General features: G+C 39.2%; 1 protein-coding gene across 1 annotated transcript; it reads right to left on the bottom strand.

Annotated features, from left to right (window-relative positions):
* Positions 1-25,470: 25,470 nt before the first annotated feature.
* ISX (intestine specific homeobox) lies at positions 25,471-55,502 on the bottom strand. Its single transcript, XM_063446194.1, has 6 exons — positions 55,292-55,502; positions 51,122-51,148; positions 43,006-43,215; positions 34,887-35,038; positions 27,817-27,933; positions 25,471-25,671 (listed from the first exon to the last, which is right to left on the bottom strand). Exons 1-6 carry the CDS (start codon positions 55,500-55,502, stop codon positions 25,471-25,473), a joined length of 918 nt encoding a protein of 305 aa, XP_063302264.1.
* Positions 55,503-72,089: the final 16,587 nt, after the last annotated feature.

The following is a 72,089-nucleotide window of genomic DNA, read 5'->3' as shown; positions in this document are numbered from 1 at the left end:
CGGCTTGACAAGAGGAATACGACGTCTAGGATCCATCGGTGTGTGGTGGCTCTTGATGCACTGACTCTAGCCTCAGTCCACTCCTTGTGAAAGTCCCCAACACATTTGAATTGCCTCCTGACAATCCTGTCCAGGCTGCGGTCATCCCTGCTGCTTGTGCACTTTTTCTTCCACACTTTTCCCTTCCACATACCTTTCTATTAATGTGCTTTGATACAGCACTTTGGGAACATCCAACTTCCTTCACAATTACTTTTTGAGGATTTCCCTCCTTATGGAGGGTGTCAATGATGGTTTTCTGCACAACTGTCAGGTCAGCAGACTCAGGGGGAGGTCTATCTGCAATAGAAATTTCATATTGGTTGGTTGGGTCATAAGCCAAATAGGGAAGAATAAAATGAGGTGAGCTCATTAGGTAGGTGGGGGTTTTAGTTTGTTCTTGTCACTAGTCGTTTATTGCCCTATTTTATTGCCCTACTTTATTGCCCTAGGTAAAATAACATTGGGTGATTTCTCTCATGATCCTCTCAATTCAGGTAATTTGTCTAACTTCTGCTTAAGCTTGCTTACAAGGGCATGATGGTTCTTTTTGTTCGCCTCCTCTGCTAGAGCCAAGTCATACAGAATCTGTGACCAAGCCATGCCCTGTAAATACATGAATAAGACAGCCCTGAATAATGGCCTTGTGAGCGAAAACTTGTGGTAGAAAAAGGGATTGTGGTGGAAACATTGCTTTTAAAATAATCTGTGACTCATTGTCTCTTCTCATTGAGAGGTGTATGGATTTTACTTTTTTTCTTTTTTTTAATGCTCCATTTCCATGAATATGTTCTGTATTTTATAGGCATGTATTATATTTTAATTCTATTAAACCTGCACTATGCATGGTTTTACATAGTCATACAGTTACATAGGCTAAAAAGAGACATGTGTCCATCAAGTTCAGCTTTCCTCATTTTTGCTGTTAATCCAAAAGAAGGCAAAAAAATTATTAAAAAAAAATTGTTTAAAGCACTTTCAATCTTACAACAAACTAGGAAAAATCAGATTTATCATTGGATCAAGAAGCTAGTATCCTTTAATTGAAAAATTATATAATTGAATACTATGCTTTTGCAATTACATATTTGATTTTCCTTTGGATGTCCTATTTTCTACAAATATATCAGTCAGTTTGTGCTGCTGAGGAGATATTCTCACATCCCAGGAATTCTAATCGCATGTTTACCTTTCCCATATGTTTAGCAAACATGTTATTGTGAAGTATGCAACATAAGAATGAATGTAGAAATTCAAACTGATATCCTGGAATTGGGCGACTCCATCTTGGCTCCATGTAAATCTTAAATGTTGCCCCTCACTGCCAATGAACTTAGAAAATGTGGAGAAATGGAAACAATAATTCTTTTCAATTCCTCATTTGTATTCTGTGCCCTCACTGTGCCTGGACTGAACTGGAAATTGATGTTAACTGCTAAATCTTTCATTTTAAAAGAAAATGAGGTATCAAATGATAAAGGTTAACACAAGTTCTAAATGATTTTTAATGTTTAATTAAATGGAATAATTTCCATAGAAGTGATAGTTCCATATAAATTGGCTGTGCTCATGGAGCAAACATAGCAGGATTTGATGGTTTTCCTCAATTTTATTTATTTTTTGTATCTGACTTTTTCTGTGCAGACTCCTAACAAATGCAGTGGTCTCTTGTATCTCATTTAGATTACAGTTGTTTAATTAAAAGATAGCAGTCAGGAAAACCAATATTTGTTTGACTGTCTGTAAGCATTTATCCAGTATTGTTTTATTACTCAAGATCACACCCTTGTGCTCCAGTAAAGGGCTAATTTAATTCAGCCACATGGAAGGAAGGAAGCAAGGGAGGAAAAAATGTTGTAGTAGGGTTCAGTCAATTGAGATGTAACATGCCCACAGGTCTAATACCTTCCAAATGAAGGGGAAAGAAAATACAAAATAGGGTAATTTACCAAGTGGCCAAAATCCGACCACAATGGCAATTCTCATATTATCTAAAGCTGAAGAAAAGGACCTCCAAGGTAGTATTGTCAGAAATAGTACATGTGCTGAGTGAGCCCTACAGTAGAAAGGCCACAGGAGTTAATACATGCATAAAGTCATGGTGTGGGAAGAAATGTTTTGTTTTTTTAGAGCACTGGGCTGATTTTGCGCTTGGTTACAATCTTATGAGGATGGATGGAACCTAAATGGAAGAAGGTCTGCTGTGCTGGGGGATAGGATGGCTAGAAGGTTGGAGGTTGTAGGACTGTTTATAAGCACCAACTAGAAAGGATGCTTGTCTGGATCTGAGTATAATGTTGACCTTTTGACCTACATTCATGCAAGGGAGCACTTGGAAAATAGTAATCACAATGTGGTGTCATTTGAAGCAAAAGCACATGGGGAATACTAAAACATATACATTTAGAAAGTAAAATTTCAATAAGATAAGGGCAGCTTTCCAACTCATTTACTGGCATAAGCTCTTTAATGACAAAACTCTGAGGATAAATAGAATATCTTCAAACAAATATTAGAAATGTACACTTCTCAATATACACCACTGAGTAACATATACAGTTAGGTCTGGAAATATTTGAATCATGACACAAGTTTTGTTATTCTGCCTGTTTAACAAAATAAATTCAAGTTACAGCAAATAATGAGTATGGGCTGAAAATGCAGTCTCTCGGTTTTAATTTGAGGGTATTCACATCCAAAATGGAGGACGGGTTAAGGAAGTCGGGCAATCAAATACATAATAATATGTAGAACCCTCTTTTTCAAGGGACCAAAAGTAATTTGACAATTGAGTCAAAAGCTGTTTCACGGACAGGTGTGATCTACTCTGTCATTATTTCTTCATAAATTAAGCAGGGCAAAGGTCTGGAGTTGATTCCAGGTGTGGCATTCCCATTTGAAAGCTGTTGCTGTGAACACAAAACATTTGGTCAAAGGAGATCTCAATGCAGGTGAAACAGGCCATCATTTGGCTGCAAAGAAATAAAAAATATTTCTGAGAGATAGCAAGAGAATAAAATAGAGCACTGGTGAAATCTGCAAGACAAAAAGGCCTGGGTGTCCACGGAATAGAACAGTGGTGGATGATTGTAGGATCCTTCCCATGGTTAAAAAAAAAAACTCCTTCAGAACATTCTTTGAAGAATAGGTGGAATATTCTGCAATGGTCGAGTCAATTACCTGATCTCAACCCGATCAAGCATGCATTTCACCTGCGGAAGACAAAATGTAAGGCAAAAAGACTGACAAACAATCAACAATTGAAGACAGCTGCAGTAAATGCCCGGCAAAACATCACAAAGGAGGAATCCCAGCATTTAGTGATGTCCATGTGTTCTTGACTTCAAGCAGTCATTGCCTGCAAAGGATACTCAACAAAGTATTACAAATTTGCATTTTATTTACGATTGTGTTAATCTGTACGATTACAGAAATAAGGGGGCTGTGTATGAACATGGTTGCAATTCCTAAATGTTTCATGCAATCATTTTTTCAACCCCCTGAATTACAACTGAAAGTCTGCACTTGAATTGAATATAAAGTAGCAAAATAACTAAATTGAATGCATTAACCAGGAGTATATATATATATATATATATATATATATATATATATATATATATAGAAGGCGTATGCCTGAAATTGTGGGAGGGATTTTATGGCTATTTAAACCCAGCAAATCCCCCTACTCACCTGTCTGCGACGATTTCGGAAATTCGCTTTCATTTCCGTTTTCACAGACCTCTGACGTCATCCTGCCGCGACGCTCATACACAGCCCGCCGGTTTTCGTGAGTCTCTTTCATCCGCATGGAGGCCGTTCGGCGGTTCGCTCAAACCGTGAGTCCGTTCGAATTTTTCTCCCTTTTACACATACGCTCCGTTCGCTTTTTTCATTCCACGACTTAAACAAATATATATATATATGTTTGTAAAGTTAATCTTGCTTATATGAGCTCTTCTTGTAACTGCTATTATAGCAAATTGCTGTTCATTTAACTACTGCTGTGAAACCGGTCCTGGTAAGTGTAGATTATAAAGGCAGGGCCATCTTCATCTAATATTTCCCTAGTAATGCTAGTGACGAGTTCTGGCCATTTATGCAGCTTCAGGATTCGGGAGTGTTGGTCATTTTCCTGCCGTTGCTGCTACTTTAAATATCACAGAGTTTTATTGCGGTTGCTAATTGAAGTGTATTTTAATGCTGCTAAGTGCAGGTCGTTTTACTGCTGCTTGTATATTGTTGTTGCTGCTGCTGCTAAATGTAGATCATTTTACTGCTGTGGCAGGTAAGTGCAGGGGTTCTACAGTTACTGCTACAGACAGGAAATTCGGCCATTGAAAGCCAAAGCTGCTTGGCCTCTGATGCTGTTTAAGGCACGTGCTGGCTCCTGTCTTGCTGATACCAAAAGCTGTCATTTACAATGATTCCGTCCTGTTTGCAAAGATTCTGCATTCTCCAAGCTAATTCCGTTGTCTGATGTATTGTTTACCCACTGGTTGTTCAATATGCGAATGCACAAGGGTACGGCGAATGGTGGTCTGCGGAACATTTCACGCTTGGACGAGCACAGCACATTACATTAGCATGCGCACTCTGAGAAAATCATTATTTCATACTCCTGAAATGTATAGGTTCTGCTCCATTATTACTTTACTTAGAGGCCGAATCTTGCGTTACTTTACGTACCCATATTAGGCTACTACACTTGGCAGCGCATTGTCTGTTTTAACAGACAACAAGAGGCAACTTTTCTTATGTAAAAAGGCTTGAGTAGATCCCCGTTCTCGTGATCTAATGAACAAGCATTCCTAGACAGTTAATGTCAAGTAGTAGACTGGATTAACTGCTTGAATGCTGGCCGCAGAATGTTCTGCACCATATACACAGTGGCATGTGGTACACACTCATCTAGCCTTGTAATTGCTGTGGATCAGCACTCAGTATTACAACCCTTTCACTGCAGGTTTGCAGATCTCATCCGCGGTAAGTGCACGAATCACGGACATCGCGTTTGTTTCTCCTGGGCGCAGTATGATTATGGCTCGGGAGTCATTCTTTGACAGGAATGTATACTGCTTGTTAGTCTAAAAGACAGCACTTCACATTTCTTCAATCTTTGATTTTTTTTTATTGCAGTTACTAAAGTTGACCGTTACAGCCTCATGGCCCCTATTACAGTATCATACGTCCCAGGTCTCCCTATTTAGGTGGGACAGTCCCTATTTTGGGCCCAAGTCCCTCTTTTTCATCCTAATGTCCCTCCATATAGTTATGGGTGAACGCCGCACAAATAGATATGTATATATATACACGTATACTTACAATAAGTCTCACAGTGAATAGCACCGACTTAAAAAAAAAAAAAAAAAAAATTATAATGATTCTGTGATTATATCTTACTTTATCCCTGATGTTCACGTACGCAGATATACACACTGACATGCTGATATACAGAGACACGCATTGGCGGTTACGGAAATTTGCCTGCTCGTTTGGTTATGGCTGAATTTTTGGATGATTGGCTATTCTGACTTTCTTTAACCTGCTCATCATTGTGAGGGTCTTTTAAGCGATGTAGGTACGCGGCGCGCGGAGCGTTGTCTGTACCAGCCCTAATTCATCCTCAGTCAGTGCGGCAATTTGCGTTACGTGTAAAACCCGGCGTACTCCTACGCAGGCAAGCACGCACATTGCTGGACAAATGCATCTACTTTCACGTTGCAGTTCTGGCGAGCGAGCCTCGGCTACGGCAGTACGCGTTTAACAATATTGCGAACATGATCTGCATATATATACATATAAATAAACGACAGATATACACGTCTATTCGCATTGCTTTTCGAATCGTGGCCACGGTCTGGCACCACGGGCCCCGAGGGCCATTCATACGTTCATACACGCATCCTGGTTCACACGTCCCGACCATCCGGACCCCACATGCTCACCGGGCACTCCGGTTTCGGTCAAACCATACGATCCTAACTCTTTGCTACCCACGTTTCGTTCTGTAGTACGTCCTCTCTCACTAACTACCCTTCCATCTTAGTTCGCAACTGCTGGCTGTTAGGTTCCTAGGTGTCCACTAGTTGTTATTCTCCCCGGCTTCTTCGCCATAGGTTAGTGGTCCCGCGAGGCCAACTCCCATCCTCACACTCGGAGGTACTACGCCCCTCGGGCCAAATCATAGCTAGTCGCCTCGCATTGTGGCATAGAGAGGGCCTCATCCGTCACTCCCATTCTATCTTATGTTAACTGTCACCGAGAGGCCAACACCCCGCCACCTCATTCAGTGGCCACGCTACCCCCTCGCCCCAACGCATAGATAGAGCCTCTCAAGCCGCTTGGCAACTAGCAGGGCCTCACCCGTCACCAACCTAGTGTAATCGTTTCGCCGCATTGCGGCACTAGCTAGTCAGCCAGCACGCACGCACTCACGCTCGCGCTCCTAGTAAGCTGGGGGCGGGGGGCGGCGCACCCCAGACCCGTCAAGCATAGTCACTATGTTTTAGATCCCTTAACCGCTTCAGGTATCCTAGCGCTTTATTTCCCGCCTTAGTTTCGATCGTGCGTTACATACTCCTACATCGATGCTAAACGGTATTTCAGGACTATCGTTCTCGGCTACTCCAGTGCTTTCAATACATTATCTCTTACGGGCAATGGGTCTGCTAGATGCTTAATGCTAGCAGTTCGAGGATTCCTATACATAGACATATACATTCATATGTTACCCCACCCTGTCGCTCACTGGCGATCCTTAGGTACCGCGTACACTATGTGCCCAAACCAAGCTAGGAGACTCCAAGTCCAGCGGTTCCTCCAACAACTTGTTTCAGGCATTTCTTACTTATATTCAGTCGAATTGGTTTGTTGGGTCTCACGTTGCCCTCCACATTGCACGTTGTTCAGATTTGGCCTCGTATCGGACCATCGTCGGGTCCTCCAGGCGCTGACGTGACGCACAGTGACTGCTTCCGGTCTCATGTATTACGGATTTACCGTTTATTTCTTCGCGTCGTTTTGGGGGCACTTTGGTACATTGAGTTTTAAATTACCGTTTATCGATTCATACTATCACTCAATTTCCACGTCGGCGTCGCTTATACAAGCAATGCAGGATAAGCTTTAGCGATCTGATGGGACCGGGTGCACAGTATTCCCACTTGTTTCATATCGAACATCGAGGCGTCACTCCGCCTCCATTTTTTGGCCAAACAAATACCATTCGAATCCTTAATCTACTAATTAGGGACTTGTCTGCACGCCTGACATTCACAGGGTCCTCCATGCGCAGTCAATTCATTTGTCTTCAGGCGCCTGTTACAGTCCTTTTTCGCTATGGTTTAATGCAGGTAATCGCACGTGTTCGGTCAGGTTAACGCTTTTCCACAAGAGGTTAATACCCTGCCGCGCTTAGATGGTACAAGTCCACATGGCCTAAATCGTAGGTAGGGCTTCTCTCAAACACAGGGCTACTGGCACGGCCTCAACTCTTACGGGATAGTCCTTATCTTCACCTATTGGTTCCATTAGCTAGCAGCTCTACTACACGAGAAAGCTCAATGAGCTTCTGAGTTTTGCATAATTTAAACCTATTACGTTTCCTTCCTCCTCACAGCATGCTACAAGAACTAGCTCCAGGTATCGTATTATCTTTAATAAACGCTAACCCTGACGTCTCAAGTTCCCCTGCAGTTTCCTCCGCTTTAGCCACTTCCGAAGTCCTGAAGTCGGACCTTGCTTAAACGTAACGGTTGAGATAAAAGAACACGCAGTCCAGATTTCCTCTGCAGGTCAAAAAAGGTATCAATCATGCCTGTAGTTAGAATCTATGCAGGTAAGATTTGTCCACTAATACTAAGCAAACGTACTCTACGGCTTACGATATGTGTAAGTATTGTATGTGGTTCAAGATGCTAAAGGCCTTCCGATTATAATGGTTGCTCGTACAATTTTGCCACATCTCTCAAACAGTTCATGCTATACATTCGCTCCTTGTTTGTTAGTCTTGGCCTCAATACGAAGTTCCTTCTCGGTACATTCATTCCGTGTTAGGGCCGCCACAGCAGCCTCAAGTCATCCAGTTCCAACTCATCTTGTAGAGAAGATGGGTCGCTGGAAGTTCTCGGCATACAACCGGTTCATTCCAAATCCAGAAAGAAATCAGGCTCGCTTTCTATAATATGTCTAAATGTTTTGTTATGTTTAATAAATGTCACACACTTTTTGGCCCTCTTTTGCAGGCCTAACCTCACGTCGGTTTCGGCACACCTCAACCGACTTTCATATATTAAAAATTACACACAGTTTAATGTGCGCCCCTTCCATAATCCCGTACACAAATAGAAGGCGTATGCCTGAAATTGTGGGAGGGATTTTATGGCTATTTAAACCCAGCAAATCCCCCTACTCACCTGTCTGCGACGATTTCGGAAATTCCCTCCCACCACACCCTCTTCATATATCATTATACCTGGGTGGGCCCTCTTTTGCAGGCCTAACCTCACGTCGGTTTCGGCACACCTCAACCGACTTTCATATATTAAAAATTACACACAGTTTAATGTGCGCCCCTTCCATAATCCCGTACACAAATATATATATATATATACACAAATGCATGCAAGGATGAAAAAAGGCATATTCACTAAACAGTGGGTTAAGAAGGGATCAATGTGATACCATTTTAATGTGTATACAATTGAAACTATCAATACACAAATAATAGCAGCAAAAGTCCAGATGGAAATAGATACAACAATCTTGCAGAGTAGATACAAAATGTTATTCAAACAGTCCACAATGTATAAGCTTGAAAGCATTGCAGTGCAGAGACTCCTGCTATGGAAGGAAACCAGGAGACCTGCTGACTTAGCTCTTAATTTAGTATTAGACTATTATCCAGAATAGGTATACGTGCTAATACATATAACGTGTGGAGTATCTTAGGAATTATGAACCACCACAGACAGGATAGGTGCTTTATAAAAATGGCATCCAATTCAGGTAATCCTAAAATATAAAAGACAGAGATCTCTGTTGGGTAGTTATTGAAATAAAAAAATTATAAAATACATTCACAAAAGGTGCATAAAAGTGTAGCACATCTATTGAGTCCAACTCCTATCAGCCTCAGTATCCCCTCTGTACTTTCTTCTAATAGCCGGCTTTGGGGAAAGGTTGGAGGTCCTGGATACAGTGAGGGAAAAAAGTATTTCATCCCCTTCTGATTTTGAACGTTTGCCCAATGACAAAGAAGTGATCAGTCTATAATTTTAATGGTAGGTGTATTTTAACAGTGAGAGACAGGATAATAAAAAAAATAAATGTCCCTGACATCCTTGGACAGCTTGGTCTTGGCCATGGTGGAGAGTTTGGAATCTGATTCATTGATTGCTACTGTGGACAGGTGTCTTTTATACAGGTAACAAGCTAAGATTAGGAGCACTCCCATTAAGAGAGTGCTACAGCTTGTTACCTGTATAAAAGACACCCAGGAGCCAGAAATCTTGCAGATTGATAGGGGATCAAATACTAATTTCCCTCATTGACATGCAAATCAATTTATAACTTTTTTTTTGTTAATCTGTCTCTCACTGTTAAAATACACCTACCATTAAAATTATAGACTGATCATGTCTTTGTCAGTGGGCAAACATTTAAAATCATCAGGGAATCAAATACTTTCCCCCCTCACTGTAGATGTTAACCGCTTGCTGTAGCCACGTGCGTTCCATTGCTGTTCGATTTATGTTCCACTAAGCTGCACTCTTCAGTGTAGTATGAGCAGATGCAACTTTACGCGTTACTTTAAGCATCTTGGTTAAGTCATTTCAAATCCATTTTGGTGGCATACAGAGCCAGATTATAAAAATTGTGTCAGTGTCCAAACATTTCCAGACCTAAATGTGTCAAGGAGGAAACGTTGGCAAGAAAATTGTGAATGGGTGACTCATGATAAGGTGCAGCAGCAACTAAATAAAGTATATATAAACAAAGCTCCACAACCAGAAGGTATTCAACCATTAGTACTTAGTGAGCTAAATGTGGAAATAAGTGAGCCTCTATTTTTAATCTTTCATGATTTTTTTGTTTAGGAATTGTACCGTTGGATTGGAGAAAGGCAGATGGAGTTCCAATATTCAATATAGTTTCAAGATCTTTGCATGAAAATGAGTGCAATACTGGCAGAAATTCAGGAAACAATGATTATTGAAAAACAATTCTGTTGCAGTCTTCATTAGAGAAGTCTAAACTTCATGAGACCATGTAACTGTGACATTTTTATGATTTCCTCAATGAGTAAACTTGGAGATTCATATTGTTCATATCTGCAACTGCAACTTGTCTGAATTTGGGCTGATTGGGTGATCCTCCAAATTCCTAAACTCCGAGCCAAAATGTAGCAGAAACACAAAGCAACGATACTTGCAATAGATGAGTATGTTCATTTTGAGTTAGAATTCCTCCCATGACAATAAAAAGAGATGACTGATGGGGAAAAAATGATTGATGGCAAGGAGACAACCACTAAATGTTGGGGAGAGCATCAAAATAGGGTGCAAGAGTATACTTAGAATGGACAACAGCTCAAGTAGCTTGCCTTTTGGTGTGTTCCCGCTCACATCTCAAGCTAGTTTTAGCTCATATTATGCCAATACAAAGAGAACCTAGATAATTTGCATATCTGATCCCCCCCCCCAAAAGGGTGGTCGAGAACCAAAATGCAGGCCCTCTTTCTCAAGATACAGCAACCCCAGATGATAATTTTGACCATGTTAAGCCTTGTCAGTGAGCTATACCCGATACCCCTCTAGAGACAGTGTGCAACGTGTGCATCTGGATTACCCTTTAAACATGGGGAGAGCAAAAATCCATGGTGCCAGAGAATACTGAAAATAGACTACAGCTCAAGTAGCTTGACCTTTAGTGGGTCTCCGCTCAGATCTTAAGCTAGTTTTACCTCATCTTGTGCCATTACAAAGAGAACCTCTGTTTCTGTTGCAATGCATTTGCTTGGGCTCTCCCCAAGCTAAAATGTTAAACCAGACTTTGAGCCTATGCTCAGTGTGCAGGGGGGTATAGGCTACATCTCGTTGATGAGGCCCAAAGAAGGCCAAAACAATTGTCTGGGGTTGCTGTATCTCTCGTGCTCTTATGGATGGGATCATTCTGACTCAGTGGAGACTAACCGAAAGGCAAGCTACTGAGTTTCTCTAAGCTTTTGCCGTTCCCATATTCTCTGTTTTTGTTGCAAGTCAATAAATGTTATTTTTAATCACAGTGAGAAGTGACTAATAGAGGGGGAAAAGGGATAAACAGTAATAAAATCTGTATGTAGATATACATTAAATATATACTATATAAATACATAACTCTATATTTTTTTACTGCTCCTTCTTTTTCCCTCTGTTGGTTACTTTTTATTACTTAATCTGTGGAGGGAAAATATACCTATCAATGTACAAATACATACAGTTTATATTATGTATATATTTTGCAGTACACTGATTGGCCTATTTTCACCTCTATTTGCTTTATCTTTTTAGTTTTCCCTAATCTTTTTTTCAGATGAGTTGGACCACCATATGGACAAAATTCAAATTGGTAAGTCGAAATTTATTTATTTTTTGCTGTGCTCAAGTCTGCAAATGAACACAAACAAGGACAAAATCCTTTACAGCTTTCATATGCTGAAAACTGACCAAAAGACACTTTGCCTGCTACACCCAGTGGAAAGTTGGTTGTTAAGGTAAAAAACTTAAACGTTCCAATTCCTGGCAATGCAACACATGTTTCTATATGTACTCTAAATGTAATTGCAGAATGCCAACTAAATCTAGCCTTAAATAGCCTTTAACTAAATCTTGTGTAGACTTCTTTATACTTGCTTAAAGGGTTACTCCAACCAAAAAACATTGCTTTAAAGAAATACTGGTTTTGGTTAGAGCAACCATTTCTGTGATGGTCCACCTAAACCCTTGTTAACCCCTTAAGGACACATGACATGTGTGACATGTCATGATTCCCTTTTATTCCAGAAGTTTGGTCCTTAAGGGGTTAAATTACATAGTCCAAGTTATCCCTGCAGCCCGATTCTCCTTACCTGACATCACCGTACCTCACTAGAGGGGGAGAGCTGGGAGGATGGAATGAGAGGAGGACAGTGGTGGCACGGAGGAGAGCTGTGCAGCCATTTGATGTCTGGTGCCAGCATGCTGTGTAGCTGAAGCTGCAGAAGTGGTTTGCAACATTTAAAAACAAAATGCATCACATACAGACACCAGACACCATGACCACTTCAAATCAATAAAATGGTCATGGTGCTTGGAGTAACCTTATAGACTGGTACCTGCTTTATTCAAACACATTAGAGGAGGTAGATCAAAGTGTTCTGAAAAGTGGCTTTAATCTGTTTGTATTTATTAAATTTTTCTAAAAGTGGTCTAAAAAGAGTTTACTTTTCTTTCCCTAAATTTTCTTTCAAATTTCTTTTTCAGCAAAGATTGCCAAATCTAGAGTGATGAAAAAAACAGCACACTTTTCTGGCAGACACAAAAAATATATATACATATTTAATAAACTGTGCCAAAAAAACACAGAAAACATGGGAAATCACCAAGCTTTGATACCGCAACCCAGTTGTCTTATTATTTTACTAACCAGACTCGGCAACCTGGTCAGATAAGGTTATTGGGTTAATTTCCATTTACTCTATTGCTCTAGAAATAATGTTTTCATGATGGGTTTATTTAGTTAGTCTACTAACAACCGCTGCTCTCTAATTACAATATATGGTATGTGTTGTTTCCCATAATGAAAATGTATGATAGTTCACCTAATGTCCTAGAAGCCAGCAATACGTCTCCTGCATTATTCATTGGCCTAACTGACATTTGTAGAGCAGAGGTAATGTGCCCAATTTCAGATGTAATCTTGTTAATTAGGAGAAGAAGTGTTTGAAGCTGTTACACTACACTGAAGCCTTTTCCAAAACAGTCTGATTGAGGCTATTTTATTAATTTAACTTATTGCACCTTTCTCCTGTAACCGGTGTATATTGATATACACTAGCATTAGATATAATATTAACAGTCATCAAGTATGAAAATGCTACTGGACTGACCTTCAATGCACTGGGGGAAACATCAAATATTTTTCAATATGGAAATAAATAAAACAGATAAAGCAGTGAGATCTTTTATGACTAAGCAAGCAGCATCTTAGAAAAAACAACAACACATTTTAAAGGTGACTTATCTGCTCCGTGGCTCTGACTCTTAAAATGGAAAGATTAAATGAACACTCCAGACCCCTAAAGCACTTTAGCTTACTGGAATGCTTTATGCGTGAAAATGGTTTCCTGCTCTTCATTTTACAAAAAGTGCAGATTTCAATGTAGCAAACTCACCCCTGTAACAGAGTTTGCCATGAGCTTTTGGAGGGGGCTGCTTGCCCGCCTCTTGCCCTGTGATTATGGTCCCTGGGAGATTTGGCCCTTCAAGTGCAACATTTGGGCATACTGTATTTTATTATACTGCCACTGGCCCTCTAAGCAGCATATGGAATTCTATTGGACTGTTCCCTTTCAGACTATTCCCTTTCAGACTATGACCCTCTCATCAGCCCATGCTAAACTTAAACTCCATGGCGATTTGACTGTGTTTGTGGCATCTGAGCGCTGTTCGGTGAATGTGGGGGTTCTGTTCAGTATGATAGGAGTTATGTATTTTTGTGTCTTTTGCTAACATGTGCTCAATGGAGTCTGCCTTTATCCCTGGATATAATTGGATTACCTCTCCATTGTCTCCAGGATAGAGGACTCTTGTGAAACTGGCTTGGGCCGGAAAGCCATGCTGGCAGTGGGTTTTATTAATACTTTTGCTAACTTTTGAACCCCTGGTCTGATTCCATTTTTTAATATGTTGTTCCCCTGAATGGATTGATTATGAATATGTAATTTTATGTGAATGTGATGTATAGTTTTAAAGTTATAGTATATTTGTAAAAACTGTATTTCTCTGCCTGTGATAATTACATTTCCCATTGTGTAAGATAATTGTATCACAGGCAGAGGGAAGGACTTTACTGTGGGTTGTAACTGTTATTTTATTGGTTATTTTATACCTCCCTGTGGGCGGTCCTGTATGTGCAAGACCGTAATAAAAAACAGGCTGGGTGTGCCAGCAGAGTCTGTTCTTCTTCACCCTCAATTTGAAGTGTCGTCTCTTATTGGGGGAATCTGCTACAAGGGATTGCTATGCTCTGCATATTCCCTTGCTGTAATCACTACTAAGCTCTTGTAAGAGCTTGTTCCTGCTTCACTATCTTGGAGGAGAGGTTTACCCCCTGAAGCCTTGTCGTAGGTCCAGGTTGGGCAGGAGACGGCGAGACCCAAACCAAGCTGCGGCAGTTTGTGGGGTCTGCGGTGCTTATGGTGTCTGGTGGAGTGCTTGTAGCCCTCGGGAAGCACTAGGAGCATCCATCAACGGAGGTACTCATTCGGGGTGCCCGTCGATCCGTTACATTCAATATAACCTTCTTACATTCACCTGACTGTCAATCAGACAACAGGTTTTGTTACTTCCTGGTTTGTTTTGCTCAGTGGAGCTAAACTCAAGAGGCAGGGCATTGCCCAGAGCACCTGACTTGCAAATACTTCTCATTGAGCTGCTTTGGGAAGTCTGTGATTGGACTGTCTAGGCTGGGTAAAAAGGAGAGGACTGGCAAAGGTTGCAGACAAGAGAGAAACCAGAAGGCTGTCCTCCCCACTCTCAAACTTTATTTGGTCCAGCTCCACACATTTGTACACAGATCCCCAGCATTGGGTCCTTAACAGAACAATGGTAAACCCACCCAGGCATCTCTTTGACTGGCAGTACATTAGATCAAGCACGGCTAACTTAATAAACTCCCAGGCACACAGGTGCTTTATCCCCCAAACATCTGAAAAAACTCCAAAAACATATAGAATACAGTGGTAACCCCACACAATAGCCTGTCTACGAGCACCAAAGCTGTTAGAATAGTGATGTAATCTGTTGCATGCGGTCCGTGCTACCTCCATTTAAAGTTTTAGTGGGTAGTGTTACAATTCCAATCCGCTCGGCAGTACCATAGCAATTCCAGGTTTGTCCCGGTCAAGTGCATGAAGTCCTCCCGACCGCTTAGTCTGTGAAAATCTGGTCGGGGCAAGCATGAATTTCCCAGTGATCCTGTGCCTCCAATAAGCACAGAGTGACTTTGACATAAGAAGGTACAGAGAAGCATGAAGAGGGAATTCCCCATGAAGTTGCCATGGTTCCCCATCCAAACTCAAACATGCCCCCATATGTCCAAATTATCATGAGATTGCCCTGGCCAACCCACATATGAATAGTAACCCCAGAACCCAATGTTCCTGGCCAAGGTAATATTTGTCACACAGGGCTTTACTCTGCAGCGGCTGCAGGAGAGAGAAACCTGACACCAGAGACTGCTGTGCAGATCACATTGATCAAACTCCCTGTCTTCTCTCAGTGTCAGGATGTTACATGGTAAAGAGATCTTGCATTTGCCCAGTATTCCTAGGGATAGGAAGCTGATAGGCTAGATCAGTATCCCCTGCCCCACTCCCCACACAGAGTTGGCGTAGAAAGCAAAAGAAAGAAGAAGCAGGTAAATGTGAAAACATATTGCTTTTTTCCAGCCTGTAAAGTAAGGCAACTGTCTCACTCAGAGTTAAAACCTTTGAATGGGGTAGTTTTCTCATAGTGATGCATGTACCTTTAAAAACAAGTGCATTCCCTCACCCTCTCTTTCTAGCTCATCTTGGAGCATGAAGAGGGGGGGAGATGCAGATCCCTGATGGTCTGATCCTTCTCTGCACTTTTGGGCGGGATCAGGTTCTTCTTGTGGCTGCTACCAGAAAAGTATCAGAGCATTGTCATGGTAACCTGCTACCATATACACTATCTGCAGCAGACAACTTGGTCTGCACCCACAAGAGGTGCAGACTGCATACCCTGCTCTGCCCCTGCTGCATTAAAGTGAGCTTGCCGGTGATATAGTTTACAGTGCAGTGTGTCTGTGGAAAGAGCTGTTTGTGGTGCAGTGTGTGTTGACAGGGGCTTTAGTGTGTTTAGATGTGGCTGTAGTGAGGCTTAGTGGTGTAGGCACTGTAGTATGTGTGTGGGAGACAGGAGATGTATGGTGTGCATGTGTTTAGATGGGGTTGTAGTGTGGATTGGTGGTGTAGGCACTGTAGTATGTGTGTGGGAGACAGGAGATGTATGGTGTGCGTGTGTTTAGATGGGGTTGTAGTGTGGATAGGTGGTGTAGGCACTGTAGTATGTGTGTGGGAGACGGAGATGTATGATGTGTGTGTGTTTAGATGGGGCTGTAGTGTGGATTGGTGGTGTAGGCACTGTAGTATGTGTGTGGGAGACAGGAGATGTATGGTGTGCGTGTGTTTAGATGGGGCTGTAGTGTGGATTGGTGGTGTAGGCACTGTAGTATGTGTGTGGGAGACAGGAGATGTATTATGGTTTGCGTGTGGGGAAAGGGGCTGTAGTGTATGTGTGTGTGTATTTTGGATGTAGTGTGTGATAAATTGGGCCTGTAGTAGATGAAAAGATAGGGTTTATAGTATGTGGGGATGGTAGGGGCTGTAGTATGTGGAGGTGATAGAGCTGTAGTATATGGGGGGTATAAGCAGTAGCATATGGGGAAATAGGGGCTGCAGTGTTTGGTGCTATGGCATATGGGAGATAAATATGTAATATAATGTCTAAAGATTGTGTCACTAGCCTGCCTCATTTACTGTCTCGCACTGGTGATCCTCTTCTCAGGACACCAATGTTGTGGGGTATGGGTATGAGCTGAACATGAGAAAACTGGGGGTGGAGCTATCAATATATTCATACCTAGTAAAGCTCCAAACTTCTTCTAGAAATAATAGGGATTTTGCCTAGTGGTTTTCAAATCAGTCCTTATTTGTTACATATAGTTTGGCTATATTGACCTTAAATTTGAACTTCACTTTGAATTGTCTTTGGGCTCTCACTATAAATAACCCAATGTAAGTATAGTTAGAAAACTCATCAGAACTCGAGAAATCCTAGATCAGGGTAACCAACCTTTGGCACTCCATATGTTGTGGACTGCATCTGCCCCGTTGCTTTACCAGCATTATGGCTGTAAGTGCATTTTGGAAGAATTGGTCCACAACATCTGGAGTGCCGAAGTTTGCCTGCCCCTGTCCTAGATATATTGTGATCCTTGAGAACTGATTTATGAAACTCTTTGCTATGCAACTACATAGCGTGCCTTATGGGAATTACAGCACAGTCTTTTGTTGGATGTTTGCATTTCTGTTTAGAACTAAATTAAAAAAACAAGACAAAACCCTCCTACATTTTAACGCTGTTCCAGTTTTACATGTAACTTCAAATAGCTTGCATAGGGTTAATTTAAAAATATTCCTGCCTATCAAGTAAATTGTCTAAATATAAAGCCAGTGACCTTCAATCTCAGGTCCCAGCAGCGTAGAACCAAAAAGTAATATTCTGCATTCAATGCAATATACAAGACAAACACAATCTCTACCTTCTGGGGTCAATGTGCTTTGCACTTCTGTTTGTTATGGAAAAACTTTCTGTCATTTATCCACAGCCAGGCTGTACATTTATTTTCAACAAGTGCCAGTATGTGATTAAAGCATTGTTGCTTTTTCCACCTCTCACCCTCTGAGGAACCACGAGTTTTATATACCAGACAGAATGGTCCTAATTAGTTTTAAAGAACTCAAATGTTTTTATTCCTTTCTTACTTTTTATTCTGTTAAGTTCATGCTGCGTGTCATCTGTGTATGAACCCTGGCACTGAATGTCCCCAAAGCATTGTGTAAGAAAAGCATGGCTTTTTCATATCCTCAGTTTAAATATGCCTTTCCCATAATGGTGTGCCCAGTTTGTACTCATTACTAGTCTATAATAAACCGTATATGTCATATCTTCAACAAGGGTAAGTAACCTCAGCTACTCCACCTGTTCATACCTCCAAGCACTGCTATGATAAGCTAGCCTGAGGCTTAGAGTAATTTAAATTGTTAGTTGCAGTATCTAAAAATGTTAATCATACTAATCCTTAATCTTTCTAATAAATCTTTTAATTTTGTGTGGTGAGTGTACAGAATACAAAAGGGGGTACATATTACACTCTTGGTACACTGCAGTCAAATACATGTCCACTGATAGGAGAAGTAGTACAATTTACATTTACAGTAGATGTAAAAACTTGTACTTAGGAAAAGTGTTCGAAGACCGCAATTTACATCCATGCAAATGTTTATGCAGTCCTAGCCACACCTCTCCTACCTGTCACTTACACAAGGAACAAAACATTTTTTTTATTCTAACCAGCCAAAAAGATAAAGTTACTCATGTATGTACGTAGCGGGGAATGTGGTGCATATCCCACTTATCCCCCCAATAACGACAGACAACGAATATTGGATGAAACAGGCCACAGCATTTATTAAACTTACAACTGTAGGCCTCATCCGAACTATATTCTTTTTCCTTTAATTCAAATATAAACAAACACATAAATATATATGCATACCATAATTGACATATAAATTAACACTTATTGCCCTACAGCCTTCAACTTAAATAACCGTCCTTGCCAACGAACTTTGTCAGGTGCTTATGCACCAAAAACTTTACCCACTGGTGTCTCGCCTCCTCCCATCATCTTAAATGCTCTACCACCAGCCAGCTTTTAGCTCGGTGGGCACGTCCAATTCAGTAACTTAAAAGTTTACCTTTCAGAGCAGGGGACATTGAGACCCACCTTGTCCATCTCCTGACATTCCATCTGCTCCCCAACCCTGTTGGCAAAGACACGCTCCCCGCTAGCTGTGACAGAACAAAACATAGAATTATGGTGGGTGGGAGGGAAGTTATTTGCTGGCCAGAATCCCAAAAGGCACTGAGGTAAGATGATCCCTGCCCTCCTACAAACTCATAACCACTCCCCTAAACACATACAGCCAATCATTAGCACCATCCCCACACTCATACATGTGCCCTTGTCCGTTTAGCTGTGCTGACTCCCCAGGGCCTAACTCACCACTGCTAGTACTCTTCACTGGAGGTACGCTCCACTCCACTGTCAGCCAGATATGCCACAAAGGTAATACAATGAAAGCACTATACAGCAAATCACAGAGGGGAGAAAAAGATGAGTGCAGTATTTCTTTATTCCATGTGCAAATACGTGCAAAAAGTCACTTTACATGTTTTCTGCTATAATCACTTCCTGATTATCTATCACATGCATTAAGCTCAGTTTAATTTTTAGCCTCAACATGTGACAAATGAAACCCATTAAAAAGGCATTACCAATATTTGTTTACTAATTCTAATATAAGGGTAAAACCATAATCTATTGCACTAAATAAAATTCCACTATGCACATTCATAAAAAATAAAGTGCCATAACCATAAAACGCCAAACTATAAAATATTGTATAAACATACATACATAGTGCCAAATGTGTATCAATGCAGTTTAAATTTGCCATATAATGTGAAAGATAGAAATTTAACATTATAATGTCCAATTATATCATTCACATTGTGCAAAAAATACTTAAAAAAAAAAAATCTTTTGTTTTTACACTTGGCACAGCAAAAAAATTTGGTTAAGTCAAATAAGTTGTCTGGGCAAAAACATAATGTTGCTTAAACTAGGGACACATTAGTAAGCAAAACACTGGTTATTATAAATATAGATGATGATGTTGAGGAAGTTTTTAATCTGTTGTCAAACATGGATACATATTAATTGCCGGATAAATATCTAAAGGAGTAAATTGTTATGGAAAGGCATTTGTAACAGAAATGATAGATAAAGAACTGAATATTTTTTTTTTTTATGAAAAAAATCTAATAATTCCAACTATGTATATTTTACAAAAAATATATAAATCTATGGATAATCCTTAGGGAAGGCCCATAGTGGCTGGGATGGATTTTATCATTTCTCCATTATCAGTTTTCCTGGATTGGTTCTTCCAACCATATCTAAGGTGCAATAAATCATATTTATTTAATACAACAAATTTTCTCAATACATTTAAGAAAATGCACAACGCTATTTCAGTGTCCATTGATGTGCATTTATATACCTCTTTTTTAATGTGGATGGATTGCACGCTATGTTTGAAGCTTTGCAAACGTTCAGTGTGGATGATGAACAATGTGACTGAATATTTTGAATATTGTGTTGAGTAAAAATTATTGGGGAATGATTTGGGTAGATTTGCACCCACATTCACAAATATTGTCATGTCTATGTTGGAAGAAACATATGTATATACGCAATGTATCGATACATAGACAACATATTTGCAGTGTGAGAGCAATTTGAGCCATTTCCAGCTGGATTCTTACTATACTTGCACACTACAATAAAATTTATAATGGCATTTGATTTTAATAGATTGCCATTTTTAGACATCCAGGTTTATACTAAGGACTACCAGTTATATGAGTATATGATAGTATCCAGCCATTACTATTATAAAGAGAATGGTTTGTGGACATCAATGTAACCTCTCAGCCAAGGAGAGTGGACTGGAATGTGCATGCATGAAAACAATGACAACTTCACTGTACTAGTCATTGGGGGCACTTGATGATGTTTCATGAGCATGTGTACTGTATGGCCATTGCATTCAAAATTACTGAGTGAGTAGACCAACGAATCTGCATAAAGAAATGCTTTAAGCTTGAACATTCCTTTGCAGAAGCTATTCAGATGATTCAGAAGGCTTTCAGGGACTATGCAAGAGTGCAGCACAAATAAAATCACCCAGTTGACTCAGCCACCCTCCAGCCCAGATTTGGTGACCTGTGACTTCTAGCTTTTCCCAAAACTTAAATCACCATTGAGGGGAAGACATTTCAGACCACCGATGAGATTCAGGTGAATACAATGACGCAGCTGTTGGCGATTCCAACATAGGATTTTTTAGAGTGTTTTGAACTGTGGAAGGTGCCTACTTTGAAGGGGACTGAGGCATCATTGTTCTACCTCTTGTCTCAAATCCCCACTGTATCCTTTAGATTGTAAGCTTACAGGCAATCTAGCTAAGCACTTTGCTTACAGAGCTTCAATGGCTAGATATCAGCTTACGGGCAGGGCCCTCTCTACCTTTTGTATTTGACTGTGTATATTGTACGTCCTCCACTAATTGTACAGTGCTGAGGAATTTGTTGCCGCATTATAAATACCAGAAATAAATAAATAAATACATTTTTATTAAATCTTGTATCTTAAATATATCTTGAATGTCTCTATTTTTCACATTACACGAATGGATACTTTTTGGACAGACCTCGTATTCTGACTATTACACTAAGCCATCTGATAGGACTTTACCTTTATGACTTAATAGTGCTCTTCTAACCCCAATGAATTACTTAGGCTTTGCCTAGAAGTCGATTTAGTGAAGGTGGTGACCTTGAAAATCTTTTAAAATGTAAAGAAATGTATTGAATAAGCAGCGGAAGGGGTTCCTGGTTTAAACAGAGAGTGGAATCTCTCTCTGTTTATTTGAAGGGGTAAAGTTAAAATTTAGAGTACAATGTATTATATAGTATTGTTACAAATGGTTCTATGAAACTAGATTGTGTTTTTCTTTTCAGATGAAGATTAGAAAATGTCAGCCACATATTACCCTCTGGATTTAATGACTTTATAATCAAAACATTTTTTTTTTTTAATTCTTTATTTTTCACACGGCATGTACAGCAGGGCAAAAATGACATTCTGGATTACTCAGAAGCCTTCTTTCTGAAATATACATCAAAATATTCTGCTTTACTAAAACATGAATGTAGTACCAATTTGCTTATGGCAGTGCATTACTTAATGCTGCCTACCGGGTATTTTTTATTTTTTTTGTCAAGCACCTCATAATACAAAACATCTTGTATCAAACAAGGTTCTTCTAAATTCTCTATGGACACATCCTTCCTGTTTTGATCCTGACCAGCCTGAGCATAGATTAATCCCTTGAGTTCAAGGGTAGCAAAAAAGAGATAGAGGAGAAAGATGACAAAATGTAAGAATTGGGAAAAAAGAGAAGGAGAAGGGCGTGTGTGTGGGGGAGGGGGGGGGGGGGTGAACGGCAAATAATCAAAACTTTTCTGAGGATCTCTCAATATATTAATTAATTCATGTTTAAGATAAATTATTGAATTAAAATGTTGTGCTCATCTGGATTTTTATTTTTTTGCATTTTATTTTGGCATAGTATATAAAATATACATGTTTTATTCAATGTATATACAAATTTACTTACCCATAAATAAATTAATGAATAATGTTACAAATAAAAATATTTCCCTAAAAAACATAAAATTTTATTAATAAATTATATTTAAAAAAAAAAACATAGAATTAAAAATAAATTATGGCGTATTTAAAGAAATATACATATACAATTAGAGTTCTATCTAGGATATTGATAAGCATTGATAGGATATTGTAAGGTTTAACTCCTTCAACAATAATGATGTACTAAGTGGGACAGAAATAATTAATCCCTTAATTGTATCTTTATTTGTTGTTTACACATGATTTGTACATTGCACACTGAATGGATCTCTAATTGTTTGTTATCCTATATATCATAGTTAATTCGCATTTGTATGACTTGATAAAGACACTTTGTTCGGGAGTCGAACTAAGTGGGTTCTGGAATAATAACTCCTGAATGGACGAAAAGTTAAATTAGTCAAAAGGAATGGCACGTTCCACCACAGTAAACATCTGCTACACACTAACAGTAGGCAATTTATGGAGTTGTGGCTGAAAAGTAGGAACAACATTCTAAACAAGCTAAGTTTACTCTAAGTAAAACACTTTTTTCAGTTTTTAGTGAGAAAAAAAGTGCTGGCATTTTAACAGACCGAAACTTGTGTAGTAAATTAATTTATTTTTTGTTATTTTTAGATGCCTTTTAGTTTGCTACGAACCACACCTGGCCGAAGGAAACCAGTCACAAAACATTTCCGGTCAGCTTCCCACAGATTGCCCACTCTACGTTTTATTGTGATAGACCATATTGAGAAGCGTATTGGATCGACTACCTAGACACTGTTGAGGCAAAAGGCCTGAATGAACATGTTACATAATCCATATTTCTTTTAATAAGTGTTGGTATATATGGATTTGAATAATCTTGGAAAATAGTTTATGAGGATACATTTTTCTTGGAGACTTTTTAGAGACTTTTTAGAGACAGGATTTTTTTAAGGAAGTGTTTTCATGAGATGTTTTCATAAAATATCTTTGTAAAATAGCCCTTCAAAATATTGTTTAGAAAAAAGTTCTGGCTTATGCAATGGCTTGGCTGTTATACTTAATAAGACTATGGTAAGCTGCCATTTGAATATAGCCTGTGCCTTCAGGTGATTATGGATTTCCTTATAGTTAAATGATATAATCTATACTATGTTATCACGTTTCTAATATTCTAATTTTTCCATATATAATCCTAGAATAATATTGGTCTCTAGATTTTTGTAATATGTATTTAATCATACTAAAATGTGAGATGTATTGTATATTAAACAAATGTAATTGTCACTTGCCACTTTGTTGAGCCTTATACACTCTATTGATTTCGTTGACAGACACACCGCTTGGATATTTTGATACTTTTCACAGTTTTTTTTATTGTGCACATCTTAGGCTCTTCAATATTTACCGAGCATATATAGATTTATATATAGTAGAGTATTCTTCATAGTTATTCTCTTTTACTCTTATATTACTCAGCACTGGGAGAAACACGATTTATCTTTGTTTTTGTTTGTATTCATCAACCAGCAACCATGCAATTACACATGTACGCACATCACGTGGATCACTTGTCCCGCTTGTGTGCTTCTGGGTTCGGAGATTGGGCTGCACACACACTGGATTGGTAAGGTAGTTTTTACAATTCCTTATTTAATGACACAATTTACACTATATGTTTGATCTTGAAAAAGACCATTAGGAGCCGAATTGTCGATAATCCACAATGTCCTTGCACACTGGCTCCAAAGTATTGGGATTACACATACCAATAGAGAAGATGACCAGCACCAATAGGTAATTAAAAGTTGTAAATCAGTTGTAAATTTCCTCAGGAAAGTCCCAAACATGGACTGAAATGTTGAGCAGCTATTTTTAAAGATGGATGAATAAAGTTTATAACTTTTAATTACCTATTGGAATCCGAGGGTGCAGGTCATCTTCTCTATTGGTATATATATATATATATATATATATATATATATTGTTGTTTTTTTTTATAGATTTACCATCAAACTTCCTTTAGGTGAGCGTCTTAGATATGTAGTTTATGGATGTGCATTCAGGGTACTTTCCACTTCACTGCAAATTATGACCATATTGTTGCATATACTGCTCTTTTACATATTCATAGTCATAAATTCCAGCATCCTGGCTACATAACAGGGGAGGAGAATATTATGTTAGCATTTGTAACAGAATAGGACAGGAGCTTTGCAGCTAATACAACACTGTTGATGATGTTACAGCATAAAGGTTATCAATATATATTGTCTGTTTGCTTTTAATTTCAACGAAACCTTGTATACATTACAGTTTCTATTTATGTATGCAAGTAATACAAAATGATCAATTTTGGGTACCTGTAATAAAATACTTTAAGTAAACTGTATTCTCTGTCCCATTCGTTTGAGGGTTGTGAAGCCAAATTTAGTCTCATAGCATCAAGACATAATACCGAAATAGTTTTCAAGTCCAAAAAAAGCAATGGCAGATGGGATCCTTGTGTCACACATTGGTTTAGTGTTTCTCAGAAATTTGTCTCTTGAAAGCATTTTGTGAGACTGCCAGACAATTGTCTATTCAATGTACAAGCTCTGAGTTTCATTTTCCACTATCAAGTCACATCAATTCTTAAAGCCAACAACCCGATTACTCTTCTTAAGCGGTCCCGTGAATACAAGTTAAATGGACGTCAGAAACATCTGCTCTTACTTTTCCCACTTTAAGCTGCGAATAAGTTGCGTCATAAATAAGTGATGAGATATTTTAATTGTTCTTATGTTCTTGGCTGAGGCATTGATTGTTTCTTTGCAAATTTTAAGCAACAGATGAATGACTCTATGTGACAACCAAACTATTCTCATCCTCTGGGGGGAAACAATTAAACTCTTGTTGTAATTTCAGAGATATTTCTTCTGTTAATCAAATGCAGCTTCCATCTGGTGCACAATTTAAATCCATCTATAAGCAAACTGTGCTGAGCCAACCCTAGGCGATATTGTATGTTCCATCAGGGTAGGTATGGCCATATAAAAGAAAGTTAAAAGTTAACATTTGTATTCATTTATATTATGTTGGGGTAGCTAAAGCACTGCTGTATTCTATACTGTGAGGAAAATGAAAATAGTAAGGAGGCATCTGCAGAGGAACATGCAGTGTCTGAGGTGGCCTTAAATTTATTATGGTTGGTATCAAGCGACCTTGAAAGGGTGAGTAATATCGTAGAGGTGAGTCTATATTGGTTGACTTCCTTGGCTGCAAAGTGAAATCCTGTTGTGGGGAAAGCAAGACAAATTAATTCAGCAGGAGAATTATCTAAAGCAAGAATGATTAATTTAGCAGGACAAAGATGTCTAGTAAGATGTTTCAGATTGGTTGAGTAAACATTTAGGTCTGTACCACAATCACTCAATATGTAGTCCTCCAGTTGTTGCTGAACCTGAACTACCTGGCTTTATACACTATCTAACTGTGCTCAGGATCATGGGGTATAGTTGGAGCTGGTGGTCTACTTGACTAACTGTTTTGGTCAACCCTGGCAAAATACAGAAAAAAATGCAAGTACGTTTCTGGTTATTGTTTGCACTTTAGAAAGAAGTGTAAATGGCTAAGATGCCGGAATGCCGCGGATTTCTTTGTGGGCTAATGCATGGTCAACCTGCACGCTACTAACTTTTAATTATAAAAACAACTGAACTTTAAAGAGAGCCATTGGTTAATTTTAAGTCTTTTAGAGGACTGCAAAGTACCACGTTTGAGGAAATGTACTCTATTATTCCATCAAACTATTTTACTTTGTTTTTTTTTTTTGTGTTGCAATTCTATTTTACTTTTACAGTGTAAATATGTGAGTTAAATGGACTGTCTGCAAGAGTAACTGGGCGTGAGTAACAGCATTGAATATGAGTAAAGGTTTTACTAGTTTGTGCAGAGAGAAGATGGATAAGAGAGTTGCAGACACAGGAATAGAAGGAATAGAGGGCATGAATAGAAGGAAGTTTATTTGCAGGAAGCTGTGCTGTTTTTATTTGGGAAAGCATCCCAATGAAAATAGGGACAGATAGATGGCCAAACAGTCTTAAAGGGGAGCTGTCATTTATCTGGATATACCATTGAATAAAACATTGAAACTATAAACTATATTAATCTTGTTTACACATTTACATTTATAAAAACGATTTAGCCAATGACATCATAATCCAATTACGTTTTGGAGTTTGACACCAGGGCTACACTAACAAGAATGGGTCACAGGTGTGATAATTTGCTATACTCCGAAATTTTGCTTATGAAGATCTAAATTCTTAATCCGTTATATTACCCTAAATAACTTCTTTCAGATTTTCATTAGCTACATTTTGGAGTTTGATGAATAACCATGTGTGGAATATGAGCTATGTTTAGTGGAATGTTTACATTATATGTATAATGTTCCTGTAGCTCACATGTAGGAACAAAAAAGGGCATTTACTGGGATAGTAATATCTTAAATTACTTTATTCAATCAGTTTGGTCGATATTTCAGTCCTACAAGTTGGATATTTATCAAGACTTGAAAAAAATCTAAATTGTAGGATTGAAACTTTGACCTGTATATAGTGATCTCTGTGTTTTATTTATGTGTATTATATAATTTGTTATGTATATATAATAATATGTACGTTACATCCATACACATACTCTCACATTTAGTGACCCATATGCACACACTCATACTCACTGACCCATGTAGACACACACTCACATAGACATAAACACTCTGTAGACACACATTCACTGTCCCATACACACAAACACGATGCACTGGGCAATGCAGTCTGCCCAGATGCCTTCCTGGGGTAATGCTAGGTCTCCAGCCTGTCCCCTACTTCTTGCTAATGAACCTGGACTTGTCTCCTTCTCCCTGTCCCAATCTCTCCTCATTGGGGCTGCCAGCATATGATGGTATAAAGGTGGCCCTCAGCGGCTACAATTTGTACAAAAGCTTTTCACCTGACCCAGGTTATAATTTAACCTGGAAAATGACCTAGGTTCATGGTGGGCTGGTATAGTCCTAAGCTTATGTACTCTAACCTTTAGAACATCTCCCCAACTGGTTTTGCTTCAACTACATGAGAAACCAGTTCAGACAAAATTAGAATGTTCAAACACTCCTTGACTGGGTAGCTGTGCTTATTTGCTTCTTTGCTTGTACCATATTAAGCTGTCCTCTCTTTATTTCTATCATATTAAGCAAACACCATATTAGGCAGTCATCTCAAGTATATATGTTAACCTCTTGACTTGTATGTATTCCATAGTTCTTTGGAAGAGTTTGTTTTAAATTATAGAAAATCTAGTTAGCAGGAACTACAATAGACTACCCCTGGTATATCTCAACCCAGGTTAAGACATATCTAATGCCCAGTATCTTACCATGGGGTCTGGTTTTGGAGCAGGAATCATGTCTACTGTTGTCAGGTGCTGAAGGCCCCCAAAATTGCCAAGTTTTTCATATTTTCTCCATTTCGCCCGACGGTTTTGAAACCAAATCTTATTTTTGTTTTTTAAGAGAGGAGAAATAGAAAGATTAGCTATGTAGTTGATACACTGACAAGTAATATAAATATAGTTAGCTTCAAGTAATTGACAGGTCTCAGAATCTTATTTCCTCCTGAGACATTGAATCTATAAAACAAAATCAAGAGAAACACTCTTGATATATCAAAACAAAATACAGATAGAGGGCGCTCTAAAATATAAGTGAAAGCAAAGAGAGATAGCAAAATAAATACTTATTTGCACTCTTTTTTCGTGGTTTGTATGCTCCACGTAAATTAAGAAACAGTAGCACATAGCATAATACTGTATAATTTATATATTCTTCAAAAATGATTTAAGAATTGCCAACTCACAATCTCCAGAGCCAAATATAGTAGGCTCTGACTGTAATAGCGTATTCAATTGTCACTCAAAGTGCACACCAACTCCTCTCCTTGATGCAAATGCCCAACTGGTACCAGGAATCAGCAGGAAAATAATTTGCAGGTCCGGAGTATTTTCAGTGTTTAAAAATGCATTTGATTAAATTATAATATAAAATAAATCAATATATCAATTTAAGAACAATAAAAACACGAACGCATTTGGACCCAATGGTCTTTCTCAAAGTGTGTCTCCTGTAATGTCCATATGTCCAGTATATACCCCATCCGGAGCCCTTTCTTTGGCGCCAAAAACAAAGTGTGTTAATTTACAATATTTATTTTACATTGTATATAAACTCTCATTCAAGTAGCTTTGCACATGTTGTTAAGTACACTCCGTGTATAAAAATGATGAAAGTGATCATTTGATGAAACAATCTAACACACTGATTACCTCAACACCCAACGACCACACTGGGTCTGTGAGTAAGGCCATGAGAGGGATAAAGTGTGTGGCGTGGGCATTTTATACTATGCTTATCTGTACATCATATAAGGAAGTCTGTTTTACTTGTTTTCATTATCTTACACACTGACTTACTCAGCAATAAATGACCTAACTAAAACACTGAAATTAAAGACCAACTATCAAAGCAATCAATCATGATCTACCAGTCAATCTCTAAAAACTGACTGGTAGATTGCCAATCACTCCACACAGCACTGCATTCACACGTGCTGACACTCCACACACAGAGCCTTGCATTTCTACATGTTGACAATCCATTCAGATAAAGCCTTGAAATTCACACATGCTGAACTCCACACAGATAGAGCCCTGCTTTTGCACATGCTGATACTCCGCACAAATAGAGTCCTGTATTTGCGCAAGCTGGCACTCCACACAAAAATAAAACACTCTATTCACACGTGATGACACTCCACACAGATAGAACACTTTATTCACACCTGATGGAAATCCACACAGATAGAACACTGTATTCACACGTGATAACATTCCACACAGATAGAGCACTGTATTTACATGTGATAACACTCCACACAGACAGAACACTGTATTCACACGTGATGACACTCCACATAGATAGAACACTGTATTCACACGTTATGACATTCCACACAGATAAAACCCTGCAAAGCAAAACTGTGCACATGTTCATTTTCAGCAAACTTGTTTGTTTGTTTTTGTCTGAATGCACATTCATTTGAATTTTGAGTGAATTGTTCCAAATAACCGAATTACTCGAATTAAAAAAAAAACAAAAAACATGAATTGATTCATGGATAAAAATCATCCTAGCAACTTATTTATTGACTTTTTAATATGTTTTATTATTTTATATTTAAGAAGGGAGCACTGGAGGTGTGGCCAAATACATCCCCTCGCTGTGGAATGTGGAATTAAAATTTTACATGAAAATAGCAGCAAGCTAAGAGTAGTGTTTTATTCTTATTCAAGAGAAAAAAATATTCTAACTGTCATAGTTCTCCTAGAATACTTTAATTATCTGAATAAATAAAAGGGTTTTCTTGCTCTCCTTCACTTGTGAATGAAGGTTCTACAGTTCTCTGAAGTTCTCAGCAACTTCTTTTAAATGAAGAAATCTGGCACTATTCTATAATTATGAATACGATTATGGCTCTCTTCTGCAACTTGGAAATGGTAGTGGTCTGTGACATCCTTCTGTACATCAGAAATAGGCTTGTGGTCCTCTATTACTGTCATTAGTCTAATACTATCCTTACCTTTTTGTGTCATTTTACCCCACTCCCTCTAGCATGTAAGCTCATTGAGCAGGGCCCTCAACCCCTCTGTTTCTGTGTGTCCAACTTGTCTGGTTACAACTACACATCTGTTCGTCCACCCATTGTAAAGCGCTGCGGAATTTGATGGCGCTATATAAATAACATAATAATAATAATAATAATTGCAGGGAAAAGTGATTTGATATTTTCATGTACTCTCTTCATCTCTGTTAAAATGTTGTAGTTGGCACTGGCTAAAACCTTGTTAATGAACCACTACTGAACCTGCTGCAGGAATAATACTTGAAAATATCATATAAATATTTAAAGGATCACTATAGGGTCAGGAGCACAAACATGTATTCCTGACCCTATAGTGTTTAAACCACCATCTAACCCCCCTGAGCCCCTCATGCCTCTATAAATATAGCAAAATCTTACTGTATTCAAGCCTGAAGCTGTAACTCTGCATGCTGTTTGCCTCAGTAAAACAAACAGTTGCTGACATCATCAGAAGTGGTAGCCTGACCCAACCACAGTGCTTCCCCATAGGATTGGCTGAGGCTGACAAAGAGGCAGATCAGGGTCAGAGCCAGCATGATTCAAACACAGCCCTGGCCAATCAGCATCTCCTCATAGAGATGAATTGAATCAATGAATCTCTATGAGGAAAGTTCAGTGTCTGCATGCAGAGGGAGGAGATACTGAATGTTTGGATGCATTTTAGGCAGTCATGACCCAGGAAGGATCTCTAACAGCTATCTGAGGAGTGGCCAGTGAAGTTATCACTAGGCTGTAATGTAAACACTGCATTTTCTCTGAAGAGACAGTGTTTACAGCAAAAAGCCTGAAGGTAATGATTCTACTCACCAGAACAAATTCAATAAGCTGTAGTTGTGCTGGTGACTATAGTGTCCTTTTAAGGGTACTAATAACTAGATAAGTGATCAGCAACCTATGGCACGTTACACAGCCCTCAAGGCTGCCAGAACCAAACAGGCTGTGGCCTATCAGGAGTCTCAGTGGGAATTCAGATAACTGCTAGAGCTAGAGCAAACTGAGCGCTGATTGGAGATTGCAGGTGGTGAGAGACAATTCTAATTTCACACATTGCAGAACTGGAATAAAGCAGCCTGCAGCAGCTATAGCAGCTCCTGCCCTTGACCTGTACCTGGCCAGCCTGGTCCCCACTGGACCCCACGGAAGCCATGAATTCTGCTAGATATACACAAAGCTGGAAGAAGCTCCCCCTCACACAAATAATACAAACGGCCTAAACACAAACAGACACACACACAGTGTCCACAAACACAACACTACTGACAATCCACACAACCCCACAATACATGCAGTACCATAAGCAGCCCCATACATAAGCACACCACCAAACACACAATGTGACATATCATCCAAACACACAATTCCACAAGCAGCCCCTATACAGAGCCCAGATGCATAGGTATCATACACAATAGCACAAACTAATCATGAACATATACAGTATAACAGCCCACATTCACAAAAATACAATATTACAAAAATACAATATCACCAATAACACAAAATCAAAATGGCAATATTAATATTAGGAACACTATAGGGTCAAATACACAAACATGTATTCCTGACCATATAGTGTTAAAACCACCATCTAGACCTCCCTGGCCCCATCTTGCCTCCCTAAATATAGTAAAATCTTACTTGTATTCAAGTCTGCAACTGCTGGCTCTGTCCCTGTCTGCTTCTGACATGCCTGCTGTCTGCTGACATCATCAGAAGTCTGAGACAATTTCAATGCTTCTCCATAGGATTGGCTGAGACTGTCAAGAAGGCAGATCAGGGGCAGAGCCAACACAAGTCAAACACAGCCCTGGCCAATCAGCATCTCCTCATAGAGATTAATTGAATCAAGGCATCTCTATGAGGAAAGTTCAGTGTCTGCATGCAGAGGGTGGAGATACTGAATGGCAGTGCTTCTCACTGTGCAGCACTGCCTCAGGAAGCACCTCTAGCAGCCATCCGAGGAGTGGTCACTGGAGTTTTCACTAGGCTGTAATGTAAACGCTGCATTTTCTCTGAAAAGAGTGTGGGCTGGGTAGGATATTAGAATATTTACATATTCGACGATCCCACCCATAAAGGCAGTCCAGATCGAAATGATGGCAAATTCTCTCTGCAAGAGAGGTACAGCAACCCCAGGCCTTCTTTGGACCTCCTCAGTGAGCGGTAACATTTGTATTTGTTCTGGTGAGTATAATCATTCCCTTCAGGCTTTCTTGCGTAAATACTGTGCTTTTAGAGACAATGCAGTGTTGACATTACAGCCTAGGGTTATCTCTGCTGGCCACTCCTCAGATGGCTACTAGATGTGCTTCCTAGGGCAGTGCTACACAGTGTGCAGCACTGGCATTCAGTATCTTCACCCTCTGCATGAAGACACTGAACTTTCCTCATAGAGATTCATTGCTTCAATGCATTTCTATGAGGAAATGCAGATTGGACAGGGCTGTGTTTAGCTTGTGCTGGCTCTGCCCCTGATCTGCCAGGATATACCAGTTATCTCTGTCTAAATATGACACAATTTCGTATGGATATGTTGCAACCTCTCACCTACCAGTTCTGCTACTTTTCTACCTTGTTGTTTGTAGTCCCTATACCAGGCAACCTTTTAGCAGCACTGTGCCGATATAGAATTGTGATGTCCGGTAGTGTGCCGGTCCTATTCTTTTTTAAATTGAAGTTTGTATGCTGCCGTTTTCTGCTTGTTATTTATACTGTAATTGCTTTGTATCTTTATATTTTTGCATATATGAGCTATTATATTTTATATGTTCAGGAGTAGTTTGTGGTATCGTGTATGATACATATGAATGTGGGCTGTGTATGGGGGCTGCTTGTGGAATTGTGTGTGTGGATGGATAAGTCACATTGTGTGTTTAGTAGTGTGTGTATGTGTGGGGGCTGTTTGGGGTATTGCATGTGAGAGGCTGCATGTGGGGTTGTGTGCATGTATGTGGATTGTTAGCGGGTTACGTTTGTGCGGATTGTGTGTATGTTTGTTTGTGGGCTGTTCGTATTATTTGTATGAGGGGAGGGTTATTGTGCATTTCTGTGTATATCTAGCAGTGTGGGTGGCTTCCCTGGGTTCCAGTGGGGGCCAGGTTGGCCAGGTACAGGTCAAGGACAGGAGCTGCAACAGCAGCTGCAGGCTGCTCTACTACAATGTGGATTCCCATTTACAAGTGCTGGGAGGAAGTGATATGAGATAGTTATCTGTCATCACTTCCCCTACGTGCTGCAATGCATAAATTGAGGATTGTCCTTCACCACCTTTTCATATTATCAGATATCTGAAGTTTCACTGGGACTCCTGATAGGCCAGAGCCTGTTTGGCTCTAGCAGCCTTGAGTGCCGTGCAAAGACACCTTGAGGTACCTACCCCTGCCCTATACCCTTCCTATTGTGTCTTTATACTTCACTCCTCTAGATTGTAAGCTTGTTTGAGCAGGGTCCTCATTTACCTGTTCTTCTAAAATGTTGTAATTGTCTCATTAATTCTTAAGTAATATTGTAAAGTGATGCTGAATAAGTTGGCACTATATAAATACCAATAATAATAATAACCTTAAAAAACTTAATAAAAAGTATTCCTTTTTTTTTTTTTTTGTCTGAGTTGTTTTAGGCTCACTGGCATTCCATTGAGATATTATTTTAATAAGTAGAGCTTCCTTGCAAAATAACTTAATCTAGAGATAGACAGATGTCCTAGTAGTAACCATAATAACATCATCCAAATAATTTTATCTCAAATTCACACCTCTCAATAGTCCCTATTTGGGAGGGACAGTCCCTACTTTGAACCAAAATCCCTATGTCCTTTTTTTCTCTCCTAAATCTCTTTTTTTGTAGGAGCTCTATATTGTTGATGTGTCTGAGTGTATAACAGAACCCCACAGCAATAATTCCCCGACTAAACTACAATAAATGTGTTCAGATATCAATCTGTGTAAAATACATTGTTCTTGCTCTAAATTATATTTTATTTGTATAAATTGTTATTAGAAAGTCACCAAAATGTATCAGAACAGCCCCGCCCCTTGTCATCGCCCCACTCACCCCCCCCTAAAATGAAAGTATACATCTTTGTTCATTTTAAATGTTGTGAGGTATGCAATTTTATTTTAAACAATGTAATAATTCCAGTTTGTATAATGCATTCCCTATGATTTTAATTCCCATTGTAGAAATAATCCATTTAACATCTAATGAAGCAATACACAGCATGGTAAATAGTTTGATTTAAAAGTAATAATATTCCTAATTATACTGTGTTTATAAAAAATCTCCATAAGTCTCATATTTTTTCCGTAACATACAGTGCATGGTTTATTCCTATCTTTATTATTATTATGCATATCCTAAAATAATTGAGAATGTTTTTTTTTTTTGTTTGTTTTTTTTTACAAAATCATTCTTATTCTGTGAATGACAGTTATGACAGTTTGTAAACAGTACAGATTATCACACTTGTAAATAGCTATTTTTATTCTCAAATATGTCACATTATAAGTCACCCATTGCATGATTGCTACATTGCAAAACCAGTGGCATAAAATGCTCATTATTGTAACAAAATTTGTAGAATGCTTTTTATTTAATCTATATATTTATTGAGAGAACCGAAAAATATTGAATGTCATTTATTGCCAGGAAATGCAAGTTTAAAATGATGCATATGCAAACGACATATGTGCACATATGATGTTACTTTAATAGCTACCGGTAATTATTTATTACAGTTTGTAGACATACCTGCACACGTGTTTCGGGGAGTTTGATTTTTGCCGCCAACTGGTCTCGTGTCTGCACGTCTGGGTAATGTGTTACTTGAAATATTCTTTCCAACTCGTTCAGCTGATCAATGGTGAATGTCGTTCTAATTCTTCTTTTATTTTTACGATCACCTGTAAAAAGTTGAAAGCATTTATATATGTCGTAGTGACTGTCTGTGACCCGGGCACACTACTTGTCTCATGGTGGGTACACAATTATTCATATCTTTTAAAGTACACATCATTTCATGTCTAGACTGTGTGCATTTGTTTTGTGTTCATTTTTGTTTAAGTTTGATTGACTAAGAACTGCAAGCCTCAGTCGCTTGCAGACAAACCTGGCAACAACACACTCTCAGAAGGGCTCCTGAGAACTTTAGTCATCAAGACTACAGCACATAAGCATTTTACAGACTGCCTTACCGTAAGAGTTACAAAGTACACCTGGGATACTTCATCTACTCATCACCCCACCTACATCTGCTGTGTTCCCTTTTGTCCAATTGATATTTCTTCTGTTTTAATTTTTTTTTTTTTAAATGTTGTACTAGAATTATATGTCATATGCTTACAGATAGAATATTTCACCCCTAGTGTCATCAGGCTTTTACCTGTTCCTTGTAAACGGTATGGGCCAAATTGCACCTATTTCACCTTTTAATCTCTTGCAGTCTCTTGCAACTCTTGCAAACAATTCTGGCAACAACACACTCTCTTGCCTCCCATCACCTACCCCTAGGTCCTGTGTATAATATATATATATATCATAATAAGTCAGTCATGTTCATCAGCTGCTAGCTCCTTTGTGCAGACAACTATTCCTACCTTGCTGTTAAACTGCCACACTACCTGACACTTCTTTCCCTTTATAAAGCTAATTATCTAATGTTCTCATTCTTACACTTTCCTTTTCATTTTTGTCTGTTTTTCAAAACATTCACCTTTTCTTCCACCCACCATCTCCATGTAACTCAATCTGCATGTAACTCAATCTATTTTTATACTGCCTTCATCCCTTGTTTCATCCCATGTTATTCTTTCACACATCTGCTTGTCCTCCCACTTCTAAAACTAAAAGTCCCACACATATATTTAAGTTCCATTCCCACCTTCTTTCTCTGGCCATCCCTTTGCTTTAAGCAGCTGGAGATGTCTCCTAACCCTGACCCCTATGCTTCCCACCCTACTCACAGCTCCACCAGAACAACTTAAAATATGTTATATATATACCCTGTCACTCAACCTTATAACATTCCTTCCACTGTGCCCTTTGGAATGCAATCTCAATCTGTAATATCAAAAAGTCTACTGTCATTCACATCTCATTTCACATCTCCTTACATACAGCTTCTTAAACCTCTTAGCACTAACTGAAACTTGGCTTTCTCCCTCAGACACTGTTACTCCTGCCTCCCTATCTTATGGTGGATTACACTTTTCCCATTCCCTCATTCAATGCTCATTCCTTTATTCAATGTTCTTTCCAACCTTTACCCCCCTTAGTCATCTCTTTCCTTTTCATCTTTTGAAGTTCACTTCAGTCATCTCTTTAATCTTCTCTCAGCCTGTGTTACTGTTACCAATACCCTCCCGACTCTCCTTTACTCTTCCTCTGCAAATTTTATTCTTGGCTTCCTCAAATTTCTCTCTTCTCACATTCCTTCCCTCATCCTCGATGAATTCAACATCCCTATTACCTAACAACTCAACTGCATCTAGGCTTCTATCTATCTTTAAAATTAAAGAAAGACAGTTTCCCTCTGTGAACATAAAATATACCAACTGATGGTAGCAGGACATATGCATGTAATTGATAGTGCTGAGAAAGACTCCATAATAGACTTGTGGACTGCATACAGTGCCTTGCAAAAGTATTCACCCCCCTTGGCATTTTTCGTGTTTTGTTGCCTCACAACGTGGAATTAACATGGATTGTTTGATGATTTGCATCATTTAATTTACAGAACATGCCCACAACGTTGAAGATTTTTTAATTTTTTTTATTGTGAAGCAAACAACAAATAGGACAAAATAACAGAAAAAGTCAATGTGCATAACTATTCACCCCCGTAAAGTCAATACTTGTAGAGCCACCTTTTGCGGCAATCACAGCTCCAAGTTACTTTGGATAAGTCTCTATGAGCTTGCCACATCTTACCACTGGGATATTTGCCCATGCCTCCTTGCAAAACTGCTCCAGCTCCTTCAAGTTGGATGGTTTGCGCTTGTGAACAGCAATCTTTAAGTCTCACCACATAGACTATGTCTCGATTAGATTGAGGCCTGGGCTTTAACTAAGCCATTCCAACACATTTACATGTTTCCCCTTAAACCACTCAAGTGTTGCTTTAGCAGTGTGTTTGGAGTCATTGTCCTGCTGGAAGGTGAACCTCTGTCCTAGCCTCAAATCACACACAGAGTGGTACAGGTTTTGCTCAAGAAAATCCCTGTATTTAGCACCATCCATCGTTCCCTCAACTCTGACCAGTTTCCCAGTCCTGGCTGCTGAAAAACATCCCCACAGCATGATGCTGCCACCACCATGTTTCACTGTGGGGATGGTGTTCTTTGGGTGATGTGATGTGATGTGTTGGGTTTGCACCAGACATAACATTTTCTTTGATGGCCAAAAGGTTTGATTTTAGTTTCCTCAGACCAGAACACTTTCCTCCATACATTTTGGGAGTCTCCCACATGCCTTTTCGCAAACTCAAAATGTGCCATTTTGTTTTTTGCTGAAAGTATTGGCTTTCTTCTGGCCACTTTGCCATAAAGCCCAATTCTATGGAGGGTACGGCTTATTGTCGTCCTATGTACAGATACTCCAGTCTCTGCTATGGAACTCTACAGCTCCTCCAGGGTTACCTTAGGTCTCGGTGCTGCCTCTCTGATTAATGCCCTCCTTTTCCGGTCTGTGAGTTTTGGTGGGCGGCCGTCTCTTGGCAGGTTTGCTGTTGTGCCATGTTCTTTCCATTTGGTTATGATAGATTTGATGGTACTGCTGGGGATCATCAAAGATTTGGATATTTTTAATTAACCTAACCATGACTTGTACTTCTCAACAACATTGTCCTTTACTTGTTTGGAGAGTTCCTTGGTCTTCATGGCAGTGTTTGGTTAGTGGTGCCTCTTGCTTAGGTGTTGCAGCCTCTCGTGCCTTTCAAAAAAGGTGTGTATATGTAATGACAGATCATGTGACACTTAGATTGCACACAGGTGGACATCGTTTCACTAATTATGTGACTTGCGAAGGTAATTGGTTGCACCAGAGCTTTTTATGGGCTTCATAACAAAGTGGGTGAATACAAATGCACATGACAATTTTCTGTTTTTTATTTCAAAAAATAGTTTTATGTATATATTTTTCTCATTTCACTTCACCAACTTAGACTATTGTGTTCTGATCCATCACATAAAATTCAGATTAATTATTATTATTATTATTATTATTATTATATTTATAGAGTACAGTCAAATTCCGCAGCGCTTTACAATGGGTGGACGAACAGACATGTAGTTGTAACCAGACAAGTTGGACACACAGGAACAGAGGGGTTGAGGGCCCTGCTCAATGAGCTTACATGCTAGAGGGAGTGGGGTAAAATGACACAAACGGTAAGGATAGTATTAGACTAGTGACAGTTGCAGAAGAGGAACCAGTTGGGAGCTATTAACAGTTTAATTGATACGCTTTTATGAAGAAGTGGGTTTTTAACGATTTTTTGAAGGAGTGGAGACTGGGTGAGCATCTAACGGAGGAGGGAAGCGAGTTCCACAGGAATGGTGCAGCCCTCGAGAAATCTTGAAGGCGAGCATCTGAGGTGGGAGTACGGCCAGAAGATAGAAGTAAGTCTTCAGCAAATCGTAAGGGCCTAGATGGGACATACTTGTATATAAGGGAGGATAGATAAGTGGGAGCAGCATTATGTAGAGATTTGAAAGCTAGAACCAGAATCAGAACCAGAATTGAAATTGAGCTCTATATTTTATAGGAAGCCAATGTAGGGACTGACAGAAGGGTGAGGCATGGGAGGTGCGGGCGGACAGGAAGATGAGCCTTGCCGCCGCATTCATTATGGACTGTAACGGCGCAAGTTGGGAGCACGTAAGACCACTGAGAAGCGGATTACAGTAGTCAAGGCGAGAAAGGACAGTGGAATGGACCAACACCTTAGTCGTATCTGGCGTTAAGTAGGGCGGATGCACGCAATTTTTTTGAGATTGAAATGACAGTATTTGGTGATAGATTGAACATGAGGCTTGAAGGAGAGGTCGGAGTCAAAGAGAACACCTAGGCAGCGAGCCTGCGTGGTGGAGCTGATGGTAGCACCGTTGACTTGGAGGGAGACAGACACAGGAGTAACAACACTTGAGGGAGGAAAGACCAGAATTTCAGTTTTGGTCAAGTTTAGTTTAAGGAAGTGGGCAGCCATCCAGTTAGAAACAGCAGAGAGGCAGTCAGAGACACTAGTCAAGAGGGACGGGGAGAGATCAGGAGAGGACAGGTAGATTTGCGTGTCATCTGCATATAAATGATATTGGAAGCCAAAGGAGCTAATGAGTTTACCAAGGGAGGCAGTATAGATGGAGAACAGTAGGGGACCAAGGACTGAACCTTGGGGGACACCAACAGAGAAGATTTGGGGAGAAGAAGCAGATCCAGAGAAAAAAACACTGAAAGAGCGCTGGGAGAGGTAGGAGGAGCACCAGGAGAGAGCAATATCTTGTAGACCGATATTGCGGAGGATGAGAAGAAGCTGTTGATGATCAACAGTGTCAAAAGCCGCAGACAGGTCAAGGAGAATTAGGATAGAGTAGTGACCATGAGATTTTGCAGCGAGTAGATCATTGGATACTTTGGTCAGTGCCGATTCCACAGAGTGCTTAGCGCGGAAACCAGAATGAAGCGGGTCTAGCAAACATTGAACTTAAGGCTGTAATGTAACAAAATAGGTAAAAAGTCAAGGGGGAGAATACTTTTGCAAGGCACTGTATATAATGTGGTGATATTTGCCATTTTGGCCCTTTTTCTACTGCTTTACCTTTTATTCCCAGTCCCTGTATACCTTATGTACATTAATTATAGATTTAAAATACATTTTGGAACAATACTTCACCATGTCCTTTGTGAATACTGTTGTGTCCTGATCCAGTTATCATCTGCAGCCTGTATAGGCACCCGGAAGCCTTACATACAGAGCCTGGGAGGGTCCTGCATCTAGTGAGTGACTGTCAATACTCTTTTTAGAGCACTTTTTTATAAAGTCTGCACTTCTTGTTTAATTTTTTTTAGATTACATGCATATGTCCTGTTTATTTTATCAATTACATGCATATGTCTTGCTACCATCAGTAGGTATATTGTATGTAACCCCAGAGGGTAACTGCCTTTCTGGTTTTAACTTTATAGATTGTAGGATGTTGCGGGATACACCTGGTGTTACACCTCTTGTTATTTTGCACACTAGAAGCGCTGACACACCTTTTTTTATTTTTCTTCTATCTATCACCTCCTCCTTTGGCCTCACTTAATTGACCAACACTTCTACACACATAGCAGGCAATACACTAAACCTTGTTTTCTACAACCTTTGCTCTGTCTCTAACACACCTTTCCCACAGTCTGACCACCAACTTCTAACCTGCACTGTCAATGTGCCCCTCACTCAACATATAAAATCTAGCTTCTGTGCCTTGTGCCATGAGACGATCCCCTAGCCTCTAGTTCTTTAAAAAGTCACTAAAAACACCCCTCTTGAGGAAAGCTTACCATCTTCCCGAGTAATGCTTTTCTCATTTCACTGCCTTCATCAGTTCAATGCCTCTATAGCCCAGCTCACTCTCTGACAGCCATTAGAGGCACTACTACCAATATAGCCAAATGAAACTTGTCGCAGCGGGGTGTTTTGCAGCACATGCACACTAGCTCCTCAATGATTTCCTATAGAATTGCATTGGAGGAGGTCATCAAGATCGATTATTTTAGCCAACAAGGCTGGGCTGGCCACGGGGGGAACACCATGGCGAGGGAGAAAAGGTAAGTAAATCAAATTTCTCTTTCACACATCAGGGGCCAGTACCCTAACGAGTTACCAGGTCACTATAGTGTTAAAAATACATTTATTTTCCAAACACGATAGTGTTCCTTAAATTGGAAACATGAGTCTGACCTGTTTTTACTGCATTGTTGAGATATGTGGCTGCCTGGAGTGTCCCTTTGACTCATCAATCACCCTGTGCAGAACTGAGAGATTTTTTATTATTCTTAGACTTTAGCCCAAGAATTATCACCTCTTGAGCCCACTTAGTCTCTTCTTTGGTGTTTAGTAATGCAGAGCAGTTTTATTCCCCACAGTATTTAAAATGCCTTTTTAGCTGGGGAATTCCAAAGAACACTGTGAAGAACAATGCCGCTGATAAGGAACACTTAGCACTCAGCATGATCCACACTTTTCCCTAACAAAATGTCAATGTCACATTCCAAGAAACTGCATGATATTTCTTATGTGCAAATGATGAACCTATATGAACCCAACAAAGTAATGAACCTTGTGTGTACCCCAAAATATAAAGACAAATAAATGACACCTATTTTTATTCTGTGCAAGTACATTGATTGGTTTCAGAGCTACTGGAGTGTTGAAGCTTAACGCAGAATAGTTGCTATATTTTGCCAGTTGATGCACTCAGTTTGTAATGAGCTATCCTCAGAAAAACTATCAAAAGGATTTCACAGTGGAACTATGTGCATTGATGCCGTTAATTGAAAAATACCCTGTTTTCTCTTCACACTTTAGGATTTATCTTTAAGAAAATTCCAAATGTGATGTTATAATAAACTGGAGGGAACAGATGGTTACAGATACAAGGGGTGTCTACAAGTCTTTTATCTGGTGTGAAATTACATTATTTTTTCCCCTAAAGATTAGATTATTAAACGTGAAAAACAAGAGTTCAGATTTTTATTCTTCTTATAATTGTAAATCAAACTAGCAATGAGATGCAGGATTACATCTTCAAAGAAATCAATTAATTACGGTAGATAAAACCAATCATGAGTTTATTAAAAAGAAAGGGTTAATTTTAAAATGAGTTTATTTGGGGGTTGGTGAAAGCTAAATATTTTCATGCATAATTTAATTGCACTTCTGGGAATGTTAATATATGTACACTTTGGGAAGAGATCATTCCAGGTTTGCATAATATGAGGAAATTTCAACAAAGAATGATTAATTGCCTTCCTATACTGTGATCCTAAAATATATATCTAAAACCATTGATTTTTATTTCTATCTATGTTCTTTGGGACCCAGAACTCCAATGCTGCAATCTGTTTTTATTTCAGAATTTCTGAAAAACAAATTTAACAAAACTACAGTTTCTAAACAAAAATGCATCATTTCTACTAATACGTATTACAACAATGAGTAGACAAAATGTTATTACATACTGAAAATCAAAGATGCTCAAAATGATTATGTGACCACCATTTGGCTTAAAGGACCACTCCAAGCACCATAACCTCTACAGCCCACTGTAGACGTTATGTCAGGACTATCTTGGCACCCACCCTTTTGGAAGTAATCGAACTGTTATAGAATGGTTTGAATTCTTACCTGAGGTCTGCTAGGTGCTGCTCCCTGCCTCCACTACTTCCAACAGAGAATGGTTTGCGACTTGAGAACACTTTTAACAACTTATGTAGGGTCCGCATGACAGAGGGGCCCATCCTCTTTTGAGCACCACTGATCTAAGGCCTGCCGTGCAGGACTGGCTTATTGGCTAGGAGCGCCAACTAAGTCTGGGGTTAGCTAGGTTCTGAGACATTCATCTTCAGCTGAGGCTCAGGCTGGACCCTGGAAGACCCCACCAGTGGGATGTAGTGGTTATGGTGCTTGGAGTGCTTCTTTAACCAAAAATAACCACCCTTTCAATGTAAAGGATTTCCTAAAAAATAAACGTGCTTACATAAAATGTATTTGTAAATAGATTGTAATCATGGTGACATTTTATCTGGTTCCAGCTGAAACATAACATTTTTCCCTCAGGCTTGAACAGCAGAGGTCTGTCAAGAGACTGCATTATGGACATATACTTACAAGAGGCACTGTCTTGCATGGCATCAACAATCTCATCATCAACCTCTTGATTTCCATCTTCTGATATTTTCTGAATCTTATCAAGATATGTCACAGAAGTTAACATAATGTCCCCAACAGCAGAACTTGGTGTTGGACTTTTTTGTTCTGTTGAATCAGGAGATAGGTTCCCTTGAAAAGTCTGTACTGGAGAAGAGCTCATTATGGAACCTAAGAAAAAGAAATGTATTGCATTACCACTTTGCACACCACTTAAATACTAATCTTATCTGAAGACTTACTATACATCTTCTCCATATCTCCTGTGTTTTAATGCATCAGCACTAACTTGTGTTGCAGAGAAAGTTTTCATTCAAACTGATTATGAGCAATGCTCAATGCCATGGCCCATATCAGTAGGTACAACCAATAAAGCTGTATATCGGTCCTAGGCCATATATTTCTCTGGACCACTGCTGGCTTCAATAGTGATGAGCTGGCCCAGCTGTCAAAGTGTTGCAATGCTCAGAAACAGCACAATACAGGCTAGCAGGAATGGGAGAGAACCTACCAGAGGTGGAAGCTGGAGTATCTTGGGACCCCGTTCACTATTCAAGACAGCAAGCTGGGAGCTTGCACAGTGCCACCAGACCCCAAGGAATGTCATGCCCCCCCTCCCTGGCCACAGGTATGAGACAAGAAGGGGGGAATAAACTTAATATAAAAAAACAAACAAAAAAAAAAAATACCAATAAAACTACTCACTGTCCAAAGAGCATCCACCATATACACACACACAACATCCCTTACACACACATATGTGCCCCCACTACTCAAGACAGCAAGCTAGGAGCTTGCACAGTGCCACCAGAACACCAGAATGTAGTATCCGAGCTCAAAGGCCTTAGGGAAGAGGGAGGGGGAAAATAACTTAACACTAAACAAAAAAAAAGTGACCACAGCACACAGCCCCTAACCAACCCCACACATTTATACACACACTGCATCCACTACACAACACACACTATATCCACTACACACACTGCATCCACTAAACACACTCTACACCCACAATATATACAAACTGCATCCACTATACACACACACTGAATCCACTTTACACAAACACACTGTACCCAGTAAACACACACTGCATGCACCATACACACACTGCACTCACTATACATCCACTGCATCCACTATACACATACACACTCTGTATCTACTATAAACACACACTGCAGCCACCATACACACACTATATTCCTTACAAACACACATACACTGGATGTGGCTTTAAGCTCTGTAGAATATCTGATGGCAGCCCTGCTCGAGGCTTTCTAAACACCATTTTGGGTCAAACTGTTCCCTGATTTTAATGTTTAATGTACATAAAATAATAGTTGAGTCTTTTTACTGATTATGAGAGGTCATTGGATTGTGTAAATGCTTATAAACCTACTTTTGATGACAAATTATTGGTAAACACAGCCCCTTGACATTTACAATTAACCCCTTAAGGACTGAGCCAAATGTACACGTTGTGAACAAAACAAAACGTAAACAAAACCTGGCATTTGCGCTACATGTTTGTCCAACCGTAATGCAACTCTTTCATATTAAATGCATCCACCCTTATTATATATCATTTTATTCAGGGGAAACAGGACTTTCATTTAATATCAAATATTTAGCTATGAAACATAATTTAATATGAAATAAATGGGAGAAAATAAGATTTTTTTTATTTTTTTAGTTCTATATGACATTTTAACCGTCAATGTCATAATACTGTTTGCTTTTACTGCAATAAAATACTAATATTTGTATTCAGCAAAGTCACACGTGTAAAACAGTACCCCCTATGTACAGGTTTTATGGTGTTTTGGGAAGTTACATGGTCAAATATAGCACGTTACATTTGAAATTGAAATTCGCCAGATTGGTTACGTTGCCTTTGAGATTGTATAGTAGCCCAAGAATGAAATTTACACCCATAATGGCATACCATTTGCAATAGTAGACAACCCAAGGTATTGCAAATGGGGTATGTCCAGTCTTTTTTTAGTAGCCATTTGGTCACAAACACTGGCCAAAGTTAGCGTTAATATTTGTTTGTGTGTGAAAAATGCAAAAAACTCAAATTTTGGACAGTGTTTGTGACTAAGTGGCTACTAAAAAAGACTGGACATACCCCATTTGCAATACCTTGGGTTGTCTACTATTGCAAATGGTATGCCATCATAGGGGTAATTTTCATTCTTGGGCTACCATAGGGTCTCAAACGCAACGTAACCAATCTGGCAAATTTTAATGTGAAAAAAATGAAACACAAGTCTTATATTTGACGCTGTAACTTTTGAAAACACCATAAAACCTGTACATGAACCTGTTGTAGTCGGGAGACTTTGCTGTACACAAATATTTGTGTTTCAAAACAGTAAAAAGTATTACAGCAATAATATCGTCCGTGTAAGTACTGTTTGTGTGTGAAAAATGAAAAAAAAAACTCACTTTTACTGGCGATATCATCGTTGTAATACATTTTACTGTTTTGAAACACTAATATTTGTGTTCAGCGAAGTCTCCTGAGTAAAACAGTACCCCCCATGTACAGGTTTTATAGTGTCTTGGAAAGTTATAGGGTTAAATATAGTGCTAGCAAATTAAATTCCCTATGCTTTCGGCATGGGTAGGTCCCGCTAATTGTAATTAATTAAAATACCTAATTATGTAAAAATATTACATAAATATATATGTAGAATTAATATATGCACATATATATATATATATATATATATATATATATATATATATATATACGTATGTGTATATATATGTATAGATATATATATATAATTTTTTAAAAATATTTTTACACTGGGAAGCTGGAGGAGCTGCACGGAGGTGAGTAAACGCTTGCTGCCCGCCCCCCCAGGACCGCCGGGCTTGTAATGAGCCCGGCGGTCGGTATTATCGAGCACCCACTCGAATATTTATTCGAGTATAACAAGCACCCTAATTTTAGATTAAAAATCGGTATAAAATTTTATACCGATTTTTAATCGAAAATTAGTGGTGCGCGTTATACACGTGTGCGCGTTATACTCGAATAAATACGGTAGTGATATATACGTATATATTTATGTATATAGATATATATATATATATTATTTCGTTCTACGTGTATTTTATTATAAATATATATATATATATATATATATATATATTAATATCTCAATACAGTTAGAATGAAATAACACACATCTATATATTTTTTAATTATTTATTTTTAATAATTTTTGTAATTTTATTTTTTTAACATTAATTTTAAAAACATTTTAATTTAAAATAATAATTATATATATTTAATCAGTATCAGTCTACGTGTAATTTGATATTAATATATATATATATATATATATATACATATATATATAAAATTATATATATTAATTGTAAAATACACCTAGACAGTGTATGTGTGTGTATGTATATGTGTATATATATATATATATATATATATATATATGATCTAAGTATATAATTTTTTTTATACTGATTTTAACTTTATTTTATTTGATTTCCAGCCAGCAGGGGGACTAACTGTCATTACAGGCAGTCCCCCTGCTGGCAATTCAGCAGCCAGCTAACCTGGCCATGTGATTGTGAGGTCCTCCCTGGGATCCCAGGTAAGTCTCACCAACCGCAATCGCCGGTGACTGGGTAAGTAACAAAAACCGTGAGGGCGTACTATTACGCCCTGCGGCGTTTAGAGCTGCTTAGAATAGGCGTAATAGTACGCCCTCCGGTTTTAAGGGGTTAAAGTCTAATTGTTCCCCTGAAAACTTGCATCACCCAAAAAAAGTCTGCATCAAGTTACAAAAACAAACAAAACTAAAGCAAGATGTGAAATAAGGGCATTTATTATACAGTTGACAAAAATAAATTGTTTAGTTACACAGAATACTAATGAGAAATAAAATAGTGTCTGTGCTCTCCCATTCAAATTAAATAAATAAATAAGTTTAAAAAAAAAAAAATAATAAAATATATATATATATATATATATATATATATATATATTACCTTACATTCTGCTGGTAATTAGCTATCCGCTAATGGTTTATCCCCACAAAAAACTGTAAACAAAAAAAAACCTCATAGCTGAAAATACTACATATAGAATGATTTGGTCACACTGCTGCACAATGCTATCTTGTCTATACCTCCCATCTTGTCTATACCTCCCATTGAAGGGATTACCAGATCCCGAGCGCGCAGACCGAGCACCCCACCGACGATCCAGGGAGACCCTCTACCTCATCTAGTAGACACATGAGGACATACTGGATATACATTGGAGGCATCTCTCGTTTGTTGCAGACCTGGGATAACCCCCTATCTTTTGATTCCTCCAACGTCCATCAAACAATTATTAACTTCAACATTGGTGAGATCAAACCATACAGAATTGGATATATACTAACACCTATTAGTGTGTACACACTTGGACTGTAAATATTTTCTTTTTTTCTTTTTTCTCTTTTTTCATATTTTTGATATATCTTTTTTTTTCATATATTTTTTGCAACATTTCTCTGTGGATGGACTATGTATATTTTCCATAGTGGATAGAGGGCTCTCTGCCACATAGTGTCTATTGGCACTTACTTTACTGATATTGTCGGATTGTATTGGGGTTGATTTGTGTTATGTTTAGTGTATAAACTTCAACTATGGTGGTTATGGTGAGATGGGCTGTACATTATTTATCATAGGAATTATTTTCTGAGATATTTATTATCTCTACATATTGAATAAATTAATCTATTTTTGCAAGTATCTGCTTAACATAATTGCTTCATATATTAGAGTGCGGTATCATATGTTCTTGTATATATTACTTTGAGGTATTAGGAGTGGGTTACCCAGATATCCAGCACCTATCCGATGGAAGAGTGCCTGTACACTCTCTTTATTTGTTCGGTATTTGAACAGTAAGCAGAAAGCTTTAGATGAACACAGTGAACCGAACAAACAGGAGAATGGGGAAAAAGCTTTAATAATCCAGAGACAGGGTGGTCTCTCACAGAGTTTTACTAAAAACCTTCAGTTATTTATTTATGTGCATAGATATTTGGGAAAGTGTGCATGTCTCTTTTCTTTTATTTTTAATGTATGTATTGTATTTCTCCTGAATTTTGAGTGTTTGTTTCAAATCATAGATAATGCTTTTATTGCTATAGTATCCATATGCATTAAAGCTTATACACCTATTTGTTTTACTCAGAGAGCTCATCTAGAATGCAGTTTCCCTGTGACCTATTTCTCAGAACTGTAGTGCAGCTGTTGTCCTTTTCAGGGCTGGACTAGGACAAAAATTCAGCATGAACATTTAAAAGCAGATCAGCCCGAGATCTGCAAGTTGTGTAATCACCAATGACATGCACACATCCGCAAAGTTGGCATATCTTTTCAATGTCCCTCAAGATTGTCCTTTAGTGTGTGTGTGGGGTAATATGGGATGTGTTTGTTAGGAGAGGATAGGGGATGTTGAGTGTGGGTGTGGGGGACTGTAGGATAGGGACATGGGGCTGCAGGGTGTGAGAATGGGACATGGGGCTGTAGAGTGTAAGAAGGGGACATGGGGCTTGATGATGTGAGAGAGGGACATGGGCAGCTGGGTCTGAGAGGGGGTATGGGGTTTGAGGAGGTGCAAGGGGGACATGGGCTGCTGAGTGTGCAAACAGGACTGGGGGTGCTGAGTTTGAGAGGATTACATGTTATGCAGGGCATGTGTGGGGGGACATTGGGCTATAAGTCATAAGCAGACAAAAAAAACTTACATTTCTAATAAAAAAAAAAAAGTTTACTACCTTTTTTTTTACTTGGGCCGTAGCAGGTGGGGGAGCTCCAGGCGGGAATCAGATTCCCTGGTGGTTGAAGTATCTCATCTACACCCCTGGTGGGTGTAGACCATGTGCACTGGGCCCACTCTGTGGAAGTAATCAGAGCATTGCCGTGCTAACCAGCAGAAATGCTCTGATATACTGGCTGGAGTAATTGGTGGCCTGCTCTTTATGTCAGGGTACTGACCAGTGACGCAAAGTAGATGGTGGGAACCGCACTCAATCCCAGCGGCCAAGGGTGCTCCGGATCAGGACCAGCAATCCCAGAATTATACACGAAAGAAGAAAGGACCACAGGCACTCCAAATTGAAACCGTATGCAGATTTATTAGGAAAAAATGCAACGCCAAGCAACGTTTCGACCAACAAAGGTCTTTTTCAAGCTGACCTTTTTCAGCTTGAAAAAGACCTTTGTTGGTCGAAACGTTGCTTGGCGTTGCATTTTTTCCTAATAAATCTGCATACGGTTTCAATTTGGAGTGCCTGTGGTCCTTTCTTCTTTCGGGTACTGACCAGTGAGGCCAAAGAAGGAGCAATGGTGTCATCAGCGTATAGATGGTAGTGGAATCAAAAAGAGGCAATAAGTTTGCCAAGAGAGGCAGTGTAAAGAGAAAATAGAAGGGGACCAAGGACAGAGCCTTGGGGGACGCCAACCGAGACAGGGCGAGGTATCCTTGGAAAAGGAGATGTTGAAGTTGAAGATGTGTGTTAAGGAAGGCACAAGACAAGGTGAGAGAGATCTGAGGTGAGACGGGATAGGATCGAGTGGGCAAGTAGTGGGGCGAGAGGAAAGAAGAAGCGCAACCACCTCTTGTTCAGTAGCTGGGGAGAACGTTTGAAGGGTAGGAAAAACATGATCTACGTTTGGCTGAGAAAGAGAACGGCAAGATTGGGAGGATTCTTTGTTTAGCTGTTCAATCTTGCTGGTAGAGCAGTATGCAAAGCTATTGGCTGTAAGGTTAATTTGGGAGGTGATCACAGCAGGGCAAAGAAGAGAGTTAAAGGTGTCAAAGAGACGCCTGGGATTGCGGGAGTATGAACTACTGAGAGAGGAAAAGTATGACTGTTTGGTGAGGGCAAGGGCTGTAAGAACACAATATGAATCTATAATGGAGAAAGTCTGACTGGGTGCGAGTCTTCCTCCAGGAGCGTTCAGCACAACGGGAGCAACTTTGCAGATAGCGTGTTGATTTAGTATGCCACGGTTGGGGATGCATCCTCTTCGAGGTGCATGTTTGGAGCGGGGCGTTCAAGGCAGAGGTGAGGGTAGTGTTATATGTGGAGATGGCCAGTGAGGGACAGAACAGGTATGCATAGCAGTTTTGAATCAATATCAGCTGACAGCTGGTGGAGGTCAATAGCTTCCTAATGAGTTGAGGGGGGTTAGGTTGAGGTTGTTGGGTCATGGGGTACTCGAGAGCAAATGATAGGAGGTGGTGATCAGAGAGAGGAAATAGAGTACTGTACATGCATAAGAGAAAATGAGATTGAGGGTATTGCCAGCTACATGGGTGAGAGAATTAGCCCACTGCAATAACCCGAGGGAGGAAGTAATTGAAAGTAGTTTAGAGGCTGCTGAGGTCAAAGGTGGGTTAATGGGAATATTGAAGTCCCCAAGAATTAGGGATTGAATATTAGAAGAGAGGAAGAAGACTAGCCAGGCAGCAAAGTTGTCAAGGAAGAGGAGAGAGGTTAACTTGAACATACCTTTAATTGAATAAAAGACACTACAAACATCAAAAAGTGTCATTTTTAATTTTACATAAAACTAGTTACATAGTTATATAGGCTGAAAAGAGTCCATCATGTTCAGCCCCTCCTATATCAGTTTTTGCTGTTGATCCAAAAAAAGGCAATAAAACCCAATTGGAAGCACTCAACAACAAATGTGACCCCCAGAATGGCAGTCAGACCTCTCCTTGGATCAAATAGAATCTATTACAACCTGAAGAGGAGTATGAGACAAATCAAGGACTTCTTTAGCAACTATATTTAGCAAAATGTCGCTTCCACAGCCATATGCTGCCCATTTCATCAACAGACACTAGTGATAGCCAGTGGAAGCAGACATAATTTCACTAAATGAGCAATAAATGCCTATGGTATCTCACTGCTGTTGCACAAGTTTAGCAATGGGAGATCATATGATCTTTCAGGATCTTCTGCAGACCCTCAATTTGTACTCCCATTAATTTACAAGAGTACAACAGTGACACAGCTTTTACCAGATGAAGCCACCATCAGCTGTAGACCTGGACATAGAATAAGAGCATCATCAAGAAGCAAGAAGTTAAGGCAAGTATATGTCATCACACTTTGCCCCAGGAGTAACTTTGTGTGAGGGATACTGTGTGTGTGTGTGTTTGTGTGAAGGGTTCTGTGTGTGTGGGGTGCAGTGTGTTTGTGTGTGGGTTCTGTGTGTGTGTGCGGGAAACTGTGTGTGTGTGAGGGGTGCTGTGTGTGTGTGTGAGGGGGTGCAGTGTGTTTGGGTGAAGGGTTATGTGTGTATGGGGTGCAGTGTGCTTGTGTGAGGGGTTCTGTGTGTGTGAGGGATGCTGTGTGTGTGTGTTTGTGTGAGGGGCTCTGTGTGTGTGGGGTGCAGTGTGTTTGTGTGAGGGGTTCTGTGTGTGCGAGGGGTACTATGTGTGTGTGTGAGGGGTGCTGTGTGTGTGTGTGGGGGGGTGCAGTGTGTATGGGGTACAGTGTGTTTGTGTGAGGGGTTCTGTATGTTTGTGTGAGGGATGCAGTGTGTGTGTGAGGGGCACAGAGTGTGTGAGTGTGAGGGGTGCAGTATGTGTGTGAGGGGTGCAGTATGTTTGTGTGAGGGTCTCTGTGTGTGTGAGGGGTGCTGTGTGTGGGGGGTTGCAGTGTGTGTGTGTGTGTGTGTGTGTGAGGGGTGCTGTGTGTTTGATTGAGGGGTGCCATGTGTGTGATGGGGTGCTGTGTGTTTGGGTGAGGGGTTCTGTGTGTGTGAGGGGTTCTGTGTGTGTGTGAGTGGTGCTGTGTGTGTGAGGGATGCTGTGTGTGTGTTTGTGTGTGGGGTGCAGTGTGTTTGTGTGAGGGGTTCTGTGTGTGTTTGAGGTGTGCTGTGTGTTTGTGTGAGGGGTGCTGTTTGTGAGAGGTGCTGTGTGTGTGTGTGTGATGGGTTGCAGAATGTTTGTGTGAGGACTTCTGTGTGGGTGTGAGGGGGTGCAGTGTGTTTGTGTGAGCGGGTATAGTGTGTGTGAGGGGGTGTAGTGTGTTTGTGTGAGGGGTTATGTGTGTGTGTGGGGGGGGTTCTGTGTGTGCTTGAGGGGTGCAGTGTGTTTGTGTGAGGGAGTGTAGTGTGTGTCAGGAGTCTATATTGTGGTGGAGGGATTAGGGTGAAAATCTATGTATATTTTTCTAACTTAAAAAGAGGAAAAAAAACTTTATGCACTTCCCCCCACTCCTTACCTCTGGCCTGGAAGGAAGGGACTTATCACTGCAAGCCCTGGTGGTCCAGTGGTTTTGCGTGCACTTTAGCCTTCAGCTCCTCCGGCTGCAGGCTGACTTCACTCTTTTCTTCCCACGAGAACAGCGCTGTCAGAGTGTTACCATGGTAACATGTGGCAACCCTCCGACTTGCCTGTTCGCGGGTGGATCATAGCCTCCTGGGTCCTCCTCCTATCCAACAGGCTCCTGGGTCCTAGCTCCCTCAGTCTCCCTTAACAAACTGCCAGGAGGTGGGTGAGGGAGATATTTGATCTCCCCACCAGCCCGAAAAAGGCAGACAGCAGAGTCAGCTCTCCATGGGCCAGACCAAATGATTTTGCGGGCCTTATATGGCCAGTGGGCCAGACGTTCCCCACCTCTGCTTCAGGGGGTCTTTGACAGCGGCAGACAGGCTGACTAGTTGTTGGATGGAGCGTCTGGAGTTACAAAGCTGCAATCCTGCAACATTGTCATTTCATCTCTTGTATTATATTTTAATGAATAATGTATTAATGTTAATATTTACAACTGGTTGCACTTATATGAAGCATAGTTTTAAATTGAGAGTTTGTCTCTATAAGAACATAATAGAAACTGCCAGACAAATTAATCATTTAATAAGGCATAATAAAGATTACACTACATTACAGATGGAATTTAAATGCAGTTTAAGTGACTTGCTGAGTGAAATTGGAAAATTTAAGTACATTTAAAGTTTTATCATTATCTTTAGCCAACTTTGTAAAATATTATTGTTTTAACACTACTGATACTGATACTGAATAGAGACACAAGATTACACAAATGGGGAATGAGAACTTGTAACACTGAGCTTAAATAAAAATATGGCATTACAAATTTAAAATTAAAGTCATGTCAATATCAAAGCAGGGAAGTGTGTGAATGTAATGCAAGAACATGTGTATCATTGTTCTCATATTCTCGTTTTTTGTTGCAATTTGTTAACATAATTCTGGGAAATGTGTGAATCAAAAACCGGGTACAGTGAGAATATAGCAAAACGAATATATAAGTGCTAGTTAATGAAATTTGGCCTGTGTACTTAACCATCCAACATTTCAACTTTAGTACAAAACTACTACATTGGAATGTTTTTCTTGGTTACATGATTAACGTACATCACTAGATTGCTTTTGATTCCTACTTCCATCGCTGTATTTTTCACAAGATGTCATTTATTTACTGAGTTTTGTAACTAGGATATGGGTCATGTTTGAGAATAGAATATGAATTGGTCCAACATTGCCTCATTTATTTGCTATAGAGGATATCTTTCTAGTCTATGATATTCATGTGGGAATAAGGTGTTCCCATCACTCAACTGTCATCAAGTGCCTGAGCTTGAGAATGACATTATCTGAATTAAATATCCTGTGATTGTCCCCATGTTCACAAATATATAAATATCTTTGTGATACTTGAGTGTCTACTTTTCCAGATTTCCAAGGACACAGAGATGTGCAATATAATCATTAAAGTATTATATGCAATACTGCTCTAACAAAAAGTGTATTTGATTCATAAACTAAAGGGCAGGATAAAGGTAGAATTGACTCCAAAAAGTAAACACATATGTATCATAAGTACACTTAACATAAAGAAATAAAAAAAACAGAAATCTGTAAGTTAAATAATAGATGCAAAACATGTTGTCTCTGCTTTTTGCAGATTCTACCTTTTTTTGTTAAATATACAATACAGCACACATTGTGGAAATGTGACACCGGTTGACCTATATTTTGCATGCAACCTTCTGTTTACGTATTCATTAGTTTGAAAAAAAAGTATAATTTGAATAGTGAAATTAAAAAAAGATTAATATTTTTTTTTTTAAAGTAATGGTAACAAAAGTGGTGAAGTTGATGTAACCATAAGATTACACAAAATCAACAAGTTGAAGGTATGGTCAGACCTTTCAAGGCTGCATGAAAACATCACATTTTTCAATGAATCCAAAGTAACCTCGAAAGATTTACAGGATTAGTGAAAATTCAAATTTAAGGTCAGAGTAGCCAAACTGGAAGCATGGAAGATTTAGTGAACTTAACCAATTTTACTGTTTTGATATTAAATGTGAAATTCACTTTGAATTCTCACTGTAGTAAATAAGTAGGCTTTTATATATATTTTTTTACAATTCCCATTATGTTCTGCGCAAATATATTTTTTTATGTTTTAACCTTTAGCATACCAGGGGTTCGGGATATATTTTATCACTACATTTTCTTCATAACAGCTTCCTGAAAAGGCACAGCCGGGGCATTTAATGTGAACATGCATATATTTATTTTTATTTCTATTTTGGCAGGACCAAAAATTGGGTTTCCACTGGAAAATTCAAAATTGTGATGCCTATTACCTGGTATTGTCAATAGAACACGTTTAAAATGATTTACATATCTGCTTATTACATGACAATTCTCAAATAAAAGAGTATTGCAAGACATTGCAATTCTGTATAATGTGTGTAAATGATTTGCTGGTAGGCCAGAGTCTGAATGAAATAAATCTACTAATAACGGAGAGGGATATAGATATGGATAATAATCTTAAAAGCAAAGTGTATAAATGCAAATATATAAATATACTTGGACTATCCATACATATATTTAGACTTCAGTTTTAAAATTATCACCCTAACAGAAACTTCCATTAACAATCAATGATTACCACTTTTCAACTGATGATATAACTAAGGCGATAAACGATATGAAATGTATCATGGGGGCTAATGAAACAATTACACAATTTACAATGAAGTAACAACCAGATTTCATGTATGTTTTTTCCAATGATAATCATAGTGTCATACTGCATTAATATTAATTATGAATCTCATGCAAGATTACTCTTGCTTATGCTGGAAACAAAAACTAAATCATTTAACATTCGTTTGCATACATTTTTTTTATTTGACTTGCCTGTGACAACCAGTTCAATGGGATGCTTCTTTTGGCGTTGTAGGTGATCCTTAGTGCATGAATATCTCAAAACCTTTTCTTCATTTGAAAGATTTTGATTTAATGGTTTCTTTAAAATTTCTTCGATTGAATAAGATAGATTTGGCTTTGAGTACGTGATCTGACAATCTGTGGTTGAGCTGACTTCCATCATTTGGAAGCTGGAAGACATTGCTTTTGTCGAGGAACAGACTAGCAGCGCCGACCTTTCCTTTGTAGTATTGTTAAAATTTGGTCCTCCACAGTGTCCGTGGAACAAAACAAGGAGCTTTTTGTAACAATAACTTTGTATGACAAGCCACCATCAGAAAAAGAACATTTTTGATTTTTTTTCTATGCTTTAGCGAAAAAGATACATGAAAGTCTCTCAGGTTGCAAACAAAGCTTTTTCTTTTAGATTCAATGGTGAAATTGGCATGGTAAAACCTCATTAAGAGGAACTGAGTACAAACGCGCTCTCTGGGAGTTTCCAGCAGGTGAACAGCTCACCCTAAAACTGCAATGAGGAAGTAATATAAGTATGCATAATACAGATTATTAAAAATAACATCATTGCCAAATTATCTTTAAATGAAGAATTAAAAAAATCTAAATAATAAAAAAAAAAATCAATTATTCTAACGAATATCCCGAGTACTCGAAACAGTTAATTTGAGGCTTGTAGAAGTATAATCCTTGGGATTAGCAGCAGACAAGTTGGCAAATAACTTTAGATTATATCGTGGTTATTTAAAATAATTCAAAACATTTTTTGTAGTATGTCCATCCGTTCATTAATCCATTGGATGATAATTCCTTGGTTTAGTTGTTTTTAAGAAAATTCCCTCTACATAGTCTAAAGCTATATGCATTTTCCTATATTTTGAAATAAAATGTTAAATGTTTAATCTTTTAACAACTGTAAAATACCTAAATAAATATTTTTTTTTAATCTAAAATAGATTTTATATATGCGTTCCTCATTTGACTCTATGTAAATAGTTTTTAATTTTAGTGCGAGTAAATACATCCCTCCAGATTTTTAATTTGAGGTGGTACTTGCCTTTAACTTTTCCAACTTTACAATCTGTCTTTACGCAGTCTGTATTTTTTTCCTTCTTGTTATGTTTATTGTGCCATTAATGTCTACCATCCAATTTGGCAGACTGTCTTTCATTCATAATTTCTGCCTTTCTTTGTGTATTTTGCTATATCTTTCTCAGCCTGACCTTGTTGCTCTCTCAAACACATTCTTTCTTTGAATCTATCCTTATATTTCTCTCTCATACACTCCCTTTATCTATTATATTCTAATTTCTCGCTCTCTGCCATGACTTTTCCCCTACCTTCTTCTTTTGCTTTCTCACCCTCTCTGTCTCTCACTTGCTTGTCTTTCTCAGAATGTGTTTCATTGTTATCTTCCTGTTAGAATTATATTGACAAACCCTGCCTTGTGTCCTTATTGCCAGCCTATGTTGATATTCAGGTTACAACCATGTAGAGATTACTGTATAACTAGAACACAATTAACCCTCAGTTTGTTACATAACCTCCTTCTATTTCCTAGTATAACACTGTTGGAAGCTTAGTGAAGGATTTTTATCCAAAAAAACATGTACCAGAAACGTAAGAAACAAGAGGGTATGAAAACAAAGCCAAGAGTCAAAGCCAAGAGTCGTTCTCATTGTAACAATATAATGAACGTAGAAAAAAACCCCTTAATTAACAGTTGTTTATCTAGCGTTAATATGCCGAGCACATGACCTTGAATATTCTTAATTAAAAGGACAGATACATTTTTAGTGTTTTGTTTATTTATTTAATTTATGCCTTCTGGTGTTTTCTGAATATCAAGGCATGAGTATTATAATAAATCAAGTCTTTACGTTGAGGTACTTTACTGTTGCAAAGGCTTATGGGTAAAGGGATTAGCATACGTTTCGTTTTGATTGCAATGTTGGCCTCATGCTGTTTTCAGATAAGACAAGATCAAAAATATTTTCTAAAACATACCATTGTTTAGCATTCCTGCTTCTTCATTTAAGGAACCCTGGTGTTTTCCTAGACTGATAAATCTTTTTTTTTTTTTTTAGTTAAACATTAAAGGCACAAAATCCAATCTTGCTACAACAGTTATAGCTGTTTTTGTTTTAGAAATAGCCTCTAATAAACACGTTTCATCATCCAGCTCTCTGGGAGTTAAATGTCATGGTGTCATTGATGTTTTCAATATTTCTCTCATGTCCAATGTGCCATCTATTTCAGTTTAAATCCCCAAATCATTAAATAGCAGAGTAAAGAGTATGTGACAATCTGCATTGATTTTAATGTTTGGAATTTGTGAATTAAAAAGTAGTTGACAATCTCTAAAACTAACTCAGGCTCTCATTTAATATTTGGGATACACTTTCCAAATGATTTAATTTTGTTGGATAAACGTTATAGATGATTTTATTTTCTGAATAATAATTTAATTTTGTAATATTTTTATATATATATTTTTTTTATATATTGGTATATGTTTTTTATCATGCCATATTTTTTGTTACTTTAATATGTTGAAAAAATAATTTTAAAGGTTTATCCGACAATATTTGTTGGAACATATCCCTAGGTGATCACCAGATCTCTGCCATGGACTTATAAAGTATAGTTCTATCCAGACTGAGCCACACCATGAGTAGTGGAACAATTAATGATTTGAACATCCAACATAGTCAATGCAACGAATGTTCAATAATAAACAATGGTTTTAAGGCAATCAATAAGGGGCAGTGTAGGGGTGTCTCCTTAATTTACAATCAAAATATTGACAATCATCAATTAACCCCTTAAGGACCGGACTTTTTTTGCGATGTTGTACATTTGCGACCAGGCATCTTTTTGACACTTTTGTGGTGTTTGTGTTTAGCTGTAATTTTCCGCTCTCTCATTTACTGTTCCCATACAAATTATATATTGTTTTTTTCAGGACAAAAGGGGCTTTCTTTACATACCATTATCTATATAATCTCATGTAATTTAATTTAAAAAAAAAATGAAAAAATATGTTGAAAAATTTAAAAAAATACACGTTTTTTGAATTTTATGTGAAAAATCTTTTACTCATCTACAAAAGCGAATGAAAAAAACTGCTAAATAGATTCAAAATGTTGTCCTGAGTTCAAAAATACCCAGTGTTTACATGCTTTTTGCTATTTTTTTGCATGTTATAGGGCTATAAGTACAAGTAGGATATTGCGGTTTCAAAACATACATTTTTAAAATGTATCAATAGTGACATTGTAACACTATTATCTGTCATAAATTGCTAAATAACACCCCACATGTACATATTTTTTAAAAGTAGACAACCCAGGGTATTCAATATGGGGTATGTCCAGACTTTTTTAGTAGCCACTTAGTCGCAAACACTGGCCAAAGTTAGCGTTCATATTTGTTTGTGTGTGAAAAAAGTAAAAAAACTAAATTGAACGCTAATTTTGGCCAGTGTTTGTGACTAAGTGGCTACTAAAAAAGACTGGACATACCCCATTTGCAATACCTTGGGTTGTCTTCTTTCGCAAATGGTATGCCATCATGGGGGTAATTCTCATTCCTGGGCTACCATACGCTCTCAAAGGCAACGTAACCAACCTGGCCATTTTCAATGTAAAATATTTGACCCATTTATTTGACCCTGTAACTTTCAAAAACGCTATAAAACCTGTACATGGGGGGTCCTGTTCTACTCAGGAGACTTTGCTGAACACAAATATTAGTGTTTCAAAACTGGAAAATGTATCACAACAATTATATCATCATTAAAAGTGCTGTTTGTGTGTGAAAAATGCAAAAAAAGTCACTTTCACTGACAATATCATCGCTGTGATATGTTTTACTGTTTTGAATCACTAATATTTGTGTTCAGCGAAGTCTCCCGAGTAAAACAGTACCCCCCATGTACAGGTTTTAGGGTGTCGTAGAACGTTACAGGGTAAAATACAGTGATAGCAAATTAAATTCTCTGGACTTTCGGCCTGGGTTGGCAGGCAGGTCCCTTAAATTGCAATCAATAAAATAACTTAATTATGTAAAAATATTACATAAATACGCACGTAGAATTTAAATATATATGCATATTTATATATTTGAAGTCTACGTGTATATTTATATAATTATTTATGTAATTTTGTATATGGACATATGAATAGTTCGCATTCTTTTTATTTATTTAAATATACATAGATATATATACAATTAATTAAAATTATTTATTATTCATATTTTATAATAATATATATATACAATATATATAGTTATTATATATTATATATATATATACGTGTGTAAATTAATTATAAGTGTATTTTTATATTAATATATGTACATATTAATATAAAAATACACTTAGCATGACATTATATATATGATATATAGACATATATTATATAGGTATAATATATGTCTATATATCATATGTATACACATATATTATAATAATTTTTTTTTTATTAACTTTCACTTTAAATTTATTTCTGATTTTACAGTTGCAGGGAGACTGCCTGTCAGCACAGACAGTCCCCCTGCAGGCAGAGACTAGGACACCTATTGTGACCATGTGGTCGCCCTGTTGAGCGATCACATGGCCACAGGGGTCCTAAACCGCCATGGGGAGACTGTCTGGGCTGCAGGCAGTCTCCCCACACCGGGAGCACCGCCGATCGCCGCCGGGGGAACGACGGCGATCGGGTAAGTACATTTTAAATTTAGGACGGTTCAGGACCGTCGTCGGTCGGCAAGTGAAAAATGCCGATGACGGTACTGAACCGTCCAGCGTCCTTAAGGGGTTAATAGCATGGATGCAAGCAACGTGGAGAAAACATGTAACAAATTAGAGCTCTGACATTTATCTAGTGGACATTACTAGGAAGGGTCTTCTTAGAATAGGATGATGTAGGTGTAGGGTCTTCTTAGAATAGGAGAGATCAAAGATGGTCACGTGCCAAGAAGAATGTGACATTCGGGCATGATTAGGTGATAAACTATGCAAAGTCCTTGCAATGTACAAGGCTTATGATTCAGTCGAACAAAAATTAACCCAATCAATGCTAGAATGCTAGTCAGTCTCACATTAACTCTTTCAGGGATGGAGTGTTAGTCAATCTCATATTAACGCTACAGAATTTGTTGGTGCTATATAAATATAATAATAATAATAACTCTTACAATATTACATCTAGGTCTAAGTTAGAAAACATTACAGTATTTGATATAATTTCACAATTCTTCTTTACAATTACTTGTTTACCATTACATTGTTACTTAATAATCCCTTATGTACATACAATATGTACTACGCTTGTGCACATCGAGTAAAATGGTGTTATGGCAGCTGATGTATACTTAAAACATCAACCGGCCAGCATAGTCAGCCAGCCAACAGCTCTGAATAACAGTCTAAGGAGGTTGCTTTCTCCTTATATGCACAATTTGTCACCCATTAAACTTCCATGGTCACCTCATGAATGAAATGTAGTTTCCTCCACAACAATCATCTTAACCCGTTAACGCCGTTACGGCGTTCTATGCCGTCCCGCTTTAAGTGGGCTTTAAAGCCGTTGCGACGGCATAGAACGTCGTAATGGCTTTGAGCCCTGGAGCGCCCGGGATACTTACCTACCCGGCGCTCCGGTTCGGGAGGACTGCCTCAAAGCCCAGGCAGCCCCCCCACGGCAAAAGAAGCCCCCGGGGGCCATGTGATCGCTCTCAAAGAGCGATCACATGGCCCCCTATAGCTGGCTGTGAATCTGCCAGCAGGGGGACTGTCTGAAATGTCAGACAGTCCCCCTGCTGGTGGGATCTGTAAAAAAAAAAATATTAGACATGTGTAAAATTAAAATAAATAGATTTATATATATATATAATATATGCATATATATTATATATATATATAATATATATATACATATTATATATATTTAACGTCATACATAGTGTATTTTAATACTAATATAAGTACATATATTAGTATTAAAATACACTTAGAATGACGTTACATATATATAATATACATACATTATATATATATAATAGATATATACACATATATTATATATATAAATACGTATAATTACAATAATAAATAAATAAAACAATAAAATTAATAAATAAAATATTGAAACAAAATTTAATATAAATTATATATACATATGTAATTTCATTCTAACTGTATTTTGTTATTAATATATATATATATTGGTAACAAAATACACTTAGAATGACATTCTATATATATCTATCTATATATAAAATGCAAATAACCGCAAATATATATATATATAGATAAATACATATAATTACATAAAAGATTACATTAGTATACACGTAGAATTTAAATACCTATAAATGCATATATATTAAAATTGTACGTGTATATTTAAGTAATCTTTTAACATAATTAGGTGATTTGATTAATTCAAATTTGATTGACATACCTGATAACACAGGGAGAAAGTTTTAAAACACTAATATTTGTGTTTAGTGAAGTCTCCCGAGAATAACAGTACCCCCCATGTACAGGTTTCATGGTGTTTTTGAAAGTTAGAGAGTCACATATAAGGCTTGCATTTCATTTTTTTTGACATTGAAATTTGCCAGATTTGTTATGTTGCCTTTGAGAGCGTATGGTAGCCCAGGAATGAGAATTACCCCCATGATGGCATCCCATTTGCAAAAGTAGACAACCCAAGGTATTGCAAGTGGGGTATGTCCGTTCTTTCTTAGTAGCCACTTAGTCACAAACACTGGCAGGGGAGGGCTGGCAGCCTTAGGCCTGGGGGGCAAAACCAGTCAAGTGGCCCATTGCGCCACCTAATCAGTTCACCATCCATGCCCACCTTTTTCTGGTTTTATAACGGATATTGATGTTATGCTAATCAGTAGCTCTTTGCCATACCCACTCCTTCACGGCTCTGACTTTCAATGTTGTCAGAGCACAGGCTGAGAATCTCTGAGCCTGTGCTCTGACTCACTAACTGAGCGCCGGAACCACGAGGGAGAGGATTTGATCTGACTGCACCTACTGCTGGTGCGCACCAGTGGACCACCAGCGAATCGTTTAAATTAAATATGCTGGTGTACCCAACTTGTGAGCTGTGTTGGCCGCCGGGCGCCTCTGTTGTCATGGCACCCTGCGTGACCGCACAGCTTGCCCACCCCAACGGCTGGCCCTGCTGACACACACTGACGTTACTACTTAGACATCCCTCAATATTAATACAGACATCAGAGTAAACACCAATAAACTGTGGAAACAGAGCTGATCCCCCCAAATTTATAAAGGTTTGCTTAGAGGATTTATTGTAAGATTAAATCATGCCTCCTCCTCTCTCTCCCCCATGCGCTGCTCTGTAGGCTGGGAGGAAGTGAAGAGTAATCACAGTCTCCCAGCACAACGCCACCTGTGGCTGCATGGGGAACAGCTGTTTAATGTAATGCTTGCAGGACGGCCAGCTGCTGTTTCCGTCTCTGCAAAGGGCTCTAGGCACTGCTTGTTGTGAGTGTGAGCCACTGTAAATTAGGGGCAGAGGGCACTTGCACTGCGGTCAAGACGGGTCTGGGCAGGAGGAGAGTGCAGTGCAATCAGTGCACTCCCCTCCTGTGGGTCACCAGTAGACTGGTGCACCTGCCCAGGATCAGAACCGGTGCAAGGATTTTTGCCGCCCTAGACAAAATATAAATTTGCCGCCCCCCCCCATGTGACATCACAATGCCCCACCCATATGATCTGCCATATGAACTAACGCCAGTGCTGCACACAGTGTGTGTTTACATTAAAAAGCCTGCAGGGACCAGCTATAGACACCAGAACCACTTCATTAAGCTATAGTGTCCCTTTAATGTGAGGTAAATTATAGATTAGTGTCACTAATAATATACTAGATTGCCTACTTACAATTAGATGAGGATGATGATGGGCTGCAGTTTGGCTCCACTGGTCTGGTGTAGAACAGGACCTCTGGAGGCTGTTTGCAACTGTGGTCACAAAATTCAACGTTCTGGGAGAATTGGAAGCAGCATTTTTTGGGGGCCTCTTACACAGCTCAGGGTCTGGGCCCCAGTGCCTGACGGTGAGTATGCCCATAAGGCCCACTCATAAGTCCACTTATATGTTCCACCCACCCATGAGCTCGCTCACAGGGAGTGGAGTGTGTAGGGGATGTGTTATGTGTTATCTCAAATGTGTGCTTATGGTATGTAGTGTATAGGGATACCAGTTTGTGCAGGTGATGCAGTGTGTTTGTGTGTAGTGGAAGCAGTGTGTATTTGTGTATAAGGGATGTATTATGTGTTTCTGGTTGTGTGTGAGGGATGCATTGTGTGAATCTGTGTTTGTATGCATAAGGGATGCAAGGTGCGTGTCTGTATGTGTGTGCATTGAGTGTAAGAGATGCATTGTGTTTCTGTGTGTATGTAAGAAAAACAGTGTGTGTGTTTGCATGTGTGTGTAAGGGTTTGCATTGTATGTTTCTGTGTATGTGTGCAAATGATGCATTGTCTTTGTGTGTAAGGGTTGCATTGTGTGTGTGTGTAATGGATGCATTGTGTGTTTCTCTGTATGTAAGTGAAGCATGTTCTGTTTCTGTGTATGTATAGGGATGCATTGTGTGTTTATGTGTATGTATAGGGGTGCATTGTGTGTTTCTGTGTATGTATAGGGATGCATTGTGTGTGTGTGTGTGTGTGTGCGCGTAGTGTTAAAGAGCTCCCTGTCTTGCCCCCTGTCCTATAGAGCTGTCCCTTCTGTCCCTTAGAGCTCTCCCCTGCCCCTTAGTGGTCTCTCCTCTCCCCCACCCTCCCCTAGCGGTCTCTTCTCACACTCACCCACCCTCCCTGTGCTCTTCTCATCCCCCCTCTACCCTCCCTGTGTTCTTCTCACTCCTCCCTCTGTGTGTTCTCACCCCCCCTCCTCCCTGTGTTCTTCTTACCCCCCCTCCTCCCTGTGTTCTTCTTACTCCCCCCCCTTGTTCTTCTTACCCCCTTCTTCTTATTACTCCCCCCTTCTTCTTAACCCTCCTACTTCTTCTTACCCCCTCTTCTTCTTCTTACCCCCTCCTTCTTCTTCTTACCCAATTCTTCTTCTTACCCCCTTTTTCTTCTTACTCCCACCTCTTCTTCTTACTCCCCCCTCTTCTTCTTACTCCCCCCTCTTCTTCTTACTCCCTCCTCTTCTTCTTACTCCCCCTTCTTCTTCTTACCCCCTCTTCTTCTTACCCCCTTCTTCTAATTACTCCCCACTCTTGTTCTTACTCCCCCCCTTCTTCTTCTTACCCCCCTCTTTTTCTTATCTCCCCTCCTTCTTACTTCCCCCTTCTTCTTACTCTCCCCCTCCCCTCTTCTTACTCTCCCCCCGCCCCTCTTCTTACTCTCCCCCCCTCCCCTCTTCTTACTCTCCCCCCCTCCCCTCTTCTTACTCTCCCCCCTCCCCTCTTCTTACTCTCCCCCCTCCCCTCTTCTTACTCTCCCCCCTCTTCTTACTCTCCCCCTCCCCTCTTCTTACTCTCCCCCCTCCCCTTTTCTTACTTTCCCCCCCTCCCCTCTTTTTACTCTCCCCCCTCCCCTCTTCTTACTCTCCCCCCCTCCCCTCTTCTTACTCTCCCCCCCTCCCCTCTTCTTACTCTCCCCCCTCCCCTCTTCTTACTCTCCCCCCTCCCCTCTTCTTACTCTCCCCCCCTCCCCTCTTCTTACTCTCCCCCCTCCCCTCTTCTTACTCTCCCCCCTCCCCTCTTCTTACTCTCCCCCCCTCCCCTCTTCTTACTCTCCCCCCTCCCTTCTTTTTACCCTCCCCCTCCCCTCTTTTTACTCCCCCTTCTTCTTACCCCCCCTCTTTTTACCCCCCGCCCTCCCCTCTTTTTACCCCCCTCCCCTCCCCTCTTTTCACCCCCCTCCCCTCTTTTTACCCCCCCTCCCCTCTTTTTACCCCCCCTCCCCTCTTTTTACCCCCCTCCCGTCTTTTTGCTCCCCCCCCTTCTTCTTACCCCCTCCCCTGTAGGTGGCCGAGCTGCACTCCGGTCCGCGGTCCCGGCCGGAGTGATAGGAAGGTGCTCAGTGTGCATCTTCCTGTCAGTCCGGCCGGGTACAGGAAACAGAAACTCCTGTTCCGCGCGGAACAGGAGTTTCTGTCTCCTGTACCCGGCCGGACTGACAGGAAGTGCACACTCAGTGTGCACCTTCCCATCACTCCGGCCGGGACCGCGGACCGGAGTGCAGCTCGGCCACCTACAGGGGAGGGGAGGGGAGGGAGGGAGGGAGGGAAAAGCAGCTGCAGCCGCCGAGCGCTCTTTACAGAGCGCTCAGCGGCTGCAGCATTTAAAGGGCCGGCCCGCCGCGGCCGCTCCTAAAATAATTTCGGGCGGCCTGGGGGGCAATTGCCTCCCTGCCCCCCGGCCCAGCCCGCCCCTGAACACTGGCCAAATATTAGTTTTTTGCTTTTTTAACACAAAAACAAATATGAACGCTAACTTTGGACAGTGTTTGTGCCTAAGTGACTACTAAAAAAGACTAAACATACCCCACGTTCAATACCTTGGGTTGTCTACTTTTTCAAATGGTATGCCATTATGGGGGTAATTCTCATTCCTGGGCTACCACACCATCTCAAAGGTAACATTACCAATCTGGCAAATTTCTATTTGAAAATGGAACATTCTATATTTGACCCTGTAACTTTCCAAAACACCATAAAACCTGTTAATGGGGGGTACTGTTGTACTCGTGAGACATTGCTGATTACAAATATGTGCATTTTTGTGCAGTAAAACCTAACAGTATTATGACATTCACAGCTAAAATGTCAGACGGAAATACAAATTTAAAAATAAATCTTATTTTCTCACATTTCTTTTAAATTTTATTCATAATGAATTATGTTACATATATGAATAGTTAATGATAAATTAAAGCCCTGTTTCTCCTGAACAAAATGATATATAATAAGTGTGGGTGCATATAATATGAAAGAGGGGAACTACGGGTGAACAGACATATAGTGCAAATTCCAGTTTTTGTTTACGTTTTGTTTTGATCAGAACGTGCACTATTGACTCCGTCCTGAAGGGGTTAATAATATTTCCCAGGGAATTAAAAACATTTGCAATACAGATGGGAAAAAGTCCTGCCAACCATATTCCCTTTGATTGTGATGCAAGTCTTGTGCAGCTACATCACATGTATTCACATAATTAGTATTTGTGACACAAACTTAATTACAAATGTTGTAGTTTTGTGCCCACCATGTCATAATTTATAATTGTGTTTTTCAACCAGTGTGCATCTAGCAACTCAAAGTGTGCCAGGAAAACACTGACTTCAGTACTCGGGAACCCATTGACCTGAGAGCTGTAGGTTAAATAGATCACATTGTTTTTTTTATTTTTTTTATTTACAAGTGTTATTAATAATACTAAAACTGGTATTTATATAGCGCCAACTTATTCCGGAGACCTTTACAGTATTATAAAGGGGGAAATTTAACAATAAATGAGAAAAATTTCAAAATTATACAGGAACAATAGGTAGATGAGGACCTGGAGCTTACAGTCTAGAGTGTTAGCATTAAAACATGGGATTCCAATCCTGCAATTTATTAAAACTAATAAGTAAATTTGACTAGAATTGTGCTTATCTCTTTCGAAAAGCTGTACATAGAGTGATATATATAACAGCTGTTGATGTTAAAAAGAAAACAAATTAGACATGCATTGGACATTTGAAAGAAATTCTCTTAACAGGGATATCAGCAAATTTACACTGCCTTATTTTGGGGATACCCATTGTAGGTAAAAAGTACCATGTTACATCAAAAATATTTTTGGGATAGAGCAACATCCCTGAATAAAATCTTTTTTTTTTTTTTATCCGGATCAAGATTTTGGTCACAGAGTCCAACACAAGTTAATATTTTGAGGCACAAAGCTTAGAGACATAGTTGTACAGTGGTGACAAACATATACACATGCATGCAATGATCAAGTAATACAAAGAAGCAAATCATAGCATATAACTGGTGAGTCATTTTAAATTAATGAAAAATAATTATGAAAAAAATTCATTGTTTAGGGGTGATAGCGAAATAGGTAATGTTAAAGTAAATGCATATCATATGCACTGGTATCAATGCCACAGTGCAATTGCCACAAGAATTGAATTAGGGAAAATATATGAAATGTATATATATATAGAAGAACACCACTGGGGGTATACATAAGACACACAAGTTGGACATAAACAATTGATAAGAGAACATAAAATCGTCCTAACCAGGAAAAAGAAAAGAGTAAGATAAGCTTTCTTATAGAAATGTTCTGTAGAAAACTCAGCCTATGCCTTCAGAGGGAGAGTCACTGCCAGTAGAAATAAGAAGTCCAGCCACATTGAGCAGCTCACCCCACTTGACCCAAGCTGCAATGCACTCTGGTAATATGTTCCCCTATAGACTGCAGGTGCTTTTACTTGCAATCTCCCATGTCTGGTTGCATAGCTAAACCCTCCAGCTGCGTAAACTACATCTGGGGAGATACCTCTGAGTGACTGGCATCCATCTGTGCCTCCATCTTCGCGAAGCTCTGCAAGGGATGTCTGGGAGAGACCCTGCCATGTTGTGTCTGCCAGTAGTCGGGAACTGTAAAGCCGTGGCTGTGCACAATGGAGGAGGTATGCAATTTTGTAGTTACACCTAGAGGAGAGCACACAGTTAGTCATAAACATGTAGAAGCAAGTCCACAATGGAAAGAGGCTGTAGGAGGGACTATGGAACAGCAGGCCCCTGCATGTCGGCCATCTTGAGAGGTAGGCCTCTGTCAGGATTACAAATTGATCCAGCACGCAGAACTGTGTCACACCTAGGACTAAGGATAACTTATAACCGGACCTTAGAATGGCCGGACTTAACGTATCCAAGAATAGTCAAAATACTTGCCGAGGTCAGGAACACAGAATCAGACAAAATGATGAGGGAATGCCAAAAGTCAAGGATACCAGAATTCAGGGAAGTCAAAATGAAGCCAAAGTCAAATACCAGAAAACCAATATCAGGAACGCACTCTCGGATTACCATCGGGATGAAACCAAAAGTGAGCAAAAAGGAGAATTAGGTTTAAATACCCCTCCTGTGGATCCGATTGGCCGTAACCGGCCTTTGACCCTAAAAGCAATAACCAGGTTTCTATGTGCATGATTACTGCTCAGCACAACTTTTCTTGTCAGGATGGCAAATGCCATTAACCACATTTTTATATGCGGATGAATACGTTACAGCCTCAACCTTCCAATCTGCTTCTAATTGTGATGCCTCGCTGAGGAGGTCACTAGAGTCCACCAGTGTTGACTGGGATTTCCCACCTGGAACATGCTATCTTTGAACCAGGGCATAACCTGCCTCAAGTATGTCTGCAGGCCGCAGAGATGTCTAACAGTCTAACATGGACTGTGTGTGCTGGGATCAGGCAGAAGCAGGGCAGCCACTCAACAGCGTATTCCCCAGTAAATTAATCATAATTTGACACAAGTTAAAGGATCACTAAAGTGTCAAGAAAACAAACTTGTTTTATTGACACTATATAACCCTTAGGTACCCCCCACCCTCAGGGCCCCTTCCCTTGGCGCTGAAGGCGTTAAAACCCCTTCAGTGACTTACTTTAATCCAGCGCCGGGCTCCCTCGGTGCTGGTGACCTCTTCTCCCCCTCGTTGACGTCAGCTCCTGAGTGGAGCGGAATGCGCATGCAGGGCAAGAGCCGCGCGCGCATTCAAACAGTCCATATGAAAGCATTTCTCAATACTTTCCTATAGACGTTCTGCAGGCTGAATGCCATTTTCAGGAAGACAGCCACTAGAGGCTGTATTAACCCTGCAATGTAAACATAGCAGTTTCTCTGAAACTGCTATGTTTATAGCTGAAGGGTTAAAACCTGTGGAACCTGGCACCCAGACCACTTCATTGAGCTGAAGTGGTCTGGGTGACTATTGTGTCCCTTTAGTATTCTAATTGAGTATAGACTCAGTTTAATATTTCTGGTAAGCTTTTCAAATAATTTCATATTTTTGGATTAACTTTTAAATTATATTTTATAAAACAAATTCTGTGAAAATAAATTATATTTATATTTACAAAATAAATGTACTTAATAGATCTAGTTTAACAAACATTTATAACTATTATAGCAGTAAAATAAATCAGGATTTAGAAATTAAGCCCTTAAGGACTGAGCCAAATGTACACGTTGTGATCAAAACAAAACGTTAACAAAACCTGGCATTTGCGCTATATAGTTACATATTTACATAGCTGAAAAGAGATTGCTATTGCAACCTTTTTGGAGCCTTGTCTGCAAGGTGTAGCTGATACCCTTCAAGACACAGTGAGCACTCAGAAAAAGGTTTATATTTTTCCAAAATGTTCCCCTTCTCCTTTTTACAGGTATATTTATGTTTGGTAGAAAAATAAGAATTATATATTGACAAAGAGTTTAAAAAGGACACTGTAGTCACTATAACAACTTTATATCATTAAAGTGCCGGTACTGTTTGGAATACCCAAGAAGCCTTCTTCATTCAAAATTAAACCGTTTTCAAACATTTTAATTCTAAAACAAAAGTCCACAGCCCCGCCCCTCAGTACTGGCCAAGCTAAAGACTAAACCATAATTGGCGGCAGTGATTGGCTGTGAGTATCAGATGACAGCTGTCGGTCTATAACTCCTGCCCATTGAGGTTAGAATTACAATGGCTCTTACAAAGTCAGAGTGTTTTCAGCGGGAGCATCACTGGGAGCCAGACTGGAGCTTGGGCTGGGGATTTGTCAAAGATCCATTGTTCTAGACTGAGAAAGCAGGAGAAATGCACACTTAGCAAAACACACTTCCTTTCTGTTCCCCTTGGTTTGCGGCAGTACATTAAAAAGGAAACTGGTACCAAGGTATGACATTATATTCTTTTATTTCTGCCTATTTCATCTTCTATACAGCAGGTGGGGTATTTCAGGATAGCAGCATTGAAGTCTCTGGATTCTTTGAAGTCAGTGGCTAATATGTTGCCCGGGGGAGCACAAACATGTCAATGTCAGTTGTGGCGCTCACACTAGTTGTGCCCTCCCAAAGCACATAAAAAGTACTTTATCACTGTCAAAAGAGCTATAGGGCAACCAGTTGCTGATCCTGTTGTACAGCAAACTCAGAAAATAGTCTTCCATAGGTGAATACACTTATACATTTTGTAGCTGATAATCGCTATTTTGTCCCTGACAAGGGTAACTTAGAAAGGCGTATTGAAAAAGCCCCATGTTTCCTATTTTTCGTATTTTACGTTTAGTTTATAATAAGAGCAATGGCTGTACTGGGTGAGGAGTTTGTGGAAGTTCGGGAGGAATATATGAGTCGTTGTCTATTTTAACTGTGCTCACTGCTCTCTCAATATTCTTGATACTACAGTATACAGACTTCCAGACAAACTGAAGGCTCGGGGGGGGTTATCAACTTGAAGAAATGAGTCCTTTGCCATATGCCTTACTTTGCAGCAAATATCAGATCACCTCTGTTATTAATTCTTCAGATCTTATGTTAGCTGGCATTATCTGCCACCTCAGCTATCTCTCGCTTGCTTTCAATTAACTCTCCTCTCTATGGCTCATTTGCTGCTCACTCTGTGAATAATTAAGAAAGGAATTTTTAATAACTGTATGGAAGCTAATTCATTTATTGAGGCTTGCCCTCTTTCCTAAAGACTCTGCCTACCTTGTAGTACACCACAGGACACACGGGGGAGCTGTGTACCAAGGCACTCTGTTCTATAGCATGTTTTACAGCATGTTAGCCACAGTGTAAATTTTGCCTCTTCGCTGTAATAAATGCTGCTCCCAATTAGCAAAACATATTTGAGAGCAACCAACCATTCTAATCATTACCTGTTACTTCGAACCCCACCACTACTGAAAGCCTGCAATTCAGTGTCTGGTTATATGTAGATATCTGCTCAGGGAAGTAGAGATTCATTTATTTGCTAAAAAGGATGAACGATACATACTGAATTATGTATAAAACATCAATTTTAAATGCACAAGATAGCATCTTGAAATGAATTTGTTAGCTGGGTATTTTCTGCATGAGATCAGATATAAATGCAAAAGAAGAAATAATTAGAAATTGGAAGCATTTAAGGCACATCTGTCATGTTTTTTTTTTGCATAATACAATTCTTCTACTACTATTGTATATTGTGTGCTTTTCTGATATGATCTTCTTTAAATTTGGAGATTTGTTTTCAGCAAATTAGTGCAGGTCAGCTCTTGAGACAAAAAATAAAAATAGAATTCAGAGCTGTCACGTGTCCGAAGCCACCAAAACAGCCATGTCATTTCACTACCTTAAGTTAGTAAGTTAGCTGTTACTAGCAGCCAACAGGCAACTTCCCCCATGCTCCGACTTACTATGCCTCGAGCGAGGACATATCTGCTAAACAGCAAGTAACCAGTGGCTGCATTCTGCAATAAAAGACTAGCGATTGGGCAGCTATATACTAAAGTACACTGCTCATGGGCAATGGATGTGGGCTTCAATTTAAAGAATGGGGTTGGACAGATCACTTTTCATTCCTGTGCCTCTATGGTGGGGCTTCCATTAAACAGGGCTGTCAATTCATTATAAAGTGGGTGCTCTAAATAAATAAGAATGTGGGAGAGGCATAATGTACCCTATGCCCATACCCATATCCAGAGGGTGGAGGCTATTATTAATAACCTATTAGGGC

The sequence above is a fragment of the Pelobates fuscus genome, chromosome 3 (genome assembly GCF_036172605.1).
Source record: "Pelobates fuscus isolate aPelFus1 chromosome 3, aPelFus1.pri, whole genome shotgun sequence".
Classification (NCBI taxonomy): domain Eukaryota; kingdom Metazoa; phylum Chordata; class Amphibia; order Anura; family Pelobatidae; genus Pelobates; species Pelobates fuscus.
The sequence above is the reverse complement of the archived record's forward strand: the minus strand, read 5'-3'. Positions and strand labels throughout refer to the sequence as shown.

Excerpts from the sequence above, each read along its gene's own strand:
- ISX (XM_063446194.1), bottom strand. The coding sequence starts at position 55,502 with ATGTCTTCCAGCTTCCAAATGATGGAAGTCAGCTCAACCACAGATTGT. Across the intron at positions 51,149-55,291 it reads CATTGAACTGGTTGTCACAG|GTCTACAGCTGATGGTGGCT; the intron begins GCAAGTCAAATA and ends TTCTATGTCCAG. Across the intron at positions 43,216-51,121 it reads GCTGATGGTGGCTTCATCTG|GTTCCATAATGAGCTCTTCT; the intron begins GTAAAAGCTGTG and ends TCTTTTTCTTAG.